General features: G+C 46.2%; 2 protein-coding genes across 6 annotated transcripts; one reads left to right on the forward strand and one right to left on the reverse strand.

Moving 5' to 3' along the window:
• Positions 1 to 7,131: 7,131 nt before the first annotated feature.
• Positions 7,132 to 42,169, reverse strand: LOC119435726 (segment polarity protein dishevelled homolog DVL-3). Of its 5 annotated transcripts, none has more exons than XR_005188879.2 (16): positions 41,470 to 42,151; positions 39,067 to 39,136; positions 37,447 to 37,514; positions 36,237 to 36,292; positions 35,258 to 35,305; positions 34,165 to 34,276; positions 32,298 to 32,388; positions 31,327 to 31,396; positions 30,071 to 30,158; positions 27,368 to 27,496; positions 26,589 to 26,872; positions 24,935 to 25,069; positions 21,412 to 21,579; positions 20,697 to 20,891; positions 14,312 to 14,517; positions 10,849 to 11,414 (listed from the first exon to the last, which is right to left on the reverse strand). XR_005188879.2 is itself a non-coding variant. In XM_037702451.2 (16 exons), exons 1-16 carry the CDS (start codon positions 41,628 to 41,630, stop codon positions 11,365 to 11,367), a joined length of 1,797 nt encoding a protein of 598 aa, XP_037558379.1. In that variant the 5' UTR covers positions 41,631 to 42,150; the 3' UTR covers positions 10,849 to 11,364. The 5 variants fall into 5 exon arrangements, 4 of the variants coding, with proteins under 4 accessions (XP_049515859.1, XP_037558379.1, XP_037558380.1 ...); XM_037702451.2 differs by having other exon boundaries at positions 14,446 to 14,517; positions 41,470 to 42,150; XM_037702452.2 differs by lacking the exon at positions 14,312 to 14,517 and having other exon boundaries at positions 41,470 to 42,150.
• Positions 42,170 to 42,489: 320 nt separating this feature from the next.
• On the forward strand, positions 42,490 to 47,152 carry LOC119435729 (40S ribosomal protein S6-like). The gene is given in 4 exon segments (XM_037702453.2): positions 42,490 to 42,610; positions 43,022 to 43,153; positions 46,519 to 46,615; positions 46,618 to 47,152. Coding segments are annotated over 4 exon segments (741 nt in total). The 5' UTR covers positions 42,490 to 42,604; the 3' UTR covers positions 47,124 to 47,152.
• The last annotated feature ends 12,849 nt before the right edge of the window (positions 47,153 to 60,001 follow it).

Here is a 60,001-nt window from a genome sequence, read left to right on the forward strand (position 1 = left end):
ACTGTATTGGCCAAACACGCGCGAACGCTTGCGCACTTGCTTTCAGCCAGAATGCCCAGGCTGCGAACCAAAAATTAAAAATCACGGCACCTTTGGTCCCCAAACTTTTGATCGTGACTGTATATTACAATGCACACTCGGTCTCAATGATGCAGGCTCTCTGAGAATTTTTGCCTGGGTATGTTTACTACTCTCGTGCATATTTGTTGCTCTTTAGCATAATGTTTTGCAGTTTACTTCTCCTAGAATTAAGTGATAAAGAAGAGGATTGGATTCTTCAAGCAATAGCCAGCAATGACTCCTCAGACCTAGAATTGTCTGACAATGAGGCCGACGACCCCTTCTTCGTCGCTGCTGATCTCGCACACCTTTCGCAGCATTCCGAAGGTAGGTACTGTTCTACTCTTCTTTTTCCCATGGTATGTGAATTGTTTCTTATACCTAATGTGGGGCTCTCTTTGCAGATTCCTCCAGCATGGAAGAAGAGACAAACCTGAGCAGCGCGCGTATTCAACAAGCCATGTGGCGAATATGGGTCCCATTTCAGTCAGCAATCTGTGATGTCCACCGGACACGTTTCCTGACCTGAGGCAGCGTTGGCTGCCAAGTGATTATTTTGAACAATACTAGTGAGAGGCTGCATTTTATACAATGCAAGAAAAGACAGCTGTCGCATTCCACCAGAAGACTAACTAAATTTTTCGTCTTCCAAGATGCAGAATTTTGTGGGAGCGACGCTGATAATGAGCTGCCTTGGGTATCCGCAGCTGCGTCTCTACTAGGCACTGGGTACAAGGGTGCCTGCCATCACTGACGCCTTCAACCGATACCTGTTTTTCACGTTACGTAGCACCTTTAATTAAAGTGGTTGATGATCCCGAATTTTCTGAAGACCAAAAGAGTGATCGTCTGCGGAAGGTCAGACCGATCTTAAACGAGGTCCAAGCAACATGCCGTAAGCTCTCCAGCCCTGCTTTCATCTGTATTGACGAGCAAATAATCTCAATTACAGGTGTCACTATGCTGAAGCAGTATGTGCCTGGAAAGCCGTATCCTACTGGATTGAAGAATTTTGTACACACCAGCCCAAGCGGACTCCTCCTTGACTGATATTTGACATTCCTGAAGGTTGAGAATAGCCAAGACTTTGGATTAAGGCCAAATGTTGAGCAGCTTCTTGCAAAAACTCTACCTCCCGGGACGTCGCTCTTTTTTGACAGGTATTTCATAACAATGCCTTTTCTTGAACTGGGAAAAATGGATGTACGTGGAACTGGCACCAATTATGAAAAAACCATCTGCCAAAAACAGCACAGCTTGAAGTTGTCATGTCACTAGCCAAGCAAGGTAGGGGAACGAGTTCCCAAACCATGAATGTCATCAAGCACGTGCTTAGTTATATGGATTGAAAATAAGCCTATCACATTTGCTTCAAACCATGTCCGAGCGGAACCATTTGGATAGTGTTGGAGATGGTCGAAAAAAAGAGAAAGTGTACCCGGACATTCATTGGCCTGCGATCATGGAGGAGTACAACTGGAACATGGGCGGGCTGGACATGTCTGACCGCATGTTAAGGGGGGATGCGGCCTTTGAAAATCGAAAAATTGCGAGAAAGTCGATTTTTGGAAAACCACATATTCGGGCAGTATGTCTTATAAACTACCATTTCTGTAAATATCAGCGTCTACTTCATCGCGAAACTATTTCAAATAAAGTTTATAACGAACCGCGGCAGCCCTCGAGCGGCGAGCAAGCGCTCAAAATACCCCTACTTGGCGTGAGCGCCATTTCTCCACCGCTCCCCCGAGCGCCGCCATTTTGGTGTTGTTTTGTTTGTGCATTCCTGCGCTTTTTTTTTTTCCGCCACCCGCGGCGGCAGCGCGGGAGAGGGTAAATCGCTCATGATTGGAGGGCTCGCGAGAGCTTTCAAGTTACCCACAGCTGAGACGCGAAGCCGAGTTGGGCGAAGCGCGCCCAATCAAGGACGTGGGGGAGCCCGCGACTCCCACTGGCTGCTGCCCGCGATGACAGTGTTCTCTTGCATAATGCGTCCGGCTGTCATCTGGGCCGGTATTTTGTAGCGATGCCTTTAAAGTAATAATGCCTTTTCGCGCTTTGTCAGTGGTCAGAGCGACGGTCCACTCGCGTTATCAACGTTGATATCGTGAGCGGACCGTCGCTCTGACCACTGACAAAGCGCGAAAAGGAATTATTACTTTAAAGGCATCGCTACAAAATAGCGGCCCTGCTTCGGCTCCTCCATCGCCGGCGCCCTTTGTGTGTTCCGCTTGCCATCGTCTACTTTTGCAGCCGTTCGCATATTCTCCACGTTTCTACCGTCTTTACGAGACCGTTGTTGCGTTTGGCCTGCCGATTGTTGTGCGGTCGGTCACGATGCGCCGCCCCATGAAACTCAAGACGCTACACGCGTTCGGGGCAAAGAAGCGTTCTATGTAGCTCGTCCGCATGGCGAAGCTCGCCGACAATGATCGCACCGATGGTTCCTGTGGGACAGCTTCTTCATCTACGCAAGAGCGTGGTTGTATCGACGCTCCTAGCAACAGGACTCCTGCTCCACTGGCGTAAGAATTTGTCGTGACGAGTGCGCCTGGTGTCTCGTGCTCATCGACAGCGGCTTCCACATCCTCTCTTTCATCGGCCTCGGACAGTACAATTGCGTCGTCCACTGTGCACTTGAAAACATGTTTCCTGACGTGCGAGGAGAAAGAGGCGGCGGATAAAAAGCGCGCTGCTGTGCAACGAGGACTTGGCGCTACGCTGGCGACGGAGTGGAAATTTCAAGCAATGGAGCGCGATCCTGAAGCTGCCACTGCTACAAGTGAAGGCGAAAAATTTCTCCTTGTGCAAATGGATGCCCTAGGCAACCTGCTATCCGGGACCCCGTGAAAGCGGTGCTTCGCAACTCGGATGAAGGTTCAAGGAGGCACCCAATTTGGACTTGCAACAAAGTTTGAGCTGCTATGTTTACATTGTGGAGTAGTTGCAAGCTCGTAGAGTTCTGTTCGTCTGGATGACTCAATGGCCTTTGATGTGACTATAAGAGCCATTGTGGCAACAAAACAGATAGGGTAGGGACAAACAGCCCTCAACGACTTTTGGGCAGCGATGAACATGTCCCATCATGGCCTGAATCATAAGACTTTTCAGAAGCACTTGAAGAAATTCAGGGAACCGCAGGCACAGCGCATAGACAAGTTCTATGCATAATCTGCTTCTGCTGTGAAAACCACCTACAAGGAAATGGATCCATATTTCAACAGGGATATCACAGTAAACTTTGATGAAACATGGCACAAGCGTGGCCACACGTCCCATATTGGAGTTGGTGCAATAATAGAATATCATACGGGCCTCATCTTGGACGCCATTGTTTTATCAAACCAGTGCCTTGGTTGCCAAGTCGGACCAAAGCCTGGAGACCCAGGCTACGCAAGCTGGCAAGAGCATCATGTGTGCCAGAAAAACACCGACTCTTAAGTCTGGGAGGATAGAGGTTGAGGCAGCTCTCATCCTTTTCTCGCGTTCGGTGCCAAAGCACAACCTCCGTTAAACACCGCTCGTGTCTGACGGAGATAGTGCCACCTTCTCTGCCCTTGTGCAAGAAAATGTTTATGGACTGGTCCCCATTTCGAAAGAGGAATGCCTGAACCACGTCCAGAAGAAGATGGGGACAGCACTGCGCAACCTTGTGCAGAAAAGTGACAAGGCTTTAGGAGGGAAGGGCAGGCTCACTAAGGCCCTCATCAACAAGTTGACCGACTATTATGGCTGGGCCCTACGGAACAATTCCAACAATCTGGCTACAATGCAGCGTGTAGTCATGGCATCATACCACCCCGTGACATCAATGGACAAGGATCCTCACCACGACTTGTGCCCTGAGGGTGCAGACTCGTGGTGTTGTCATAACGTCAGCAAGAGTGATGGTGCGCCACCTGCGAAGCATCGGTACAATCTTCCAGGCTATGCTGCAGAAGCTCTGCTACCTGTTTATGAGCGCCTCTCACAGGCTTCTCTTCTGCAATGCTGCCTGGAAGCAAAGACGCAGAAAGCGTCGGAATCATTTCACTCCGTGCTGTGGTTCCGATGCCCAAAGAACAGCATGCGTCGCTGATTGCTGTGGAGACAGCACTGAAGGAGGCAGTTTTAAGATATAATGCTGGCTGCCACAGGGCCACCCAAGAGCTATGTTTATCAGTGGGACTAAGACCTGGCCGCCTGGCCATTCAACGGGCAGCCGAGAAGATTCTCTGTGCTTGAAAAAGGCCAAGAAGCGATCGCAAGAGAAGGTGGAAAGGTGGCAAAAGAAAGTGCGCAAGGACATCTCTAGTTACACCGCAGGGTCATTTTAGACCAATATATGTGCTCAAAACTTTCAAAGCTCATTTTCTCAAAACTAAATTTCTTTTTCTGGTGAGGCTGCTTGTTCCAGCCATATCTCTGTAACCGCTCATCAGACTTCTAGAAGTTTTTTTTTTTATTGTGCATCTGAATAAATTTCTGAGGGCAAGACAAGCCCATTTTTTTTTCTATATTGTGTCTGATTTGCGATATTTATTCACAATTTGATTGATAAAATCTTAATCACCAACCAGTGATGCTACTGCGGACTTCTGATTTGGAGCAATTTTTGGAGCATCAGAAATTTCATTTTGGAGCACTTTGGAGCAGGCAATTTGGCATTTGGGAGCAGCTTGGAGCAGCTGATTTTTCACATCCTGAAGTATTTCAAAAAAAACGAGTGTACATGCGACACACACACACACAAATTGATATCGTGTCATATATTGCTAGTTTTCCCAGATGTCATTCCGTATATCCATAAACAGAAATGATGGACACATTGGCGGCATGCAGTTATTATAATCACATGTCATGCTGCGCTTCAAACAAGCGACAGTAGAACCCCGCTGTTACGTTCCCGGGCGCTGCGTCTTCCCGGCTGTTAAACTCCCATAGTAACCAATGCATTGGTAGCACCGCTGTTGCGTCGCAAATGTGGGACCGTTCCCGCATCATGTGGCCTCTGGGCTGCTGTGCCTTTGTTCTGCGTTTTTCAAGTTTGTATGGCATTCTTTACTGCTGCTCTACTGCTGCTCTACAAAGAGCATATGGTGCCTGGGTTTCAAACCAAGTGAGGTGCAGAACTATGTGGGCATAAATATACAGTAGTTCTAGCGTTGTACCTGCAGACTGCCTCATTGATAGCAGTCTCTAGTGCAGTCAGTGAGGCATTGTTTTTTTTTTTTTTTTTTTGTGGAATCGACCATGTTACTGAATGAAGGCTCTCAGCAGCCTTCTGAATCATCTTCCATTGACATGGAGGTTAGGAGAGTCACTGATAGATAGGCAGCAATGCAGCTGCTAGGTGCTTTCCAGCCTGTACTTTTGTATGATGCCTCACTTCTGCAGCCAGGTGTCTGTGCCAGCCCAAGTGGTCTAGTGAGCAGAGCTCATGATGAGGTTCTCTTTATGAAGGGGTGGTAGATAGGTATTGTTACGAGATATCGTGGCATTACGATAATAGAGTCGGCACACGATGTGCTAAGTCGCGGGTACGAGGTGCCGACGCGCGAAATGCCTGGTCGCGGGTCCAAATAATAGACGCTCTGTAATCGCGCGGTGGGAGGGGCCGACGCGCGAAATGCCTAGCCGCGGGTCCGAGGAATAAACGCTCAAGGTGTCGACACTCGATGAGCGATGTGCCGACGCGCGAAATGCCTAGCCGCGGGCTCGAGGAGTCGACGCTCGAGGTGCCGACGCGCGAAGTGCCTAGCCGCGGGTCCGACGAGTCGACACTCCATGAGGGATGTGCCGACGTGCGAAATGCCTAGCCGCGGGCTTGAGGAGGCGACGCTCGATTAGCTTAGTCGCGCCTTCCGAGGTGCCGACGCGCGAAATGCCTAGCCGCGGGCTCGAGGAGTTGACGCTCGCAGGGCCGACGCGCGAAGTGCCTAGCCGCGAGTCCGAGGAGTCGAGACTCGTTGAGCGATGTGCCGACGCGCGAAATGCGTAGCCGTGGGCTCGAGGAGTCGACGCTCGAGGTGCTTAGTCACGCAGTCGGAGGCGCCGATGCACGAAATGCTTAGGCAAGGATCGGAGAAGCCCGCGCGCGATGTGCTTGATCGGCGAGTCGGAGACGCCTACGCGCGAAAGGCTTAGCCGCGTGACCGAGGATTCCGTGCCCGAAGCGAGGTCGCGAATCCGCGTCACCGATGCTCCGAATGCTTAGCCGCGGGTCTGAGACGTCTACAAAAAGCGGGATCGGCCACGCTACTGCGATGTCCACGTAGCGCCCGCTCTAATACTAGTCGAGATTACGGAAACCGCCCAGAGCTCGCGAAGAGACCGCAACAAGCGGTGCAGACGACGCCATCGCGAAGCGAGCACCGGACCAATGGCGAAACGCGCTGGAGTCACGTGGCGGGCGCGGGCAATCGGTGGCTCCGGCACGACCTTCAATCATTTGCTTTTTGTGTGCTTGTTTCTGTATGGAGGAGATAGCTGAAGCGCCAAATTTGAAGACGGAGAAATGCGCTTTCCAACGAGTCCAAGATGGCGGCGCTCGGCTGCGCCCTTCCGGAGATATCGTGGCTTGAAAAACGCCGTTTTTTCGCGATTTCCGCGAAAAATTTTCGGCACCTTGGCTGATACAACAATTTTTTAGAGCACTTCTACTTGTTTTTTCAGCGATGATATTTCGGAATCAGATAAATTAAGAGTTACAGAAATTGAAAATGTGATTTTCAAGAAAATCGATTTTTTAGCCTTTTTTCGTTATGCGAAAGCCGCGTCCCCCCTTAATCGGGACGCCCGGGCTAGTGCTGTTTAGTCTCCTGTTCGCAACTAAGGCTAGCCCTATCATCGCGTTGCACGTTTTAATTCCCCGTTGGTGCAATTGTCGGCGATCGACGCCGCCAAATCCGAGACTGTTTGGCGCAGTTAGGCGCAATTTTCGTCTCTTGTATCAGGATGGCGCAGTAAATCCCATTTGGCGCACTTTGGCGCAGTTGGCGCAGGAGTGGAATCACTGCTTTTCTCTCTCTCTCTCTCAAGAACAAGGATAAGAGTGCAGACACTGTGAGCCAAAATAAGGAAAAACTTGAATGAAGCTGTAAGTTTTGTTTATTAAAAACAACTCGTCAACATTTGTATAACTACGCTGGGCTTGTGAGTAAACTTCAGGGAAACACTGGCTGAAGATGGCCTCAGTTACAGGCAGAGTTCAGAGGCAAAGCGCTCACTGGATCCTGAATGGGTTCTCCGTTCACGGGCATAGTTGACGTAGGAGGCCAGCTGTTTCTCCGCAGCCGTGCTACCGCACACGTACCCTGCTGCAAGCAGGGGACCAAGGCAACCCCAGGGGGGCACCATGCCACCTGCTCCACCTTCCTCATCTTCTTGCAGCAGCAGTGAGCACATGTCTGCACAGGGCAAGGCAATTTACGCGGTGCGATCATGTGGCCCACAATGAGAATAAAGAAGACAGGCTATGTCAAGAGTAAAAAAGCGCAAGGACATTGATCACAGAGAAAATATAAGGCTAAAAGACTAAAATAAACTAAACAATGATGTGGAGTAAGCTGCCAACTACAACTGCTGGCAGCCTGAGTGAGAACGACAAAGTGTGCATTAGTGCACATGCTCTCCGTGTCTTGGCCATTATTAAAAAGGATCGACCTTTGGTGAGCTCTCAAATATCAGCCGCATAACAATATGATCTGACTATTATGTGGGTGCCTCATCATTAGCCAAGTGCGAAAAACTGCACATGAAAAAGCATCTTTCATCAGCTGGTTTAATGTCATAATGACTGTAGCATAGAATTGCAGACTGTCAGCTAGAGTCTCATTTCGTTGCATATTACATGTCATTACTGCTTAGTAATGACATGTAATATGCAACGAAATGAGACTCTGATGACCAGATGTGCCTGCCCCACCACATTGTCAGGACTCCACAACATGAACTCACCGAGGGAGAGGTCGCTGAACACATAGTAGCACTGCTCGGAGAAGGAAAGTTTGTTGACGGTGTGCCGGATGAGGCCTGCCTTGAGTAGCTGGTTGGCATACTTCGTGGATTCCTTGCGGTCTTGGAAGCCTTGCACAAGCCTTGCACAGTCTACCACATCCACGCCTACAGTCAAGAAAATAACAGGGCAAGCAACTCAGCTACTATGAACACTAAGGAAAACAAGAAATAATATTCTCAGCTGATCCGAGACATGTTGCTTTGTGCTCTGAGCAAAGGGTGCTTGTCTTCATAACAGTGATAGACATGCGGCAATGCCACTTCAAAATTTCGGACAGAATTGCTCCTAAAGATATCACACACTTTGGCAATACTACCTCGCCATGACTAGACATCTAGATAAAAAAACAAAATGCTCAATAAGAAAATGACTGAAAGCTTCACCTGACAACTTTTGAAATGGCAATTTCAATGGCACAGCTTAGTGCCTTAGACGCAGTAGCACAATACGTACAGTAGAAACTCGTTCATACGTTGCTGGAAAAATAAAAAGAGAAAAAACGTATGTACTACTAACCGGGAAAATTTACTATCCGAAGTTGCTAAAAAGTTACCAGACTCAACTGTAGTTGACATCTACATGATACAAAGTGTTGCGGTAATCATTGCAGCAAAAGACGCCCATGCGTGCTGAGCCAGTGGGGCCCCGAGTGGCCCGAGACGCAGGTTGTCATTTTTGAGGCTTCAGGAAGCTTACGTTTGCACTCCTCGAATTCAGCCTGGGTCGGCAGCTTTTTCGGGTGAGGTGTTTCGGCGAGTTTTCCTTGTCCACTGGACGAGAATCAGTGCGGCACGAGATGCTGACGTGTGTGGAGCTTGTTGGGCCTTAGCGGTAGGGTTGCCAGATGGTCCCAACAAAAAATAGCCAAATGATCTCAAAATGTAGCCCAAAGATAGCCAGACTCAAATTTTTTGTTACCCAAAAGTAGCCAAAAACATAGCCAAAATTTTGATGATGTTCTCCAGGTGTCTATAGATGGTGCGGATGGTTTACCGCGTATTTCCGGCTCTAAAATTACTTCCGCCACATGCTACCAGCACAACAGTGGCCTCAAGATCTGCGAAAAGAATTCTAGTAAGAGCTGCCACTCAGACGTGAATTTGAGACAACACTTATTGTTACAACGAGCCGAAGGATTTCGTTTCCGATTGAATGATGACGCTATCAGTATTTATTGAGCCGTACGTTGTGAGCTAACTTTAGTTCACGCCTCGCTTTACTGGAGGCATTTTTTCAACTGCCAGCTCCAGCCTCTAGGATCAGCGTCGACTGGTCACGATCGAGTGCCCAAGAGACGGCCCGAGCTCAATGCATTTTAGAATAGTGATGCCTTTCCTAAGCTTGATTCATAAAATTAATAAGCGTGTTATTTCTGAAAGGGGAGCCCAAATCAAAGGGGAGCCCATGCACTGTGCATGTAAAGGGTGAACCATCCAGTTGGCTGAGGGTGCCCCAAAGAAACTTGCATTGGATGTTGAAGCAGGTGCCGTGGCAAAGGAGGTGCTCGGTGGTCATTTCACAGTTGCAGTGGTCGCATATGGGGCAGCCAGCCATTCCAATGAGGAAAGAGTACGAATTTATGAAAGCTACGCCCAGTCAATAGTGTCGCACCGGGAGAGGGCCGATGAACAAGACTGGACTGTGCAGTGGACTTGGCACCAAATTTCCATTTAAAGTGACCTTACCTTCAGACAAATAATACCAGTCTCTTGATGTGTATGCAGGCAACAAGGGAAGCAATAAAGGTATAATGTGGGACTTATCATTGCAGCCTTTAATGAAATAGTGGGCTTCACAGAGTTCCTTACAAGACATCAATTGTGTTGCCAGCATCCCCCAGGGGTCCGCCCTCAGGCACATGCTTTCTCTTAGCTGAGACTAGATTTCATTCTCCTGCTGGTGGCCACCTTTTTTGTAGGCTATGCACTCCTATCAAATACCTTGCATTCCATTTTAAATGGTGCTGCTCTTTCAGCATTAATTAAGTTAATGAAAGTGCACCAAAATGACAACACCCTCTGCAATCATTCAACTTCATTCCTACGTAAAAATGTCACTTCTGTATTTCATAGGTATGTGAATAAAAAGAATAAAAACTCGACACTTCTTTCGGAGCATGAGGATTGCCTGCAATTTCTTAAAGCTAGCTTTCTGCAGACACTGTTCAGCCTTAGGCATATGCCAGAAATACAACTAACCCCTTCAATTCTCGCCAATAAACATTCATCCCCGCTCTCTTTCTGTGAGCAGTTGTAATTTGGTCTTCATTTGTTGCACAACTTCACTGTCATCAGATGCAGTATATACCAGACCAAGCATGGCTGATGCTATGTTATGCACAATTGACGAGGAGTATCAGTACAGCCAGCAGCAATCACAAGCCTCCCTTTGCAAACACCAGGTCAACGCTGCCATCCAAAGCTATCGTATGTAGTGTGTAACATGATTATCAAGGTAATGAAAAATGAAAGAATGGCCTAGCATAGTTGCATTTTGCCATCGCTGGTCGTACACTACCACCCGAGGCTGGCGCATAATATCTGTCATATAAGTGAATGGTAAACTATGGGGAGATAGAAGAGAACTACCCAATGTAGCTGTTGAGTAGGAGGACCACAAGTGGTGCCGAGTTTCACAGTGAACTAGTGTAGTACACACAGTTTCACAGTGTAGAAGTTCCAACTGCAACACAAAATCAACTTGTCACATGCAGTTTTAGGTGTTTCATTGCGGCCAATTTCAGGCGCACAATGAAACGTCTGTGAAAACCAAACTGCAGTCGCAAAACATGCTATATAGTAACCTTTTATTCATGGTTTGTGACAAGCACAGTGTAGAGGTCACTCAATAAAAACAAGCACGCTAAAAATTGTTGGCCTGCAGTCATCCAAATGAACACACATAAGACATTGGTCAACAAACACATTACGATGGGATAGTAGTGTGCCAGTTGGAATGTCCTCGCATAGCTACCACACACGTCATGCACACTTAGTTGACCTCGGTATAGCACACTGAAAAGAGCACACTGCTGCAGCATTGCCCACAGTGCAACTGTGGCAGGCGTACATACAATCTGCTGCAGCGTCACACCATTGTCCAATGATGATTTGCCACAACCACTTGCAAGTCTGCAGGGCTCAATAAAAAAAATTGCTTGGGTTTTACTGCCAAGTGTGAAAAGCACACCGCGGCACATGATGTTCATTGGGCTCAAAACGTGAGTTGGCCGGAAGCAGTGTCAAGTTTATGAAGTCCTGTGATGATCTAGTGCTGCCTCTGGCTCCATCATGAAGGCTAAGGCATTAGACCAAGCCTTTGTCTGAGTACTGATACTCCAAGCCATCCTCTTCCACTGCAAAGCAGGCAAGGAACTTGGGTTAGGGAGGACCGAAAGAGCATGCATTGTCCCAGCAGACAGGCAGGCAGTCATGCAGGAATAGACTCCTTCCTAAACGCCACACTTAGTGCACATGCGCTGCTTGTGCTTGACACAGACGAGCAAATTGTGTTCAGTGAAGGGCAGGGCTCCAAAGTGATGCGGCAATATATATATATACAAGGTGCTGAGGGACCTGCTTGAGAATAGCAGCCACAGTTAGTAATAAATGTGATATGCCGAAGAAGAGAAAAAGAATTGCATGAGGATAACAAAATTTACTCTATTTCTCCTAGTACTAGTATAAGCTATCCCCCCACATAAAACCCCTTTTCTTAGTCAGATCAATCCAGAGAAAGAAGAAAAATATCTGCATATATATTGGACAAATGAAGTATAACAATGCTCAAATCATTACATAAACACCCTGCATAATAATTGGCACAAATCAGAGTTCCAGAAGCAATATTGCTTTGTAATTTCAGTGGCATTAGTAGTACACATTACCACTCTCACTTCTCTCTGTTGAAGTGCAGTGTGGCTTCACTGCAATGCACTCCACCCTGCTGTGAAATCCCGCTGCAAGGTAAAATTTGCACATAACCTGCACTCCAACTTGGTATTTTAAAATGTCTTGGAACTTCTGCTAGGGATGTAACATAGCTTTTACTCTACAAGACAATGTAACATAGTTCTACATCCAGCCACTGCTAGGTGAGACAATAGGGACATCTAGGCAAAGTGGCACTAAGTGCCACTGACAACAACCACTATGTGCTTGTCAAATAGAAATGGACAAGTCGTCAGCTCTGAATTACTACTCGGGAAACCAACAGGCATGCATGGCTGCAGAAGCCAGCTCTTACAGCACAGAAGAAGAGGCACAATGTCACCTATCCCAAGGTCTGTTCGATTTGCCTGCATCTCTGTGAACTAGTTCATGGCAGGGCACAGGAAGTTTAGAAACTGTGCAGTTGGACTTCAGCGGTGCAGGCACAACGCAACACTCGAAAGAAATACCAAGGTGCAGACATGGCGCAAGCCTTGTGCTTGCCAGCTTAATGTGTATCATCTGCGTAAGTTAGAGGCAGAAAACCACAGGTATATGGTGGCTTTCGAGGTGCCTGGTCTTAAAGAGAACAAGTAGTAGTGCAGATAACTTTTATTATGCTACAGATGATACGAAAGTGTCAACGCGTGCACCGCAGAACATCTAGTACATATTAGCCTGAATTTGTGTCTTAGCTGGCAAACATGCCGATTTCTCACTCTCTTTTTCTTCTGGATTTCACCGGACAATAAAATCACACGAAATTGCACTGACCAGTGCTAACAAATTGACAGACATCTTGTTTAAATTGAAATAATTGGTTTGATCAGCGCGAACAGCTAAAGTGTGTGGCAGACAGCTGAATTGGTGGCTATGGCAAATACACAACATGCTATATAGTGTACACGTGGGCGAAAAACGAATGCGAATCACTCTGCCACACTGCGTAGATGCAGCAGATAGATGCAGCAGACAGGTTTGAGCGGGATTTCAACGACGGTTATGCTAGTGTACTGCATTGTCTGCTGCGCTGTTGCATTGCACCTGCACGTCTGCACCAAGTCAGCGCTGTCAATTAGGAGGATGCAGCAGCAAAATCGTGAACCAGCCCTGCACCTTTCTTGCACCTTTTGAAATGAATGGCATGGCTCAGAGGGCGCCATTGCTGCACCACTGAAATGAATAGCAGGGTGCTGCAGCTTGCGAAGTTGCCCAGTCAGTACAGGTGGATCGAATGGACCTTGAGTGTTAACAGCAGCTTGTCCCTTTTCCATTAAAGAAAACAATAGGCTGAGACAAGCATACATGATACACTGACCATGCAACACCCTTCACACATATGAAAGCATGCTGGAAGGCCTAGAAACAAATATGGGTGCTTTTAGCATCTGCATTTACAGTGACATTGCAGTGATGGCTTCTACTTCAAACAGGTGATTTCAAAGGTGGTTCTCTGCCCTAGTGCTAGTAAGGCACACTTAGAAGGAAAGAAAGAAGGAAAATAAGTTGCTTGAAGGCTCTCGAGGATCAGTAACCTTGCTTTATGTGTTGTGTGAAAAAGCTGCTGTGAGCCAACAGACAAATACCGTAGAATGACCAGTCAGTTGCTTGGCTAACCCAGCAACCTTCTAGATATATTCCTAGCAACTTTTTAGCTACGTTAAGAGCATCTGTAGCTCTGTGGTTGGATGAAACATGTTGGTGTACATTCAGTGAAAAGCTCTGGTCCCACACCGGTTTCGGAACAAAGCTAGATGGAAATTACATGCTATCTAAGCACACGTGTGGGCGTAGACACAAGAAAAATAAGTTCAGGGAACAGGTGGCACAAGGCTGGATGAGTTCCGCAATGGTTCACAAATATATTGTAGTTGGATTGCATAGACTCCTCACACAAAGCAAGTTCTTGGACGACATGACATGCTCATTTTGCAGAATGAGGTGTGAGTGTTTCAAGGCATTTCAAATGCGATGGCACTGGTTGCCAGCACGCCCAAAAGATAGCAAATGGCTGAACTTCGAAGGCTGTGCCAACTGCACTCATTTATATGTAACTGAGCTCTGACAGATGTGAATGTTCTCCGGCCTACCGGTCACTCTTATAACTGTTCCTATAGGGGCCCTTGGCCGCCAGCTTTCGTAATTATAACAGAAAATACAAAATAGTATTCAAGTGTTGTGCATTACAGTGTGGCAAGTACTACAGCGTAAAGTGTTTCACTGGGTGTAGAATACAGGGCATCAAGGTGTTTAGTGAAGAACTTGAAGAGACAATGCGCATTGTGTGCAAAGTGTTGTAGCTGACGCAAGTGTAGTGTTGTACCCTCATGGAGCTTGTCCACTCTGCTTCAATGGTGTAGGGCCCCTGCATAGTGGCATGCTCATGCATGTATCACATGACGTCCACAAAGAGCTCGCAGGGGTTGCCCATGGCCATGCGGAAGGACTGCCTACTACCGGTCAGTTCTTGAGAGCCCTCGGCACCGTCCACGCTGCGGCTAGACTCTGCGGGTGGTCCGCCACTGCCCCCTGCATTGCCACACCGGGCATCACACCAGCTCTAAAGAACGCCACCTGACAGGGACACTGTGTGTAGTTTTGTGCAACTTGTCAAAAGAATCTTTCCCAGAGCAAAAAACAGCACCATTGCATGGCACTGAATATAACACGAAATGCCTTCTTGTGATTATAATTTTAAAGAAAAAAGAAAAGCAGAGAACTCGCCTTATAGTTAGCACAAATACTGATTATTATGTGAAGCTTGCTTGAGTTCTGATATAATGAAGTACTTGGTTGAATCAAGCAATAACTTGTGTTGTTTCAGAAAATTTCCTGCTTGTATGGGACGCCACAAGGTGAGGACTGTAAATACACAACAATACGCCATTACTTGTGGCAAAAGGTACATCCCTACAGTTTGTGTGGCTGTCTGTCAGGAAGTGGCATTCGCTGCTATAACTTAGGATATGTAGCAAGTAAGATTGTTCAGTCTAGTGTTTTGGTCGGTAGTTCTGAGGAAATTGCACATTAATAATTTCATTGTACAACAGGCAAAAGGATTTGAATGAAAGATGAATTAACAAGCTGGCCATGTGATAAGAGCATACAGGGAGCAAGTAAAGAAGCCTTCAACAGCAACTTAAGAGAAACAGAAGCGAAGTTCATGCTGCAAAATTAACTCAGGTGTACTTGTACCCACGCCACATGGGCACAGAAAATGACATCAACTTGCAAATGCCATAAAATTTATTGTCATTTGCGTAATGCCATATGGACGAACATCATGTAATTTGCCTTAATGTCATTTCTTACCTAATGCATTGGCCAGAACTCATTTGAATGAGAAATGCACACTCTCATTTCCATAACTTGCACATTGCAGTACAATTGAAATATTCAAAACAGCGTCTATCATTAAAAAAATAACTTATACATAACTTTAACCACATTGCTTTTGTGAGTAGTTGTACTCGGCAGACTTCCTCAGGTTGGCGTTGCAACATTATAAAAGACAGCAACAAACTCAAGCTAATGGCACCATCATGTGCCTGTTTCTTACATATCACTATTTCTAAAGAAGGGCTAAGCTTCTAGGCAAAGTAAAAGTAGCTTGTAAAACAAATTTATCCTTTATTTAGAACTCAAAACAGCCCACTTTAAAAGATGCTATGTCTTTTCTAGTATAGTAACAGTTCGTCATTAGTTTGGATTTCACAGGACCGGAAATAAATGACCGAATTAGCCGAATGTCAACTTATCGAAGGTATCAAGAAAACAATAAAGAAATGCTTAGTACATCACCGTGCTTTTATTTACTGAATGAAACAAATCCTGTTTCTATTTTGCGCAAAAGCAGTGCGGTAGCTGCCATTATCGTCATCTTGCAACTGATTAGCGCTCACAGCAGGCGAAGGCCTTGCGACTTTTTGGCAGTGCAGCCGTGGCGTGTCTTCATCTGAGAGACGCATTCCACTTTCGCGCAGACAACCCCGATTATTTTTTCACCATTGGGCTGGTCGTCAACAGGTCGTCAGCCTATCAGGATGTAGCTGGCGCTCTTCATCCTCGACAGCTTCCACACTGTTTGCGACATTGCGCGGACAGCCATTGCACCAAGTTCAAACGAACTGCTTGCTGTAACCGGTGCGGACGAAACAGCAGTAGCTACCAATGCTTTCATGAAGTACTATTGCGGTGTACATTTCGCGCATCTGCGCATTTTCCTCTCGTGTCACTCTTTCTTTCTGCACCTTGCAGTGTACATTTCAAGCAGTACACTATAGAATTCAGACAAAATCATGGACGGCGACCGCGCAGTTCTAAAGGCATGCAGCCGACGCGCTCACCAGGTCAGAACGAAACTGCCGTGTGCCGCAACTGCAGTGGACGTAACTCCGGTCGATATCGATGCAATCATGTGTGGTGTGACCTGCAGTTCTGAAGGCATGCAGCCAACGCGCGCACCAAGTCACAACAAAACTACTGTTTGCCGAAACCGCTATGGACAAAACCGTGGTCACCACTATCGACGTGATCATGGATGGCGACTACATAGTCATGAAGGCGTGTGGCTAACACGGTGTTATGCCCAGCGGTAAATGCAAGAATAAAGGCTATAAAGGCACAAATAGGAATGAAGCGCTCCTCGTACGATTTTAGTTGATGACTACGGTGTTGAGGACTATGCTGCTTCGAACCAGGTTGTATGCAAGCATATGTGCGTGCAGCAAAGCATTGACAAGGTTTTCTGGCAACCTGTGGAATAAAATGACTTTTTTTCTGGTGAATTCATTATTTCTGACACCTGACTATTTGTACTTTCAGGTAGTCCTTGCTAGTCAGCGACCGTATTCATACTTCCTATTGTGCCACCAATTTGTGTAGATAAATGTTTCAAGGAGTATGCGCCAACAAAAATAAGATCCTGCAAATTTAAAGCAGGTGCAGCTTGCCTATAATGTATCCAGTTGAACCTTCATACACTGAATGTACAGCTGAGACCATTTATAACATGACCACTTATAGTGCAGAACCAGCTAAAACGCAGTCTTTTCTTGACTCCCGTTTATCTTCCCACAGAAATCCGTATACGCATATCGCTTATAGCATAGCTGCGTGAGACGAAATACCGGTTATAATGCGGCTGATGGAACATGCCACAGGCCAGCGAGACAGTGAGTGCGCTTCCCAAAGAGGTGCGTTGGTCGTGGGGATAGCGACCCAAGGGGAATGCGGAGGGGGACGAGACACAGAGCAAACGAAAAAGGAAAGGAAAAAAAAAAAAGGAAAATAAATAAAGCTGTGGCCTCAGAGGCGGCAGTGCGTTGTATGTAAGCGATCTGCGGGCTGGTGTATGTCTGCCCTACTCAGGCAACGAAGAAGCGTTTGCTCCTGCTGCTTCTTAGCACTCCGCATTGAACGCATTGTCGCTTTTTGGCTCTTAAATTTGTGTGTGGAAAGTAAACAGTTTTTTTTATGACTCCAGGATCATGTAAAAATTGTTTCCAAACTTAGCTGCGTTCTGTGCCTATTCAATACCTATTCAAAATTTCGTGAAGGTGGTTTCACGTTCACCAGTAGTGAAGTGCTGAGAGTGTGTGCGACCTTGACTCAGTGAAATTGTCACTTTAAGCTGTGTTCCGCAAATTCAGTTAAGAGCCTTTAGGCTTTATGTCTACATGCATGCCTTCGCCGTTCCTACCAGTACACGCACATATAAATGTGGTAGACGTTTGCAGTACTTGCCGTGACTGATCGACTGCAATCACAAATTCCTCTTCAAGTGCGCTGCCCTCAGTTCAGCAAGTGAACATGATCTCCATTTAATTGTCTACGGGTACGAACATGACAAGGGCGAGCTTCCAGCGACGACATGCTACTTGACACCCCTACCGGCTATGCCTAAGAGTGCCGCCTTGTCGGTAGCCAGCGACTAAAGTTGCGGTTTGGTGCCAAGTCAGAGAAATGCTTCGCAGTAGCTGTACGGCTCTTGGAAAGCGGAGGAACCACCTCGACACCAAAAATGAAGGCACGGGTGGCAGGTGCAACATTAGAATGGAGACAACTTGGATTGCGATCGCCATGTTTTCGACATCGTGCACACGGGTGAAATTCAACGAGGCACGTACAGTGTGTGAAATTTCAGTCGCCATTCTACACTGGTTCTGTGGAGTTGGCGGCAGTGCCATTGGCAATTAGGAATAATTGAGAAGGTCTGCAAAATTAGTCAGCGACCGACTTACTTTCCTTTATATAGTTTGTTTGTGTGTGTGTGTTATTTTGTCTGCTTCATGCGAACACCGCGGGTCCTCGGATGTTAACCTTTCAATGTTTGTAAATTTAAACGGATGCAAGCATACGGGTCGCAAGCTTCAATTCTTGGATATGTGCGGCTGCATGGTCGACATGTTTCGCATGCAAACAGCCTTTGAAAACTGTTTTGGTTATACAGTTAAACCTGCTTATAACGAACCTCCATATAACGAATTCCTGGATTTAAGGAAGTTTTTCTATTCCCCTCCAGTTACTCCATAGAAGCACATGTATTTCAGACCTCTATGTAACGAAGTGGCAGTGGGAGACCCCCTCCAAATAACGAATTTTCCCCGCCGACAACCTAGAGATTTTCGTCCCAAATTTTGTGATTTTTGCGTGAGAAACAACCGGAAACCTTCTCCGCCCCGACGGAATGCGAAGCGGCGGCGTCGCGCTTGGCACGCTCGAATTCACGGCGACTGCGAGGCGAGAGCGTGCGTGCGCGAGGTGGACCTGCATCCCTCGACCCAGCGATCTTGCCGCCGCAGGCGTGACCTTTCCCCCTCCCTTCATTCAAACCTGATCCCGCTGCTTGCTGCAGCTGGCCTAGCCCGCCAAGCCGGCACTCTCCTTTTCCTGTTGATGTTGCCGAAGGGAAAAAAAAAAAAATGTTTTTTCTTCAACACGCTGGCAGCGCCACTGTTTGGTTACTGCGCAAGTCTCTGCGCTTCACTTCACTAACCTGACACTAGGTGACACTATACGACGCTACGACGCCATCGTGTCGCTCGCTGTTCTTTTTCGACGCCTCGAGCTATAGAGGAGGCTATGCTCGAGCTTGTGCGAAACGACACGCGTCCACGCATTCAGTACCTGGTGCGACATTCCAAGGACGAGTGCTTCCACGATGAAACGCAAGATAGTGACCTTGTCTGCAGTTCGCTTTGAAGATAAGCCCGCGCGGGCGCACACTTTTTCCACATCGCAGATCGCTTTCAAGATACGGCGGCGGCCGCCGAAATAAACGTCTCCCTTTCTCGTCTCCCGCGCCTTGACCCCCTAGCGTGCGCAAGATTTTGTTTGAGTCGGCTGACCTTCGCAAGCTTTCACTTGCACACAGTGTACAGCAGCGCGGCGACGATGTTGCCATATTTGAACTTCACACGGAACCTCAAGGCGACGTCCACGGGAACGGCACAAATGCGTTTCGCAATAAAGTGTGCTTCTGCGCGGTTACTGCTCTGACGGCGACAGCGAATTCGCACCCCCTACCGGCAGCATCTCCACGTTACTGTGAACTTATCTCGAAGGCCATGCTTTTGTGCGCGGCAATTGGCAGGAAATACGTAAGTTCACTATCGCTGGTGACTGTCGTCCGGGCGTCGCAACTCGAGAATCGAACGTCTGCGCACATGAGATTTTGCCGATTTTGTGCCTGTAGAACAAGAAAAATAGTATGCACTAACCATATGGTGGGCAATGAGCGACTACGGCTTAAGCGGTCAGCCAATACATGGGTTTCAATGGGGGCTGGGCGGGGGAATCTTTGCGACTACGTTTAAACCGCAATTACGCAATTAAAAAATTTAATTATGGGGTTTTACGTGCCAAAACCATGATCTGATTAGGAGGCACGCCGTAGTGGGGGACTCCGGAAATTTGGACCACCTGAGGTTCTTTAACATGCACCTAAAGCAATTACGCATTAAGTGGGTACATATTAACGAGGTTTGATGGTACTATCCTTACTTCGTATAGCTGTCTGCTAATTTGCTGTCGCAATCGCAAAGACCTTCGCCTTTCGGGCGAAACTGGGACTTTCTTGTTCATCTCAACTTTAGTGTACTGGGAGTAAATCTTGAGCGATAGTACATACGGTAAGCGTTTCTTTTTCGAATTTTCGTGCCAAACCTGCATATTACGAAATCGTCTTTATAACGAAGTTTTTCGGGAATTTGTCAATTTCGTTATATCCAGGTTTAACTGTAGTGCAGTATCACTTATAGTACGGGTATTCGTGACTCCGGTGACCTACATTACAGGCGATCTATGCTGTAGATATAACCAAGTAAATCTAAGATATTTCTGACTGTGCGCAATGAATGTATGCTTGTAATAAATATAGGGCATAGTGAAAGTATTTTGTGTCTGCAGTGACTTTGTTATTACAAGATCTTGAACTCCTTCCACTTGCACAGGGTAGCAATCCGGACATGCGCCTGGTTGACCTCCCTGCTTTCCCTTCCCTTTTCTCTCTCTCTCAAGAACAAGAATAAGAGTGCAGATACTGTGAACCAAAATAAAGAAAAACTTGAATGAAGCTGTAAGTTTTGTTTATTAAAAACAACTCGTCAACATTTGTATAACTACGCTGGGCTTGTGAGTAAACTTCAGGGAAACACTGGCTGAAAATGGCCTCGGTTACAGGCAGAGTTCAGAGGCAAAGCGCTCACCGGATCCCGAATGGGTGCTCCCTTCACGGGCATAGTTGACATAGGAGGCCAGCTGTGTCTCCGCAGCACTTGGTGCAGCCGTGCTACCGCACACGTACCCTGCTGGAAGCAGGGGACCCAGGCAACCCCAGGGGGGAACCATGCCCCCTGCTCCACCTTCCTCATCTTCTTCTTGCAGCCGCAGTGAGCACATGTCTGCACAGGACAAGGCAATTTACGCGGTGCGATCATGTGGCCCACAATGAGAATAAAGAAGACAGGCTATGTCACGAGTAAAAAAAGCGCAAGGACATTGATCACAGAGAAAATATAAGGCTAAAAGACTAAAATAAACTAAACAATGATGTGGAGTAAGCTGCCAACTACAGCTGCTGGCAGCCTGAGTGAGAACGACAAAGTGCGCATTAGTGCACATGCTCTCCGTGTCTTGGCCATTATTAAAAAGGATCGTCCTTTGGTGAGCTCTCAAATATCAGCCGCATAACAATATGATCTGACTATTATGTGGGTGCCTCATCATTAGCCAAGTGCGAAAAACTGCACATGAAAAAAGCATCTTTCATCAGGTGGTTTAATGTCATAATGACTGTGGCATAGAATTGCAGACTGTCAGCTAGTAAAGCAGTAATGACATGTAATATGCAACGAAATGAGACTCTGATGACCAGATGTGCCTGCCCCACCACATTGTCAGGACTCCACAACATGAACTCACCAAGGGAGAGGTCGCTGAACACATAGTAGCACTGCTCGGAGAAGGAAAGTTTGTTGACGGTGTGCCGGATGAGGCCTGCCTTGAGTAGCTGGTTGGCATACTTTTTGGCTTCCTTGCGGTCTTGGAAGCCTTGCACATGTGTTGTAAGCCAGTCTACCACATCCACGCCTGCAGTCAAGAAAATAACAGGGCAAGCAACTCAGCTACTATGAACACTAGGAAAACAAGAAATAAAATTCTCAGCTGATCCGAGACCTGTTGCTCTGTGCTCTGAGCAAAGGGTGCTTGTCTTCATAACAGTGACAGACATGCGGCAATGCCACTTCAAAATTTCTGACAGAATTGCTCCTAAAGATGTCAAACACTTTGGCAATACTACAGTCGAACCTCGATACAGTCGAACCTCGATATATCGAATTATTGCCTATATCGAACGGTTCCTATATCACGCGGGAAATCGCATGCATTTTTAATTTTTTATTTCGAACGATGTTTGACGCATAATGGATATATCGAACTCGGCCACCCCAGACCGCCCGCGCTCCGTTGACAGGCGGCGAGCTTTCCCGCAACACTTTCGAAACTAGCGGCAGCGCGGTGGGCGTTTACGACCACTGCACACATCGATGGCGCCGAGAGCGCCACTTGAACGTAGCGGCGTGCGCACGCCGCATCCTTGCAGCGTCGACGGGTCGACGCACTGCACTTGTTGGACTAGCTCCTCCCCGTCGTCGCATCCCTGGTCGCATCGATCGTTGTGCTCGTAGCCTCATTGTGTTCGCGTGTGTGGAGTTAGGCCTGTCGCACGTCGTGGTGTGTGTAATGATGGCTGCAAACGCTAAGAAACAGACGACTCTGACTTTTGCTGCTAAACTAGAAGCAATCCAGCGCGTCGAGAATGGCGAGAAGAAGTCGAGCGTCGCAGAAGCGTTTGGCATACCAAGGAGCACATTGAGTACGACAGCACTGGTACAACAGCAGAGCTGACAGATGTGGAGATCGTCGCCAAAGTTACTGCTGAGCAGCCAAATGAAAACGCTGCCGAGATGGATCCCGCAAGCGCTGATGATGCCCCGCTCCCTACATCAGCTGAGGTCATAGCTGCTCTGGCCCTTGTGCGCCGCAGTGGCAGCGCGATTGAAGGCACCGGCCTATCACTTGTCGATCGCCTGGATTACATTGAGGACGCAGTCGTCAAACACGCCATTGCCAACAAAAAGCAGGCTACCCTTTTTCAGTATTTTAAGCGGACGCAATAAATGCTTTGTTTGAATCCTCAAGTGAGTACTTACTGCACCATGATTGGTTCATTGGTTGTTTTCCACAAGTTTTTGACGCATTTTTTACTTGATTTTTTTTCTATCGAATTCTGGATATATCGAACTATTTCGCGATCGCCGCGCTGTTCGATATATCGAGGTTCGACTGTATATCGAACACGGATATATCGAATTATTGCCTATATCGAACGGTTCCTATATCACGCGAGAAATCGTATGCATTTTTAATTTTTTATTTCGAACGATGTTTGACGCATAATGGATATATCGAACTCGGCCACCCCAGACCACCCGCGCTCCGTTGACAGGCGGCGAGCTTTCCCGCAACACTCTCGAAACTAGCGGCAGCGCAGTGGGCGTTTACGACCACTGCACACATCGATGGCGCCGAGAGCGCCACTTGAATGTAGCGGCTTGCGCACGCCGCATCCTTGCTGCGTCGACGGGTCGACGCACTGCACTTGTTGGACTAGCTCCTCCGCGTTGTCGCATCCCTGGTCGCATCGATCGTTGCGGTCGTAGCCCAGTTGTGTTCGTGTGTGTAACGATGGCTGCAAACGCTAAGAAACGGACGACTCTGACTTTTGCTGCTAAACTAGAAGCAATCCAACGCATCGAGAATGGCGAGAAGAAGTCGAGCGTCGCAGAAGCGTTTGGCATACCAAGGAGCACATTGAGTACGACAGCACTGGTACAACAGCGGAGCTGACGGATGTGGAGATCGTCGCCAAAGTTACTGCTGAGCAGCCAAACGAAAACGCTGCCGAGATGGATCCCGCAAGCGCTGATGATGCCCCGCTCCCTACATCAGCTGAGGTCATAGCTGCTCTGGCCCTTGTGCGCCGCCACTGCGGCGCGATTGAAGGCACCGTCCTATCACTTGTGGATCGCCTGGATTACATTGAGGACGCAGTCGTCAAACACGCCATTGCCAACAAAAAGCAGGCTACCCTTTTTCAGTATTTTAAGCCGACGCAATAAATGCTTTGTTTGAATCCTCAAGTGAGTACTTACTGCACCATGATTGGTTCATTGGTTGTTTTCCACAAGTTTTTGACGCATTTTTTACTTGATTTTTTTATATCGAATTCTGGATATATCGAACTATTTCGCGATCGCCGCGCTGTTCGATATATCGAGGTTCGACTGTACCTCGCCATGACTAGACATCTATATATATATAAAAAAAAAAAAATGCTCAATAAGAAAATGACTGAAAGCATCACCTGACAACTTTTGAAATGGCAATTTCAATGGCACAATTTGGGAGGGGGGTTAGACTATTTTTTATGCTAATAACTTAGTGTTTTAGACGCAGTAGAACTATACGTACAGTAGAAACTCGTTCATACGTTGCTGGAAAAATAAAGAGAAAAAACGTATGTACTACTAACCGGGAAAATTTACTATCCGAAGTTGCTAAAAAATTACCAGACTCAACTGTAGTTACATCTACATGATGCAAAGTGTTGCGGTAATCATTGCAGCACAAGACGCCCATGCGTGCTGAGCCAGTGGGGTCCGAGTGGCCCGAGACGCAGGTTGTCATTTTTGCGGCTTCAGGAAGCTTACGCTTGCACTCCTCGAATTGAGCCTGGGTCGGCAGCTTTTTCGGGTGAGGTGTGTCGGCGAGTTTTCCTAGTCCACTTGACGAGAATCAGTGCGACACAAGATGCTGACGCGTGTGGAGCTTGTTGGGCCTTAGCGGCCCGAGATGAGCTTGGTTGTTTTTGTATTGCGTAGTGTTTTAAGACAGCAATGGGAAACCGAAATGAAATCAAGCTGGTAGGCAACGAATGTCGGTGCTGAAAGATAGTGTTTTCTAGGAATGTATTAACCAATAAAAAAGAAGTGTAACTATGTTGGGTAATTTTTTGGGTTCTCGATCGAAAAATTCGGCGCCGGGAAATCATACGAAATGGGATCATATAAACGAGGTTCTACTCTATATGATGCACTGTATTCTAGAATGAAACGAAAAATAAAGTAGGAGAAGGTATTTTAAGGAATAGCTGCAAAATTTTTGAATGTGTAAATGTTAAATTATTAAACATCATTTGGTCAAAACATGCCCTTTGGACTATGAAATACATAACAGGCAAGAATTTAGGCTGACAGGATGTTTTCCTAATAAAACCACGAGGTTGTAGCAGACACCGTATTTGTAAAAGGCATCTGTAATAGGCCTGTTTGTAACACCAATTTTAGTTTTCTTTGTGCGGCTAGTGCTTTTCATTGCTCACCTATAAAGGCCTTCGGTATAGTGATCTTGAGCCACATGCGGTCTCTGACGTCCAGTCCTGAATCGGGAGCTGCCATAGCCTTTACAATAGTCTCCATGTCAGTCTCCACAGTCAGTAGTGGCTCCTGTAGCTGCCCTGCAAACATTGACACTTGGTCACACTGGAGTCGGCTAAAGTCCGAACAGGATTGCTTGCCTAGACTCTGAGGCTGTAAGGAAACAGCTAGGCAGGCTTGTTCTGAGGTACAGTAAACCTCGTTAACACATAGTTGGCAGAGAATGTGGATCAGGTACGCACTAAGCGATGTACTAATTAACCCATCAGGTACGCACTAAGATATGGACTCATTAACCGACAATGGCAGATGAGCGGCTATGGACTTACTGGTAAAAAAAAAAATGTGTTACTTCTCACTCAAACACAAACACAGACAAGCATTATTGCGAGCAGGCAGCAAAAAATACGTGATTTTCACTTGCCGCCGTGAGGGCCATGCAATGACAACAGCATCCTCAAACTCGGCGAGGCAGCAAGCCAGTTTCTCCATCAGACCACACTTGTCTGTAAATGCCCTCATGACGGTCAACGCAATATCCGCATCGGATACGGAAGGGCCATCATTCACGTTGTCATCCATGACAACAATGTGGAAGTGCTAGAAGCTATGGGAGCAGGGAACTCGTCATGGCTACCATGTTTTGATGTCCCTACTGGTGACAATTGCAGTCTGGGAAAGGTTCGTGCGTATGACATTTCGCTGATTCCACGCTTGTACACGCCAAAAAACTAAGTACGTACTACGCACTAACCGTTTGCCATACATGCCTAAAGTGACTACAGCGCAAGCGGTCAGCCACTACATTAGGTGCAATGGCGACAGGGCGGGGGATCCATCACAACTACATTTAAACCGGATTTATTTATTAAGCGGGTAGGTATTAATGAGGTATTACTGGAGTTGCTCTTTTCTGTTTTCTCCTTGTGTTTTTTCGTTGTGCACCATCAGGATGAACGCATATACCAACTTGCTCAACTTCTTAATGTTGGCTCTGCTTGAGGTCAAGAAGTGAAAACCTACACAGCACTAGCACAATACAGTGTGTATTCCTCTACATCCTTGTACTGGTCGCACTACGCAGAAAAACTTCAAAATAATGTACAAACAAACCCACATTTCAACGTTTACACACAACAGGAGGCCTTACCAACAGCCTTGTATCTCTATGAAAATGCTTAATGAATCACTGGAACAGTGTCTACATTATGAGGACGCTTGACTATAACGCATTACCCGATGTTCACGTTCCCTACATTACAATCATGCAACGGCAGGAACTGGCTCATCATAGTTACAGCAGTTGTAATGAGAAATGGAGCTATTGCTCTGCTACCAGTCAAACTTGAACGCACAGGCACCTCAGGAACTTTCTCTTTGGCTTGGGGGCATAGAGGAAGTGACAAGGCTCAATGGCGATGCAAAGTAATAAGCAGCAAGAAACACTCCAGTAAAGGAAAACACGAAACTTCAAGAAGCATCGTTCAAGAAGTATTCAGAAAGAATAAGTACTCTGGCCACAATAACAGAGAACAGCTGCTGTGCTTTTAGCCATCTAACACAGTTTGGTGGTGGCAACAATGAACACTGCGCACTTACTCTCTGACTCAGGCACGGATGAAGTGACTGATGAGGAAGTGGAGGTGAGGGTGGAGACAGACGGAGGCCTCAAGGGTCCATCATAGAGCAGCGGTTGGCGGAGTGAAGGTCCAGGGGCCAGTGAGAGCCGTGAGTGGCCCACGGCAGAGGAAGAGCCGCGTGCTGCCTCCGTGTGTGCCACCCAAGCTCCTGGGTCGATGGGGCGTACAGGCTCGGTGCGTGGGATGGTGAAGTAGCCCTTGGGGTTGGGGTCCCAGCACTTGGCTACCACCAACTTGATGGGACTGCAAAGTCATTCAACTTATGTATCCATCATGCATGCCTCCTTCTCACTGTACTCTGCCATGAACTACATATGTTTTTACTGAATGCTAGAACACTTATGCGGTGTCTTGGCTTAGATGAAAGTCAAATGAAGTGTGCTGTGTAGTACCCTAGTTCTGTTGTGTCTCCTTCCCTCAAAAGAGTTCCTTCAGCATATTGAAACTTCAATTTTCGCTCCTTACAGAGTACTTTAGCATATGATAGGGAAGGTAGCAACTGGAAGCTTAGCAGAAGCAGCCATGCACTACAGAAAGGTGCCAAGCAGGAATATGCAAGGAAGATTCATCAAATACTTGTGCTGAGCAACCTGAACTTGCATAAAAAAGAATGCAGCGTGGATGACTACGTGCTGTAACTTTGGAGCATCAGCATTACGGTCATACAGCAACAGGAACACTTGAAAAAAGTGTTCTCTTTCGTTCCACCTTCCTATTGTTTTTAGATAAATGACTCACCCAGGCTTTTGTACAGTCTCCCGGAGCACTCGCACAGCGTCATCGTTGCTCATGTTCTCGAAGTTGATATCATTCACTTGAAGGATCATGTCACCTGGCTCAATGCGACCATCCAAAGCAACAGCACCCCTGCAACAAGTAACACCTGCTCACTGAGGCCTTACTTATAGGCAGAACAGAACTGCAATGAGCTGCCCTGAAAAGTGTACTGTCATGTACTGTATACAACATATTCACTATAAGCATAGACCGCTTATATAACGCAAGTTGCCAGAGTCGCGAATATCCGCACTATAATCAAAACAGCATCTTTCAATGGCTGCACACGGGCAAAACATGTAGACCAAGCAGCTGCGCATATCCAAAAATCGAAGCATGCGACCGGAATGTTTGCATCTGTTTATATTTACGAACGCTGAAAGGTTAATGTCCGAGAACCCGCGGTCTTCGCATGAAGCCGACGAAGTAACAAAAATTGAAAAAGAAAGAAAAAGAAGTAGTAGAAGAAGAAGAAGAAACCTATATAGAGGAAGGTAAATCGCTAACTAAGTTTTCAGACCCGCCCTTCATTATAATTTTCACGTGGCACTGCCACCAACTCCACAGAACTAGTGTAGAATGAAATGCAGACTGAAATTGTGGATGCCCATACAGTGTGTTGTTCTATTTCCGAGACTGGAACTGGAAACATGGCGACCGTGAACCAAGCTGCCGCCACTCGAGTGTTGCCTGTGCCATCTGTGCCTCCGCTTTCTAAATGTCGTATAGCCCCTGCAATGTGTTTTGTAGACTCAGCACCAAACCGCAACTTTTGTCAACTACTTCTGACGAGGTGTGTTGTAGCTGGCAGCATTCCCAGGTGGCATGCCGTCGCAGGAAGGTCGCTCTTGATACGTTCGTAACTGTAGAACAGTGGGCATGCAATCCCGTTCCAGGGCTGAACTGACAGCAGTGCGTGTGCAGCGGAGTTTGGTTTCACAGGCGATCAGCCACAGCAACTACTGCAAATGCCTACCAAGTTTGTATGTGCACATGCTGGTAGGAATGGTGGAAGCTCGCATGGGGGCATAAAGCCTAAAAGCTCCGAACTAGATTTGTGGAACACTGCTTAAACTAACAGCAGTTAAGGTTGCATGCGCAATATCTGCACTTCATGACGATGCGCATCGCAACGGGTGGACACAAACTGAAGAGCCAAAGCCGCTAAATAGTGACAATGCGCATGTGTTTAGTGCGGAGTGGGCCAAGCAAATGCTTTTTCATCACCTAGGCAAACCCGTGCGCCTGCATCACACTACTGCCACTTTTTTTTTTTCATCCCTTGTTCGTTCGCTCCATGTCTCCTCTGCATTGCTCTCGTCGCTCTCCCCTCCCATCAGCCGGGGCACCTCATTGATAAGCGCACTCGCTACTGCGCTTGAGTGCAGGATTTCCCCATGGAAGCCACATTATAACTGGTATTTTGTATCGTGCGACTGCACTATAAGCAGTATGCGTATACAGTAAAACGTTAATTCGACACTCATTAATTCGGAAAATCATATAATTCGGACTCGTCCTCTTGCTCTAGCAGGCATATGCATTACTTAATGGAATCAAACTCTCGTTAATTCGGACATATTTGGCCACACACAAGTTAATTTGGGCAACCCTTGGAGCTCAACAAGCACTGCAAATGTGTGATACAAATGAGCAAGAGCGGCACTAGCATCCAACCGAAATGAAGAGGTGGAGTTTGCATCGCCATAGTTATCAGCGGAAATCATACTTGGGCAATGAAAATGCCGGAACACTTTGTGCTGTTACAGCCTTTATTCTGGCATTTGCTGCTATGCATAACACCGCATTGGTCGCATACTTTCACAACTGCGTAGCCGCCATCCATGATTGTGTTGATAGGGAGCATGGTTTCGTCTACAGCGGTTGTAACAAATGGTAGTTTTGTATCAAGTTGGTGCGCGCGTCGACTGCGTCCCTTCAGAACTCCGTGGTTGCCAACCATGATCATGTCGATAACGACTGCGGTCTTACGTGCAGCTGTTGCGGCAAATGGTAGTTTTGTTTCGAGTCATTGAAACGGCAAGTGGTCGAGGATGAAGAGCACTGGCTACATTGCGATGGACGATCTGTTGGTGACCAGTACATTGTCAAAAAAATAATCAGGGTGTGCACACAAGTGAAAAGAGTGTCTCGGGTGAAAACACACGCTGCGGCCGTGCTGCTTATGCAGTCGCGAGGGCTTTGCTGCTGAGAGCCCCAGTCACGTGCCTACGAGAATTACAGCTTCCGCAGTGCTTTTGGGCAAAATAGAAACAGGATTTGGTGATTAAATCGGTAAATAAAAAAGTGTTCACGTAGCAAGCATTCGTTGTTTTCTTGATACCCTCAAAAATTCAACATTTGGTTAATTCGGACGTTTCTTTTGTTCCTGTGAAAGCCAAATTAACGAGGTTTTACTGCGTAGAGTTCTATGGAAGGGTAAACGAGAGTCAGAGAAAGCCGCGTCATAGATGGTTCTGCACTATAAGCGGTTATGTTATAAGTGGTCTAAGGCAGTATATGAAATGACTTTAGCGAGGTTCTATTCTACTGTAGTGCAAATGAATGGGGCAGGGAAGGAAAAAAGTGAAAGATTTGTGCAGCTTGCCTCTTAGTAACTAACAAATAGGCTTTGTGATGGAAATTACGTTCTACTGTACTCACCCTTTCATGATGGAGCCCACGTAGATGCCGCCATCTCCACCTTTGTTCGACTGGCCAACTATGCTAATGCCAAGGAAGTTGACTGTATCTGCAAGCCACAGCAGAGAAACTTCATATACTTCTACACAAGGTACGACACACAGCTGATAGTGACTGGAAACTTGCCAGCACCATCCTAGAACATCAGAGGCACAGCAAGGCCTTGTTGCTACCACTTAACCAAGTAGTTACATCACAAGTAGTTACTTGGTATATTAAATTACAATGCAACTTGTTTTCTGGTTTATATGCATTGGTCCTTCGAAACTATATCTGATACAGAAGTACAGTATACATCAGATGTACAACGACCGATTTTCTTCGCGGCACCGCAACATGACCCATAGAGTCAAGGTGTAAGAACTTTTGAAATTTCGGACACAAAAACCCTTCGCCATCTGATTTCCTAGACTTTTTGCCATGACCGCAGGTTCGAAACGGCATTAATTGAAGCCACCACCACCGCTGTTTTGATTATTTCGCCGCCTTGAACAGGTGCTCTCGCATGCAGGTCAGCTGGCAGCCGTAGGCACCACTGCGACAATGCTAGGCATACCTGCTTCGACGTTTGTTACCAAGCTTCCTGCGGTTCAGTGCCATGTTTTTCATTGAAAGAATTCACTGCTGTCAGCAATGGTGCCGACTCTGCCTTTGTAATCCTTGCCAATGGCTTCGAAGCTCGGAAAGCACGGCGCGTTGCATAATGCCGGTTCCCGAAAGTTAGCTTCTCCTCAATGCGGTGAAGCATACACAAAGTATTGCAGTGAAGCATACCAAGAGTGGGAAGGGGCAATTGTAACGGGACACAGTATGGGTTCCTTAACTATACAGTATACATGCATGCACCTGCCGTCTCCTGTCAAAGTACGAGCCCCGATACGCCTAATAAGTGTACTGGCAGACCTTCAGAGCTATTTCAGACATGCCTGTGGCGATTTGAGCCATTGGGGCAGTAAAAAGCATGTATTTATATTTTCGGACTGTCCAATTTTTCAGACGTTTTCGCGGCCCCTAAGGAGTGCGCAAAATTGGATGCAGACTGTATTAGTTTTGCCGTACAATATGTCCAAAGTAATAAGAAAATCGCCCCTTATAAATCTGATCCATGCGTGACTGTGGCTTTCCATAATAAGACAACGAAAATGTCAACATTTATGCTGTCACAGCAAATTTTCTACAGCCTGCAAATTAAACAATGTCTAGAAGCTTGTACTTACCTAAGTTTAATGTGACGGTGATGATGTTTAGTGACAGAGTGCTATCTGTGATGCTGCTGATCGAAGATGTCTGAAAGCACAGAAGCAAAAATTCCAAGATATTTGTGCTGTTTTTGAAAGCAAAGTTGACAGCTTAAAATGCAATTTGCATGAAGTCCTGCTTAGTCAAGACACTGCTGGAGGGTTCAACTGCACTGAATAAGAGCAGCGCAAGCAGACAGCGTGCACAGAAATGCCAAACAGGACTACTGCTGCTACTTGCTCAACACTGCAGTGTTGTTGGGCTGGGGTGAAGCTTCTCTAGAATTTAAATTCATGCAGTAATACATTCCTTCTCGTATGAAGCACTTAATGTCTAAAATCCCCAGCCACATACACACATGCATGCACACACAATACTTATATTCTTGTAATGGATTCAGTAAAAAGCAACCTCCCTCTGCAAGTGCGCAACACTTGCAATGGTACGTCAGTAGGACATCTTACAATAGATTTAGCACAAAACAGATAGCACACAGGATGAGCGCCATCAGATTTGCACTCGTCTTATGGGCCTTTGTATGTGTGGTTGCTTGCTTCATGCTAAACCTACAGTAATTTGTAAGCGATCATGCACCAACTAGCCCAACTACAATTTCTACTCAGTTGGAGATCCTATTTAATCTTATGATTCAGAAATATAGATCTATGTATAAAAGAATAATTTTTAAATTACATTCATTTGTGCAAAAATTATGCATGTGAAATATTTACCCAGCTTGTAAGTGCCCCCCATAGAATATTTTAAACGAATTCTTTCTGGCCCAAGGATAAGTGATTCAAATCTAGCTACATTCCCATTACAGTTCGTAGTTCCAGAATACCAAACAACAGTGGAGCCATACAGAACCTCACGAAGCAATGCATTGGAAATATATTAGCAGGCAATAAGCCATGGCTTTCTGAGACAGAGTATCAAACAGACTTCTCACCCGACTCATGGGAGGCATCTTCTTCCGCCGCCTACGCCGATGCCTCGCATAAATGCGCGACACGCTGCTCTCCTCAGTGGTGGTCGAAATCCTGACAAAGCAGCAGACAAAAGCAAACATGACACTCATCAGTCAGGCTGTCATACTCCGATTAAACAGTGTTGACAATGTCTTCATAACCAGACATACGCATGCTATGTCCCCCTTTCTTTAAAGTGCTGCTTATAACTAAATCTTTTGTTATCCACTGGCATCCCTCACAGCCAGGTTTTAGTTTATGAATGGCCAAAACTTCACACTTGTCCTTTTTCACAGTAAACTGGTACTAACACGGAGAAATATACATCACTTCGCATGAAGTTAATGAATGTCGGCTCAATCCACAAATTTGTGAAAGAAGCGCCTAATAGTTTCACCTGATGCTGCCGTGGCACACCTGTGCTTAAAGGGGCCCTGAAATGCTTTTTATTGAAGTCGAGAACTGCATTTGAAGTTAAATTAGACTATGTATTTCAGAAATACACTGCCGCAACAAGTTCTTTAATGCATTCAGCAGAAGCGGAGTTATTGGCAATCAAACATACCGCTCACAGTCTTTCCGCTCCTTCTTCAATGATTTGCGGAGCGGGGTGTGCCCACAAATATACCCCTACTGAACGTCACCGTGACCAGTTCAAATTTGATTTTGGATGTTCACGTAGACACCACTAGTATTTCCGATTTTGGTGTCTACAATGCGCCGAATGCAGTTGTCCTCAGCAAGCAACAGTGTGTTCAGCCAGTGGACTCGTCGCGGCGGCCGCGGTATCTACGCTATGTAGCAGACAGCAGCTACATGCAACTGCAGCATTTGCTTTGTGCACGACAGGGCTTGAGTGCACGCTTGCACTCATTTTCTCCTTCCTGTCTGGCTGTGCTACATGGTGCGGACCGGCTTTGTCTTGCACCAGCTTGACCAATGGATAGTAGCCACATCCAACTTGCGCATTTTGAAGCGCTATCAATAGATCATAGCCAGGAGCAAGCATGTGCTGGCAAGCGTTCATGTGGTCCCACCTGAAGTTTCGCGTGGTTCACGGCTAGTTAAGTTTTCAAATCTAGTCGAAAATAGCGAGACCCCATGGCTACAACGCCTATAAGCAGGGTGGCCAAAGTTTAATTCCGACGTGGGCAGCCGTGGCCAAGCGGGAGCAGACAATAGTCAGCTTCTTCCGGAAGTACGTAATTATTATCAAAATTTTAAAGCAGATTTTCGCTTACTTTCGCCTGTTTATTAAACTTGGTCAATAAGTATACACAATCACAGCAGGAAGAAGCGCACTGATCTAAACACCCTTCTTGATTGACGTCAACTATTAGCCAATACCAGCGACGTTTTCGGGATGCTTTATTACGAAATAAAGTGCCCAGAAAAGATTGAGGAGCAGGCTTCTGTTGAAAAGAGAGCGTTTGAGAGAAAGGCGACTTTGCGCTATGCTTGCAAGCACCACACACCGTGCATGACTGCAAAATTTGGCTGAGATGTTCACAGCGGCGTTTGCTATCCGTGGACTGCGTTTTTTCACCAAGCCCAAAGGGTGGTTGATGGCCCCCCCTTTTAAAAAAATTATATTCCCAGATTTTACGGGAAAAAGCCCTAATATTACTATGAGGCATGACCTAGTGGAGGACTACGGATCAATTTTGACCACCTGGGGTTCTTTAACGGGCCCATAAAACTAAGGACATCATCATTTTTGCATTTCGCCCCCACTGAAATGTGGCCAGTGCAGCCAGGATTGAACTCACGATCCCAAGCTTAGCAGTGTAGTGCCATAGCCACTACTGCTGCCGCTGTGAGTGTACATGTGCTTGATACCGGACTTACCGGCTGGTAGTCTCATCCTCGGAGTCTAGGAAGCTTGTGGTCTCTATGTCACTGGTAGTTAGCACCGAGGCAGCCCCTGGCTTAGCTACTGCATGTCCATTGGAACGACCGGCTGCAAAGAACACACCTGGTGTTTTGCTTATCTACTTATTTACATGGTACAGTGGGTCTAATTGGCCAATCAAAAGAGGCGAAGTACAGACTGTGATGTTATATTTTTCACAGTGTAGAACAGGCGAAGCGACCCTCACAACATAACAATAAAGCAGTACATAACTGACAGATCTGGGACAAGAGCAGGCAAACACAGGTACAGACTCCTACTACATGGACACTAAAGAAAAATGTAGCGTCAAGCTAAATGGGCAGGCCCCACTTCTGTAATAGCTTGAAATGTAAATTTTAGTGACAGCAACGTATTTTTTTCGCAATGGAAAAGTGAAAAGCAAGTGGTGATGATGCGTAATGATCCCCAGATCCGTTCCTGCAACGAGTGGTAACAGATTTTAATTAAGTGTTAGTTGAACAAAAAAATAATGAAGTGCATAGAAACCAGCATTTAACCTAGCAATATCTATAGCTTTTCCTAAAGAATAAGGGCTGCAATCGATAAAAAATTTGCGAGGCCTGTGACATTATACAACAACATCAAAGTGTTAAGTTTGGGGGAAAAACAAAAAAATTGAGAAGGTGAAGCTTGGCCTTAAATTGCAATTTTAAATTACTATTGGTTTATCTTTAGGTCCACACAGATGTTCAGAAAGCTCCAAAAGAGTGTGATGATTTAGAATTGCTTGTAGCACCTCCTCATCGTCTCCAAATGAGACACTAGAACACGGTGGGAGGAATTAATGGTTGAAACGGCCATTGCTGGCAAAGGATTGATTCTACATTGTTCCATAAACCTGGCACATTTCTGAGCAGCTAGTGCTGTCATGTAACTGGTTCAATCTAGACCATCAATAAATTTAAAGAAATGTGCGGCTCCAGGATGCAACAGTAATTTAAAGGAGGTCTACAAAAGAAGCCAAGTGAAAGAGGTACCACATCTCGTTACAGTGAGTTTATGAATTTCCTTCTTCTGCCTACCCACCTTTATCTCGATGACGGCCAGGTCCCCGTTGATGGTGGTGGTGGTGCTCTATAGGAGTAGTAGAGAAAACACATTGAAAATTAAATTATGGAGTTTTATGTACTAAAACCACGATCGGGTTATGAGGTAGGGTTAATTTTGACCACCTGGGATTCTGTAAAGCGCACTTAGACCTAAGTACACCGAGTGTTTTTGCATTGACGTCAAGCTTAGCAGCACGACGCCAGAACCACTCGGCTACCGCTGGCTGGTTTACATTACATTTTGCGCTAAATATGTAGAATTATCTAGCAAAAAAAAAAAAAAAAGCGCACTTCTATTATACCCAAGCACAAAGCTGAATTCAGAAATGCAACGTTTTTCTCCCACCAAGCAGTTGAAAGAAGGGGGGGGGGGTAAGATTTGTTATGAGTAAATAGAAAGTCCATTAAAAAACACAACCAAACTTATGATGATTGCAAGTGTCCTGCAGTACCAATACAGATTTTGTATGAAAATATTAACTTGGAAATCAATGAAGCTGCAAAATAATAAAGACCCCAAGAAGCAGGAATGCCTTCCACATTTTGAAACATTGGAACAATTTTTAATGAGCTCATTAATGAACAATGCTACACCATGGCCTGCCTGGATGTAACTGAACATCTAACTTAACAGCAATGTATGCAGAAACAGAAATGCTTTACTTCAATATACTACGCGTGTTTCTCCAAGCACAATACACTAAACAGGAATTGCACAAAAACAGTGAGCAAGACTGCAGAAGGGAAAGGTAAGTAAACAAGCAATACTTACAGCGGCCAAACTAGATAGAAACAGAGGTAGATTAGTTTCTAGAGTGACACAAAGGTAACAAGAACAGTCATAGCAAAACAGACAGAAAGAGTAAACAGGAGTTCTCATTTCTGCACAATCCAACATTACTGACAGGTAAATTTAACAACATTAACAATCTCATCCAGTTTGGCAAGTATCCTACCTTTGTGGGAGCTAATGGCAGACTCAGACTCTGTAAAGCTGGTCTCCGCTGTTTCACTGCATAGAACAAGATAAGAAATGTAGCAAATTGGACACCACTTGAAAAATAAACGTTAAGGAACACTCACACGGAAAGAAAAAGAAAAGAAAATTACTGTTCTTACAACACTCATTCTCAATGACTGTTCTCGCACGCATTGAGTAAGAACTGTTTTTCATTCAATGCTGCCTCCTGATGTTTCAATTTACACTGACAGAACACAAGAAATGTAAATAAAGGCTAATGTGCAGCTTACAATGATCCCCCTTAATGGCTTGCGATGAGCTCAACCTGTCATTAGCCATGGCCCTCAAGCAATTATTGCCAGTTTAGATAGACATACACATTTTGGTGCTATTTTGCCCAGTTGATGTCGATGGTTTTCTTTTTTTTTTGTTTTCTTTGATGGGCACAAGCTGCAATAAACATTTCACTGCTTCTATTTCACTTTGCTAGGAGAAAGACATTAACCTACAGATCCATTCTGGGAATTAAATCTCATATTTAAAATGCAGTACGAATTTAATATGCTTAGAAGTAAAGGCCCAACCACATGGAGCGATTTTCCGGCGAAAAAGTGGTGGCCGGCCGCCAGCAGCCATAATGTAGCTGTTCGCCACTGATGAAAGGCGGGCGGCTGGCTGACAATATCAAGCCCAGCCTCATCGGTGGTGAACAGCTACGTTTTGGCCACGGGCGGCCGCAGCTTTTTCGCTGGAAAGTCGCTCTATGTGGCTGGGCCTTAATGCATCACAAAGCTTTTGAGGTTGACCTAGCTGTTCTAAACATTTCATGGCATACATAGAAATTGTACAGCCGTAGTGACCATGCATTCTGTAATGAATATAAAAGTAATTGATAACAGCTGTACCAATGCATGTGCTTATCTGGAAATACACATTACCCTGCAACAATACACAGACATGCAAATACTCAAGAATACCTGTACAGCAGCACTGCCATGATAACAAACAACAATACTACTACTACTACTACTACTACTAATAATAATAATAATACGGGCAAGATCAGTGTTAATTAAATGCAGCAGTGAAGCTACATTCAAGCTTACTTTGCAATAAAGTATGTGTTCTGCGCTATCCAGTGTTCCTGTGACTGCATTCATTCATTGAGACAATAACAAGCGCCTGTGCAATGTGAAGTTACTCACGGAAATGGGCGTTGCCGGTGTGTCTCGGTTCCTTCAGACACAACGCTGCTTCCATCTGCTGATACAAGCTGCAAAATTATGTGGAATAGAGTGTTGGCCACAGATATATTGTTTAAATGGGCACTGCAGTTTGCAATACACTGTGTTATCCCCAAGTCATTGCCCATACTCCAGAAATCACTCATCTAAGCAATAACCTCAGTCATGTGTACCTAAGCTACTTATTGCACATGTAAGTTTTTTTTTTATGCCAGTTCATTTTATGCTTTACTTTTTCTTGTTTTCAAATCCAAATGTTTCTGAGACACCAATAGAAAGCATTTATGAAGCATACTGGCTATACACCACATGTCATATTTTTTACCTCCTGTTTAAAATAACAGTAGTGCTTGATTTCAAATAATGCTAAATGTTAAACATTGCCCACCCCCTTTTTAACTATAACATTACAGGTACCTGAGGGTGAACAATGACTCTTGATATTGAAGTGAGTGAGGCAAGACCATGGCTAGCATACTGCATAAAGGTGTGAAACGAGTGTTTACTAGATGCCTATGTGGATTTGGTCACAAAGCAGTTTTTTAAAGCTGTGAGACAAGACTCAAACTTAAAATATGAGTTGATACATGCCGTTTGTGTGAAATTGTTCAGACAATTTGGATGAGTAAACTAAAAACTGCATGCTCTGATGACTTTTGACCCTTTAATATTTTGACATATAAAGCGCTAACATGCTTGTAATTAAGCTGGCAAGCATAACAGCAAGCAAAATGTCCTGCAAACACCAGTGATCAACTGTTGTGCGGACTTTCACAAATACTATCAACACTATTTGAATTTGGAGAAACAACTGTGCAGGTGAGTGTTGCAGTACAGTTCATTGCTGAGTATTCAGGAAGGCTGCATTTCACAGTGAATGCATAAATAAAGGCTAACGAATGATGATGGATGCAAACAAGGGCAGCTGTAGGTGACACACACACAGCCAACTTAACCTCTTCCATGCCGTGGATGGGCTGGATTCATCCAAGCATTTTTAGTAAAAATGGCCAAAGAACTCAGCTCGTCAACAGTACTTTGCATTTTCTGGCAATGCCATGGACGAGCCTAGTTTTGTCTCGGTGCTTAGTCGTGCTTTTTATAGATGGCAGCACACATTCCATGGGACAGTGCAAGAAGAAGTGAAATTATTCTTTCTGAGCTAAAACATGTTGACAACTGGGGTCCTTAAAAACTAATTTGGCCATGTTTGGCCAGAATTCACAGTAATAGCATGGCACGGAAATGGTTAATGCCTCTGTAACAGACTTTCAACAACCGCTGAAACTAGTGACTATTGAAGATCATGAGCTACACTGGAGCTTGCCGATTTCAACATTGACACGATTCAATGGTCACGGAAAGTGTGCTTGTGACAGGAGTATAAATGGCCACCAGAAGCATCAGCTGTTTTTTGACGCTGAAGTTGTATAATGTAGCTAAGTAACATGAAAATTTGGGCTAGCTGGTGTTTACCCATTTTGTGATTATCCAGCCTCAGAAAGCAGGTGAATGACTAGCAACAACGTCAAAAGCAGAAGCGCTACTCTAGACTATACAATATTACATTGTGTAACTCACCCATGACACCACACGGCCATTGAAACACGGCAACCGGCAGTCATCTTCTACAATTTCTTCTTTAACCACTCTGTAAAAACAACACAGGTCGAAAAGGTTTGCACAGCTAAGCAAAGTGCAAGTATGACTGTGTGCAATACAGACTACCTTTGCAGCTGAATCATTCAATGTCAATTTTATCTTTAGTTTAAGAGTGCAGGTGCATGACAACAATGGGGTGAAAGTGCATATCTCTTAGTGACAAAGTGAACATTTTTCTAGTTATGGTGAAATTCAGCAGCCCCCCCCCAACTGCAGATACTTTTTTTTTTTTACATTTTGAAAATTTTTGTAAGCTGGAACGAGTGAGTTGCAAAACCTGATAATCAATTGTGTGCTTAATGCTAACAATGGATGTTGCATTTCTTGGTTTAAAGGCACACTGAGGCATACATTTAGAACAACAAATTCTAACAGGACATAGAACTACATTGGGTCGCACAAATTTAGTATTGCTGAGATTAATATTTTTAGATGCCTTCATGTCTTCTTATATGCACTTCTAAAATTCTAAAGCTACATCAAGAATGCAGTTTAATTAGGGCCGGTTAAATTAAGCATAAAAGTTAACATTAGCAGTTACACTATATATGAATCCCATAGACTACAGGCACAACAGGGCATCGGGACACACCACTGCTGCTCTACTGGTGTCACACTGACAATTTCAATGGCGATTGAGCATGATCAGAAATGAATCTCACAATCGTGATAGATTTCTTTGCCCAAGCTGTGGAAATGAATGAACCAAGGTCAAAAGTGCCCCGTGTGACTAGGGTGAGTGTTGCAGTACAGTTCATTGCTGAGTATTCAGGAAGGCTGCATTTCACAGTGAATGCATCAATAAAGGCTAACGAATGATGATTCGTTACCAGACTAATTAGGACAAAAACAACTGTTGCAAAAAAGCATGTGCGTGAAGACGTGGTGGTGTGCTGAGCATTCTAAAATATCAATTTGTCATTATATTCGACGTTGGAGCTGAAACCATCACTGAAATTCGCTGGCCAAGGTGGTCACTGGCCACTCCTTTATTGCAGCATAAACCAAGAATATCACTGCGACTGTGACTGAATGACAGTGTTCCACTTCACTGTATACTTATACCAGTGGCACACCCCACTTTCGATCACGATCTGAATTCTTGACCGCGATTGACTCCCTTTTGCAGATTGAGCAGAGAAGCTAATCGTGGCCAAGAAATTATCAGCATGACACCCGTATTAGATGCCACCACCACATACATTTCTTTCCCCTTCCTATAAGTCAGTCACAACAAAAGCAAATGCTACTGCACCTTCACCTTCTCTATCATGGTTAGCAGAATTGCATATCAGCAACCTCTTAAATTCTACAAACATGCATATATGAAAAAAAAAAGTTACAAAAAGAAAAATCTGACTGGAGAAAAATTTTACATTAGAGGACCCAATGTGGTCAACATTGTTCTGTATACTCACAGTGCAGGTGTACCTCTTATGCAAAATTCTGTCATTTCTTATTATGACCCATAGCATCAGGAAACAGAAGCAAAAGCCATATTACGTCAAGTCCACCTTTCTTGCTTTCGAATTCAAGATCTGTGATTCTAAGGCCTTAAGGTCGATGTGACATATAGAAAGTGTCTCAAAGGGCAGCTCCTGCTCCCCCAGGACCGTGTAATGACTCCCCCACTCCTCATTTTTAAATGTGTTCTGTGCGTGTAGGCACAAACTAGACCAGCTTTTGCGAACGCTTCAACTGTCAAAAGGTCGTGCTCAGGAGTAAGTAGAATCACGCTCGAGCCCAATCGGGATTGAATTTTTTGGTCGTGATTGGCTCCTTTGCGCAAGCTGCAGGAGGGAGCCAATCGCGATCGAGAATTTCGATCGGGATCGGGCTCAATCACGATCGAAAGTGGCCGTGTGACACCGGTAAATGCGATTGCATTAATAGGAACAGGCGAAACGTACAGCTAATCACTTGCCAAGCTTGGCAAGTTTGGCTTGTCCTTTTCGTGTATTTTGTGGCAATAGAAGCTGCAAGAGAACCGTTTGTCACGACGGCAGTTTCGAAGTGCCTACGCGAGCAGGTCATGCAGATGTACAAGAATGCTTTCTCCGCACTGCATCGTCCAGCATCGAGTAAAACTTGTCGCGTGCGCGGTTTACCGGGTATCGATTCTGACCAAGGTGCACGGCCGAAGTCGCGACTTGTGCAGCAACAACACGTCCAGGGGCGAACGGCGGCAGCGCAGACAACAAAGCAAATGCCGAAGGCGGGCCCGTAGTCACGGAATTATGTGCGGCAGGTGCTCACGTGCACTGCACGCGTGCTTTTCTTTAATCTTCTGAACTCGGAAGTCTTTCCATGAAGCTGGCTTACCCGAAATCATCGTCCATCGACTTGAAGAAGAACTTGAAGTTGGGCCTGTTGAGGACATTCTTGAAGTCCGCGAGCGTCACGCGCTCCGGCGGCACGGGCACCTTGACGAGGTACGGGGTCTCCTCGTCGTCGATGTGATAGATGATCTTAGTTTCTTCCATCGGCGCGACGCGCTAAAGTGGCATCTCAGAAGAGCTGCACACCAATATGGCGATAAGCCTCAATGCGAGGACCCTCACAACTCCGCCGTAGACGACCAGCACGACAGCCTCCATCACACTGTTGGCCACACCTTTGGGGCGGCCGCGCGTCACGGAAGGCACGGTCGCCCTTTTGTCCAGCATCAGCTGTCAAACGGAGCACGCATACGGAATCGCGTCCGTTCGCCTAACCGAGAGTAGCCGGAGAGCAAACAAGCTCAGCAAAGCACCACCATGGACTTCGGCAGATCCCCTGCCGAGATCTCCCAGCGTCCGGGTCACCGATGAGCGAAAGGAGAACGCAAATTGAAACTCTGATGAAGCAGCCACAGAACACCTATATAAAGCAGCTCGCGGGTTTTACTCAGCTTCTTACATAATAGCGCTATGATTCAGAATGCGGCCGCAGTGAACATCCAACATAAATAATCAACACGGCGCTCCCGTGCATCCGAGACAGCGGAAGTCTGTCACTTGCAGGCTTGCAGCAGCGTCCACCAGGGAGCCGCCTCGCCGACAAAAGTTGAGTGCGGCATAGCGGCATTGATATACTCATAAAACTGCACCAAAAACTCTCAGTACTTTCAGTACGCTCGCTCATTAATGAATAGCATAACCTACAATCATAATTATTATCAACGTGTCTTGTATGCAACCGTGCACAACCATTTCCTTGTCAATTCTAGCAATTCTAGTTTCAAATGATGCTTAAAACTAATTATAATAATATGCTTGTCTTTAATAAGAATAGTAATTTTCTTGTGTAAAACATTTAAGTAAAGACGCAAAGTTCCTAAACATAGGCGTATTTTGTTTTATATAACTATAAGATTGCTAGCGCCCTCTTTATATTTCTTTGCGCTGATATCTGAAAAGTAAACGCAGCGTCTTTCCTTTCCGAGTCTGGGTTCGCGTTCTGCGTGAATGCTAGCGAGATGAAGGTGAGACTTTAGAATATTTTAATGTTGTAATAAATTGTTTCTATGAGAAAATACTAATCTGTATGCTTTCATGGATGTGCCGAGTCTGAACTGCAGAAATATGTGTGTGAATTTGGTTGTTTAAAACGGTGATTCCTCGGATTGCCGGACAGGTTAGTGCCGGACGGTGTGGTTGACGTTGGTTTAAGCAAGCTCACCAATGCTTGAATTTTTATGTCAAGGTAGTCGCTTTACTGCCGAAAAAAACAAAACAAATACTGAGATTTGTGGCCGATAGCGAATACAGATTGTCTTTCTCAGATGAGCTAAGTGTCACGCTTGCCGACGTAAGGGACCTGTTGGGCATTACTGTACCGTACCAATGTTTGATGACTGTATGCTTATTTATTTCTTTCCCCCTCTACCGTTTAGCTCAACATCTCCTATCCAGCCACTGGCTGCCAGAAGCTCATTGAAGTTGACGATGAGAAAAAAGTACGCATTTTCTACGAGAAGCGTATGGGCCAGGAAGTTGAGGCCGACGCTCTCGGCGATGAATGGAAGGTAAGTCGATTTCACACACTCAGAAATTGCGCTGTTTGCTTAATGGAAGTGTGTTCTGGGCGGAGAAAACCTTTAACTTATTCGCAGTGAGCCGTCGAAGCCAATTCGGAGCAAAATGTTAAGCCATGTGATCTATGCAGCTGACATTCTTCGTCTGATTTTGGGTGTTGCTCGAAATTAAATCCGTGCCGTATCTGTATTATGTCGCTGATACTGTATGTGCTCGGCCATGCCTATAATAGTGTATTGTGACCAAGGTGAACGCTAACGTCGCCTTCAAGGCTAATTGATTACGTTATTTAGTGTTAGAAATATTTTGACTTAGAGCTTCACCAAAGGCGTTTTAGGTGGCTGAATATCGGTACAGTACTGTGCCAAGTGGAAGTGCAGTTCTTAGATGAGTCATGCAGTGTTGGCAGTCAACTCATACTTTCCTGTTTAAGTTATTATTCATCACCTCGGTTTGGATTTCTTGGGAGACATCTATGCAATTGATTAACTGCAACATGAAAGGGGAAGGTGCCCCATTTCGAAAGATTAAGTTGCGAAGTCCAACTTTGGTGGCCGCACCCAGCCAAAATGCATATAAACACTCAGTAGGTCCTGGTGAAATTAAAATTAAAAAAAAAAAGCCAGAGGCATTCTGGAAAGCATTGCAATATGTCATTTAAGAGTTGTGGATTGGTCATCAGCAATTGGCCAACACAATTCAAGATAAATGGCAGAAATGCTCTGTGCATGTGTATGTAAGAGATGCAGATGACTTGCAGGAATGTGATGTTGGTGTCAAAGCTGTTGTGTGTGTGCTGCTAGCATGGCAAAGCCTTTTGCCTTAGTTAGTTCCACTTATATCCAGTTTACTTCAAACTGCAGTGAAAGCTGTGAGTGGTGCTTCAATGTGGCATTTTTGATGCCACTGCAAGATTTGTTACTAGTAAACAGTGACTATTGCATTCAATCATTAGTGTTAGCAGTGTAACTAGTGCACTAAATTTTGTCAAAGCCACAGCTTCCTGTACATGTCACAGCTACTTCGTGTAGTTTGGTTAGACTCGTTCTGCCTGATTCGGGACCAAGCTCTATGCATGAGTGTCCATGCTGTGACTGACCATTTTTGTGTGAACACCATTTTCTTAGTACTTCAATTTTTGAGACTCAAGAAATACATATTACAATTCGCATGCCTTTTAACCGAGCGCTTGGTACCTCGAAAATTTAATAAACAGGTTACGTTGTAAAGATCATGCATTGTAGCACTCACATTAGGGCAGACTAAGCATGTTCAGGAAAAGAAAACATTTAATATGAATTCTAGAGAGGGTTAGTGAAAGAAATGGGAATTTTTTGTCCAGCAGAATGTGCGACTCCAGCTGACTTTATGGCATCTAGGTTCACGACACACTATGCAGCGTAACTAAGGAGCTATGCAACATACAGCTGCAGAGCATTGAATGCCACTATTGCCTGTGTAGGTTTCCACAGCTAGTTCCTATAGCTTGCTGCTGCCAAGTGGGAATGTGAAGGTCGTTGTGCCTAAAGTTGCTGTTTTTGCCAGCTGGCCACGCTGTGCCACTCGTCAGTGTTTGTTCGTCCACTGAGTGGCATCTTAATTTTCTTTCTTTGCATTAAGTGAAGGAGGGCGGCTTATCTACTGCTGAGTACGAAACCTTGGGTGGGGTCTGTGTTGTGTGGGCACCCGAGTGGAGTCTGGAGCAGTGGTAGCGACGTCAGGGATGCTGAAATTTTTTCGTTGTGCAAGCAGATTTGTACTGGTCTTCACTATAAACGTGTTCACAATACACGTGAAAGATAATTAGGCCAGGACATACAGAATCCTTCATTAGACAGGTCACATTTCATTTTAGAGGCATTCAACTGTAATTGGGTTTAGATTTGAGTTTATGACCCGCCGGGGTAGCTCAGTCAGCTAAGGCGTTGCGCTGCTGAGCTCGAGATCGCGGGATCGAATCCCGGCCGCGGCGGCCGCATTTCGATGGAGGCGAAATGCAAAAACGCCCGTGTGCTTGCGTTGTAGTGCACGTTAAAGAACCCCAGGTGGTCGAAATTATTCCGGAGCCCTCCACTACGGCGTGCCTCATAATCAGAACTGGTTTTGGCACGTAAAACCCCAGAAAGAAGATTTGAGTTTATGGCATCTTCACATTTTTATGCCTGAGAACACTTAAGGCATACTTGCTCAGTGGCTATGGGGTTCTGTTCAGCATAAGGTCGCAGATTGGATTACCTGGTCATTGTGGTCATGTTTCAATGGGGTGCGAAAATGCATGTCATCAAACATTTGGTTGTGTTGAAGAACTGCCATTTATCAAAGATAATTCGAACCCCTCCACTACTCACATAGCCCTGTGCTGCTTTGTGACTTTAAAACCTTATTGATCAGGCAGCTAGGAGACAAACATTTCACTGCCAGATTGTATGAAAAGCGGTGCAGACCTGAACTGTTGGTCTCACTGTAAATTGCAACCATGGTTGGAAGCAGTGTTTATCTCCTTTATGAAAATTTCTTGGATGTGCGATGGATGCAAAGACTATTTCTGAGAACTGCACAAGGATCGTGCTATCATGGATATCTGAGGTTGGAGGGTTGAATATGGGGATGGTGCTGTCGAACCATGGACTTTCTTTTTTCAGAAATCACTTTAGGGATATTGTACAGTATCTGGCCACCAAATGCCATGCAAAGAAACCTGTACCGGGATAATGTAAAACTGTTCCAATCTGTTTTTATTCCAAATCCGCCATCAGCCCTCTGTGATGGGTCAAAATTGCTCGTTCCCAGCCCATATGAGTGGGGCCCAAACCGTTTTGTCCTATAATGGAGGGCTATTGGTGGATTTGGAATAACAGAATAATAGTTTTACCTTATCACAGCCCAGTTATCACTTGCAAAACCTACGCAGTGGTCATCTCTGCACTGGACACAACCTTGCAATAAACTTAAGCATAGCTGAATTTGTGTGGTGGAATTAACCTGATTTATGAAAAATAGAAGCCAGTTAAGTTCTTCACATTTAGCTAAAAGTTATTTGACATGCTGCTCATGACATGGTCATAACAGAATTTGCAAAAAGTGCTTGGAATGGCTTCACAACACACAAAGCCTGTGTACATTATTTTGCACATTCCTTTGCTTTACGGGCCAGATAACTAAGCCTTTTCTTTGATGCAGTATGGTCTTTCTTGAGAATGTTTCAAACTTTCGTTTTTTGACACTCAAGAAATACATTACAATTTGCATGCCTTTATAACTATCCAATTGCTTGTGAATCGTGTGATATTCTGTGGGTTCATGGTTGGGCTTTGAAATTGAATAGCACTAAGTTTCATGCACCTTTGGCTTGCAGGGTTACGTAGTACGCATCTCTGGAGGCAACGACAAGCAGGGATTTCCCATGAAGCAGGGTGTGCTGACTGCTGGACGTGTGCGACTGCTCCTGTCCAAGGCCACTCATGCTACCGACCACGGCGTACTGGCGAGCGCAAGCGCAAGTCGGTGCGCGGCTGCATTGTTGACTCCAACCTCAGTGTCATCAGCTTGGTGGTCAAGAAGAAGGGCGAGCAGGAAATACCAGGCCTGACTGACACGACACTTCCACGCCGTCTCGGGCCCAAGCGGGCTAGCAAGATCCGCAAGTTGTACAACTTGTCCAAGGAGGATGATGTGAGGCAGTACGTCGTGCGCCGCCCACTGCCCCAGAAGGAGGGCAAGAAGCAACGCTCCAAAGCGCCCAAGATCCAGCGCCTCATCACGCCGGCCATGCTGCAGCACAAGCGTCGCCGTGTAGCTCTCAAGAAGAGGCGCACCCAAAAGCGTAAGGAGGAGGCCGCCGACTACGCCCGCCTCCTGGCACAGAGGGCCAAGGAAGCCAAGGAGAAGAGGCAGGATAAGATCCGTCGACGCCGCTCCGCTTCTCATAGCCAGAGCCAGTCATCCACCCATGTCAAGTAGGCCAATAAAAATTATACCAGGCTTTGAAACTGTGGCTCGGAGTCTTGGTTTCGGAGCACGAACCAACATTTTTTTTTTTTTCAGTTGCACAAAATATTTCTTTGCTGCTGACACACTGGTGAACCCAACAGCGACAGTACATTTACAAGCCTATTTTGTTTTCCTGCCTGAACTTAAAATTTGGTGATGCTGGGCACAATGTGCAACCTCCCTACAGTGTCTGGTTCAGCCATAATGCTGGTGTGGCTTTTGATGTTGCAGGCTTCACGCACAAGGTGATCTTGCTGTGCATGTGTGACAGCTGATCAATATTCAGGCAGTAATTAGAGTAATTACAGTATAAATATGAGTTCATTCCTCTATATGCTAAGCAGTGAAGAATCTTCCTGGTGTTTAACTGCAGGAACAAAAACAGCAGATGATTTTTTTCATTCATACTGGACAGTCTTGCTGCCTTGATATTGTTTGCTGCCTCAGTGCCAAGTGAGTCGAAGAAATTTCTGCTAGTTAGGACCATGGCAGTGGGGACAAAATAGTCATACAAGGCGAATTTTCGACATGGTAGTGCTAATTGTGCACAATTAATAGGTGTGGTATGAAAACTTCCAGTGGCCCTTGCATTCATGCTTCCCATTGCATTGGATAAAATTGGGGATATCCAAATACTGAAATACTATAATCGAATACAAAATTAAATATAACATATTGCATGGAATCTGCTTGTTAAGAAAGCATGAATTATATTGCTTGATACATGCATGTTATACTGTTTACCAGGCATATGGTCAACAGAGAAAAATGTGATACTACAGCACTGCACATTGTTTTGTTGGGATGGAAACATGGTGACTGGCCAAATAGTAAATAGATTTGCCTAGTAAATTGAGACTAAAATTGTAGGCTGCCAAAAAGCAAGGAATTGTTAAATAACTGGGAATTCAACAGAAGTTATCTGCCCCTTGGGTTGGCTAAAGAACCTGTGGGTCTGTGCTACAAGTGCAGCTCTCCTGCTGCAGGATCATTCCGAACAGTACCAACATGTGTCGGTCTTCCTCCCTCCCTTGCATTGGAATTGAAATGAATGTTCATCAGATTTGAATAGTGAATTCTCGAATCTAATAGCAAGGACATTGATTCATATCAAAATGCATTGACTCCTAATTTTCACAAATTAGGAGTCCACATTTCAAAATTGAAAGTAGTGCAACCTAAACAAATGACAGTTTTTCATGCAATTGTTGTATCTGCTTAGTTTTAATCCAACAAGGGCTGCTATCGTCCTTGCCACACAGCACTATATGCTGAATAGCTTTATATAGTTGCAATGTGACTATCCTTTCATGTCTTGAGGAAATCCACACTATTCAGGAAGTACAGTACACTAGTCCTCAGTTTGCAAAGGCCATAAGGCCTGCAGGTGCCACACCACGATTTTAAAATAAGTTCGTTCAGATAGTTCACTCAAACCTCTTTATATTGAAGTTGAAGGGGGAGCCAATATTACTTCGTTATATTGAATATTGCCCTTTACTGCGCGATAGCCTTTACGATAGCCTCCTCCTGTTCCAATGTGATCTTTCGCTTCTGCTTTTTGGTTCCCTCATATTGTCAGGAAACCGGCAAAATGGTGACGCGGTTGAAGGGAACAGCTAGCATGCTGCGATGTGAACAAGGCGTCATGTCAGCGGTACGTGGTATGCAACATGGTGCGCCGACTACGCCACTGGGGCGGTATAGGCACCGGGCGCGGGATGAATTTGGACCGGTGGCGCCTTCATGCGGAGGCGCCGCGAATGTAATGGCATGTGGCGGCTGGGCCGCACGCAGCAGGCGCTGCCGTGAACCCAAATCTGATCAAACATGTTGCGTTTTTGGGTGCACAAACAGTTACTAAAACATGACTTAAGCTGGTTAGGCCATTCAATTTAACCGTTGTCCATCGCGGCATCGCCTTTTTCAGGCGGAAAGTCTGTATATGTGCAGTCTGTAGGCAACAGCGCGTTCAATGCTCGGCAATTGAAACGCGATACTCGAATCGCATGGTCGCCAGCGCTTTTTGCACTGACTGTAAGCGCTGGGGACACCAAACTGATGCATTGTGGTGTAGAGTGAAAGCGAGAACCTTTGCAACATATTATGAGTGCATTTGTTCCCACGGCGCTCACCTGTGGCATGAAAAAAAGAAACGGCGGCAGCCGCGCTGTCAGCGCTTCAATCGCTAGGCACTGTACATTTCCGACGCTGATGTGCTATGATGTAGTTGTTCTAACGTTAATAAAAGAGCTGTTCATATGCAAGAGCTTCGTGTACCACAATTGCCTGTCTTCGCCTCCGCAGTGTAACGGCTCCGGAGCTTGGGTACCGAAGGCGAACACTCAGATTTGTAGTCATTTTGCCGTCTTATCAGTGTGTCAGATTTTCGTTCCTAGCAATTCCCAACTCTGGTTGCGTCCGTCACACGACTGTGCTGTGCATCGACGGCGAACGCCAGCGCAGTGGCGTGTTCACACTCACCGCCACCGACGGCTCCCGTCGTGCTAAGCTATTTAAAATGGGCCGTGACTGAAGATTGGGCTAGTTTATAAGCAATTAAGAATGGGGAAGCATTGCAAAGATAAAAGAACTACAACGGACAGAGAGCGGGAAGTTACTGACACATGTGCGATCGGCGAAGCAGCTCAAGAAACAGAATAAGGAAGACGTATGTCTCCTTTTTTTTTCTGTCCATTATTTTTGTGTCATTCGCATATTTCCATGATCAGATACGCGGTAATGTTAAAGCGCAAAGCAAAATAACATTTGGAATATAACTGCTGGAGTTCCACGTCTTAGCTTGCCACGGTGAGCTCCGTTCGCGTGGTGCATTTGCATCGCAATTTGCGCTCGTTTTCTGCTTTATGTACTGCCTGATGCCACGAATGTGATCTGAATCGTACAAGTGACGACCTTTCTCAAAAGCAGACACACGAAAATGCGTTTTCCGGTGCGTCAGCCCTTAAAACCCGCTGTGCCAAATCACTGGAAGCACCGAGCGCCTTCGTCCCGTTGTCTGCTTCACATGCCAGTGCTTTGGCAGCTGCCGTTCGCGACACTGTTCGCCAGCATATCGCCGCCATGCTGCTGGCTCCTTACGACGGCCGCCCGGTGCCTATTCTCGGTCCGGAGTGACTTCCATGACTTTTGGATAGTTTCATTAGCAACTTGTGCTGGCAACACTGTCGAAAAAATCAAAGATGGGTACGATATCCAGTGTCATGCCGGTTCTTTTGCTCGGTGCTGTGATCAAGTTTCTCTATTGTGTCGAATTGAGGTGAGCCGAAAGGATCCTTGCTGTTAGTTACCTTATAATAATTGGTCTGAAGGATTTCAATGATGAAACCGCAGAAATAATTGCACTGTGCGTGCAGACGTGCGGCTTGCTCGGCGAGCCATATGAGATTTTTATAAAGACAAGAGCCTTTCAAGCAAGCCTGCTATTGAAGAAGGCAAGTGTTTGTGCCTATCAGGCCTCTCCAAAAGCTGCAAGCACTTGTGCACGGCATTGCTGCACTGTTACAGGTAAGATACTTGACTATTTTCGACCTTCATAGGCAATTCTGTGCTGCGACTCGTGTTGCAGTGTATCGCATAGCATCCCACAATATATGAACGATAACGTCTGTTGTCCTTTCAGAAGCTAAATATGCATATTGTGCACTGATAGAACGAGAATAACTGTGAAGTTACCTGGTCAGTGTCCCTTGGGATAAAAGCAAATGAGAGTGCTGCGTGCGAGTCGGGGTGTACCTTTTCTTTTCGTACGCTGATCCGTGTGGTTAGGTCGTCTGGGTCCGATGACTGGCTCTTGTTTGTTGGTCGCAGTATTGGAAGTAGGGCCTGGGCTTAAGAATGCAACCGACACCCGCTGCCTGTAGGTAGTCTCAAACCCCGGCCGGTGAAAATTGAGACAGTGTGAAGGGAATAACAACCAATCGGACGAAGTTGTGCTTCTTTCAACAGGTTTACGAAATTTATCGATGGTTTAATGTTGAACAAAGTCATTTGCATAAGTGTAAATGCATGACTTGGAATTGAATTGACCAGTTGTAACGGAATTAAGCTCCGTGCACAGTGTCTAAAAGCAAACTACGGGGGGTGATCAAAAAGTTTTGCAACTCGCATATCGGGAAGACTGTCAGACCTTGGAAAAAAAATTTTTTCAACATAATCTCCCCTCACACTAATGCACTTCTCCCATTTTCCTGGAAGGCTTTTGATACCTTGCAAAAAAAAAAAAAAACTTCCTGGTTGCGAGGCCACTCCTCTGCGGCAGTTTGAAGAGAGTTGAAGTCATCAAACCTTGTTCCCTTGTCGTGGTGTTTCTTCAAATTCGAAATAAATAAAAGTCACTCGGGGCCAGGTCGGGACTGTAGGGTGGGTGATCCAGCTGTTCGAAACCACACTTTCGAATGGCAGCCTGGGCAACACGAGACCTGTGAATCGGGGCGTTGTCGTGCAGGAGGAGGACACCTCTTGTCAGTAATATTTGGCGTTTTTCCACGATGGCTTTAGGCAGTTTTCGAAGAACGTTGGCGTAGTATTTGCCTGTAACTGTCTTAATGTTTTCAAGATACTCCTTTGCGTTCTAAAAAAGTGTCATCACTTTCCTCCCTGAGCGTTGGGTCTTGAGCTTTTTCGGGGGAGGGGACCCCGAATTCCTCCACTGCACAGACTGCTGTTTTGTTTCTAGGTCCCAATGATACAGCCATGTCTCATCCCCAGTCACAAGGCTGGACAGAAAATTTTCTGGGTCGCTTGAATAGCGGTGCAAAAGTTGCCTTGATGAAGGCACGCGGGGTGTCGATCTTGCGCTGAGAGGTTCCGTGGCACCAATCGTGCCGAAACCTTCGACCTACCCAGATCATTGTGGATGATAATGAAAGCACTGCCATAAGAAATGTTCAATTCTCCGGCAACTTCGGGCACCTTGATTCGGCGATTATTTATGATAAGGCTCTCTGCTGAGGCTGAATGGTCCAAATCGTTTGAAGTGATCGGCCACCCTGACCTTGGGTCGTCTTCCACGTGCACATGGCCACATTTAAACTCATTGAACCACCCAGTCACTGTAGCATATGAATGACATTCACTGCCATACACAGTCACCATCCTACTGTGGATTTAGTTGGCGGAACTTCCTTCTTTGCAAAAAAATTTGGTAACGCTCCGGTACTCGAGCTTGAAATCGTGGTAGGGCGCCATGTTTGACGGACTGCTGCAGACCAAGTAACGAACTGGAAGGCTTGATATTCAGACCTTGCTAGGCTGTCGAGATGACCTAAACAAAAGGTAGAGAGAGATCACTGTCAGATATTTGGTTATAGCCAAGTTGCAGAACTCTTTAATCTCCCCTCGTAGCTTCGCTGTGAGCAGGTTGAATGCTTCAAAGCTGGAACAAGCGCGGTTTGCATTTGCTCCTAAATTTCTCGCGAGCAAGTGAACAGATAACTCGCCGCTTTGAATGAGTAAACAGCATCATCTGCTTACACCGCAAAACTAAAAGCATGTTATCAAAACGATATCGCCTCGCCGCATAACGTGTCATGACCCTACTTCAGGTCTTCTGAGTTAGCTATCGTTCACTGTTACCAGTTATCATGCCTGCGGACGAAAGTACTTCACCGAGAATATTCCTGCCAAGCGCCTGCTTAAACTAAAGTACGCACCGCGATTTGAAACGCCCGTATGATATATGAAGCAATGGTCTACTCACCAGGAAGAACTCATCTCGAGTGAAGGGTTTAAAATGAACCAGCAGCACCCCAGACCCGCCGTGGTGGCGTAGTGGCTGCTAAGCCCGAGGGCGCGGGATCAAATCCCGGCCTGACTTAGGTCGGGGTGAAATGCAAGAACGCCCGTGTACCTTGGGCACGTTAAAGAATCCTAGGTGGTTAACATTAATTCGAAGTCCCCCACTACGGCATGCCTCATAATCATATCGTGGTTTGGACCCTTTAAAAGGAAAGGCCAGTGGGGTAGAGGGGTCTGCTCGAGGTAGTCCTCCGCCACCCTCTCAGCCCACACCGGGGGGGAGGGGGGGTATTCTGTAAGAGTCCACCTAGTGGAATGTCCACTTCGGCTGTCGCCATTGGCTGCCGCTTCACGAGCGCGAAGGTGGGCTGGCACCTTCGCGCTCGTGAAGCGGCAGCCTATGGCGACAGCCTAAGTGGACAGTCCACTAGGTGGACTCTTACAGAATAGCCCCGCAGGATAGCCTTTTGAACGTCGGGCCTGGATCTGCGCAAGGCAGCCCCGTACTGCTCCTCACTTATAGTAATGCACTTATTAAGGGGAGGGGGTAATGAATTGGTGTTAAGGGCATCCCCACATAATGTGGTTGAGGTTGGCCTTGGCCGCTGAGCAGAAGTGGGAGGCCGGAGAAGGGTAGAGAGAGAGGGTGAATTACGTGAAGAAAGTGAGGAGAGGGAAAGGTACGAGTCTCTAGCTGCCACCACAGGATCTTGCGTTTGCGTGGAGAATTACGCGCCAAGGGAGGAAATGCCAGACGATCGAGTGTATAATGTGCACAATGTGAGAATGCGATCTGGTGCGGAAAACGACCTCGAAAGCAACGATTTGCGACTCGCCTAATGCCTGTGCCCGGTCCGTTAATCCTCAGGCGCTGGCGTGAGCCGCCTCGTTGCCGCCGAGACTCGCTTGTGGGGGTCCAAATCGGGCCTATGTCTTGCGTGGGAGGATGAAAGAGGGTTAGGGAAAGGGCTTGCCTTGAAAACCTGCCCGCTCCGAAATTGCTGATGGCTGTTTTTGAGTCGCTGACAATGACGGAGGAATTTGGTATAGCGAAAGCCAGGCCTATGGCCGCCGCCTCCGGAGAAGCATGGACAGAGGCAGCCGTAGCTAACTAGCCCTACAAATTTGTTACTGAGAGGGCATATTTGGAACCAGTGCTATATTTAGCGGCGTCGACATAGAGCACGTCTGTTGAATATGAGAATTTTCTGTGTAGGGCCTTGGCCCTTTGCCTCCTGTGTGGGATGTGATATATAGGGTGCATGTTTTTAGGGAGTGGTGGTATATGTAGATCGCGTATATATGGTATGGAATGGTGTGTTTAGGGTGAGTGAGAGAGGTGGAAAATGTCTAAGGAATTAAGAATCTGTGGTCCGGTTTTCGATTTGGAAAGGCGGGTGTATTGGGAGGTGAGACGGGCTTCCACGAGCTAGTCGAGGATGTTCAAGGTACCGGTCTTCATGAGCCGTTCTGTGGATGTGCGTTGTGGGAGGCCTAGGGAGAATTTAGATTTTACAAAGGAGGGTGTTGACCTGATCAGTCTCCTTTCTGAGGTGTAAGTATCGGCGTGCGTAAGAGACCTTGTGATGACCGAGGCGTGTATTAGTCTCAGATCATTTTCCCGCATACCGCCGTGTCGGTTGGACACGCGGCCGAGGAGCCTGAGAGTGTTGTAGACTGGATTGGAGTCTCTGGAGGGTGTGCGCGTTGTGTCGATTGCTCTGAATATGCAGACCGAGAACACTGAGCTTGTCTACCCTGGGGACATGTGTGTTGCCGAGGAGGATATGGATGTGGGGTGTGTACAAGTTTGCCGGTGTGGGCGGAAAAGAAAAGGTTTTCCGATTTTTCGGGGGAACAGACGAGATTCATGCGTCCCGCAATGGCCCCCACCTTATCGGCGGCGGCCTGCAGGACGACTTGAATCTCACCGTCTGAACCACCTTTGACCGAGAGGGTGATGTAGTCTGCGTATAGGGAGAAATGCAGCTCTGGGATGGCCTTAAGGGAGCGTGCAAGGTGGATCATGGTGAGATTGAAGAGCAGGGGAGATAGCACGGACCGCTGGAGCGTGCCATAGCTCCTGTCACAAAAAAGCGCGTAATCAAAGCACGCGCCATGTGTCACGAAAGCCAGCGAAAGAAGCACGCCGGCCCCACGGCAGCTTCAACAGAGGGGGAGCGCGCATACGCCTCAAACAGCCGTCGCGACCGACGCAATCTGGAAGAATCCACCAGTTACCCGAAGGCGATGGTAACCAGAGAGAGAGCGCGTGCGCGCTGGAACACCCTCTCAGACCCCGAACAAACAGCGAGTTGAGAGAGAGAGCGAGAAGCCCAAGCGCGCGCCAACAAGATGAGTCACCCTCCCCCCCCCCCCCCCTTTCGACGACGCTATGACGGCGGTGGTCGGAGATGCGAGAATTGACTAGAAGATTCCCATTCTTTGGCCATGCTACGGGATCCCAACTTTAACCGAAGGTTCCAGCACTTCCGGTGAAATCTATAAAAGCGCCGTGCGGTAATCAGAAGGGGGATCAGACCGCGCCGGTGAAGAGATGTAACGTGAAGACTGACCGTCTGCGGAAGAAGGGGATTCCCGGCAAGCTAGTCGACGAGTTCATCGAGCGTCTGCATTTCCGGAAGAAGTTCCTTCGAGATTTGCCTCGAGCTACGCCGAGATCGTCCGGCTCAAGACCAGCACGGGTGAATACGATTGGACACTTAGTGTTCCTATTCATTTTGTACTTTACGTGTTGGACTCTTAGTGCTTGTCGTTAATTATTTTCTTGTGTTTGTTAATACCCATCTTAATTGTATTGTGATATGTCTAGCCGAAGTGTGCACGTGTGTATGTAACTGCCTTGTTTGAAGAATATATTTTGTTGTGTTTTGACTACACTGGGCTATGACTCGGACCGCAACCGGCCTTCGCAGGCGCACCAGAGGGCCCATTATTAATTGTCCTTGTTTTCATGGTTTTTTTTTTCGGAAGCTGATAAGTCGGCTTTGGAATTTGGCCCGGCGTTGGCGCCTCGTTAACGGGGTGTTTTACAGCTCCCAAGGTAATAGGTAGGGGATTGCTCCGCGCCAATAAATATTGTCGCGGTGCGGTTGGAGAGGAATGCGGCAATGTAATTGTGGATCCTTTCGCCGACCCCTAGTAGGTTTAGCTCCCGAAGTATGACGCAATGATCCACGTTATTAAAAGCCTCGTGAAGGTCGAGACCCAGAATTGCTTGTGTGTCGTGACTAGGGCTGGGTGTCAAGATAAGCCGTGCTTCAAGCGAAGCATAACGTCCTGGCACGATAGGGACCGGTGGAATCCGACCATCTCTGGTGGAAAGAGGTTGTCCTCAATATATTTATTGAGGCGGTTGAGGATGATGTGTTCGAAAATGTTGCCAATGCATGAGGTGACTGAGTTGGGTCTGAGGTTGGATGTGTTGAGGGGTTTGTGGGGTTTCGGAATAAAGATGACTTTGGCATCCTTCCACGAGGATGGAAGGGTGTCAGTATTGAAGCAGTGGTTGAAGTATGTTATGAGTGACTTGACAGAATTGTCGTCCAGGTTAGGGAGGATTATGTTATTAATGTGGTCGGGGCCAGGAGCGAAGGTCGTGCGGTGATAAACCAACGCGTGGCGCACCTCGGCTTCTGTGATCGGTGCAGTAAGGTCCGGTTTATTAGGTATGCCTGTGTATTGGGGAGTGGAGAAACGGCGTGCGGGGGGAAGGTGTTTTTCTCGAAGTTCGGCAAAGAGCATCTTTAAGTTGTCTTTGTGAGCGTGTAAGAGTTTACTTATGTGGTGGTTGGGATGTGTGCCTGAGGTGGTGGGATCTATGAGGTGTCGTAATAATTGCTGCATTCGCTTACTGCCAAGCGGATCGTGCATGCTGTCGCATATTTGGCCCCACTGTTGGTTAGTCAGCTTGGTGGCATATGTTTGAATTTGGAGACCAAGCTCAAGTTTCTTATCCATGTCGCTCTCCGATGCGCGCCGCCTGCTTATTTCGAGAAACGATGCGTTCCTATCTTTCTACAGCGACATCAACATGCATAATTTTACACATCAAAAGTACTTCATGCGGTTTTTTTTTCGTCGGGCTTGTGCGCTGTGGCATCTCGCAGATTTGAGAACTACGAGGAAACTTTTCACTGCATGTCGTAACAGAACATGTTTCGCTTCAAGCCTGAACCTAGATCGGCTTGTTCTCGGCGCGGCCGCTAGGTGGCGAGTGATAACGTGGAAACAAAAAATAGTGAGGAAAGTTCGGCAGCATGTTACACTCCTGTAAACACGTGAAGGCGAAAGCCTGCTGCACACTTGGTAATGCGCCGTCTCGCATCGTCGCGTTGCTGCTTTCGCAGTTCGGCTTCTTCGGCTTGTTTTCGACGCTTAGCTGCCAACGACTTTTCTCAGCAGGGGTTCGAAACGTACGTATGCTGTTGTGTGTGTTGTATGGGTGATTTCAATCAAAGTATGCACTGTTCGCTTCACTTTGCCGAGCGCTTGTAGCCTCAGCCTTACGGGGGTATCAGTCATTGCATTTTTTGCTTGCTTACGGGGGTATGGGCCATTGAGGTCACATGTTTTTTTTTTTTTAACCAGTCGACTAGACGCATACTTTGTATGCGTGATTCCTATGAATGTACGCACTGTTCGCTTCGCTTTGCTGAGTAATTGTAGCCTCTGCATTATGAGAGGAATGAGCCATTGCTGATGATGACAATTTTTGTACGACTGGACCGTGGGTATGAGCCCATTAAGGCTTTCGCCTTAAAAAGGCCTTGTAGAATTACAAGCATGGGAAGAAATTAGAAGGGAAAACCTGTACGATAACACAGAGGGCAGTGCCTTGGTATTTGAGGCTCGAACTGGTTGCCTAAGGAGAGAAACATACCGGAGCAAATATTCGCAACAAGATGAGGCATGTATATATGCTGCAGCGAAAATCCGGAGGCCACTCAACACATCCTAATGGAATGCAAAAGGATTCACCCAGTGAGACCAGTAGGTAATGTATGCCTTCCAGAAGCGCTCGGATTTAAAGTGGACGCAAGTATCAACCGGTAAGCATTCTAGAAAACCAAGAGTAGAGTATTGGTGGAAAAATGCAGGGGAGAGATTGATCCGACCGGATCCGTTACAGGAACAGGTAGCGGTACAAGGTAGAGAAGTTTTGAGGACGAAAAAAAAAAAAAAAAAGGTTGAGGAAATGTATACAAAAATGCTATAATGAAAAACATGTATAGCATACCTGATTGCGTCAAGCAGGCTAGGTGACTGTTTGTTCCAGAAACACTTATCCCCGAAATTAATCGCCCTAGAATACTGCCCCTGCTTGGCACCGTTTTCGCGCAGCGTCATCGATACGTGACGCGGCATAGGGTGGCCTCCAAGATTGCGATCTCGGAGGGCACGCCAAGCATTGCCAGCCACGCGCCGCAGCTTGTGCGCGGCGGTATAAGAAAGACCAGTGTTGCTCAACGGCTTTTTCGACGTGGTAATTTTGAATTGCCGCGCCGAACGAGTGCTGAACCCGGCGAAAAGCGATATGCTCGGTACGCAACGGTTGGTATTTTGTAGTTTCAGAGACGAATCTAGTTTGTTTTTCCATTGGCAGGCCAATTTGACTTAGTTATAACATGGTTTCAAATACATGTATATCTCTGGAAATTTCAAGGGGAATTGCATTTACTTCGTTATATCCATCATTTAGTTATAGGACATTTCGTTATAGCGAGGTTCGAGTGTATAGGTAAATCAAAAAGACCTAATGTGTTGCTTAATTATGCCGGCCAATGTATTGCTGAACGAACGGGAAAGGTATAGGACTGTTGGTGATAGTTTCAGTCATGAGCCGTGAAACGTGCTTCTGCGGTTGAGTTAAAAGCCTGCTTGCTGTGTAATGAGAAAATTGCACAAATACAAAAGAAAACAGTAGGAACACGATTCATTTTTTTTTCTCCGGTGTTGTTTTACACAAAAGTGAGCACTAAAAGTGGTAGAGCATATGCTGTCCAAAGGTAGGACACCTACAGATGCACAGGTCCAAAGATCAGAATGTACAAGTCTGGAACTCTCGCAGTTCTCTTTCAACAATCACTGTCACAACACGCATATCCAGCAACCCATTCTCTTGCGATCTGGGTTCTGGTAACGCTGCCTTGCTGTTTTCCATATACATGATCTTATGCGGGATGTTACTGCAATTCTTTTACAATGCATGACATATTTTCTTATTTAACACAACATTGGGTACTGATCTAAGTCATCACATCACTCCTTCATGAACAATGTTTAATATGAATTCTGCGAATCGGGCAACTATATATATAGTACACTGCTCTTATTTTTGGGGGCAAATTCGCAAATTTTGATTCTCACGTAGAACTACATTTGAGCAGGTACAGTCAGGCGTCGTCACGGCCTCCTTCACTTTTGGACGATCGATAAATTTGTCAAGTTGGTGAGCGTGGGAACTAAATCGTCAGTCCCGCCACTCTTGAAACTTTAGTCGGTCACACCGTGATGCTATTATCAATGGGCTTTCAAGCAACACGTATGGTCTTCTAAAGTGCGTCGTGTTGTCCCAGTGCGTGCGGTCTTCAGACATCTGTCCAGGGATAATCCTTCTTCATCCGGCGAGCCACTTGTGAGAACTTGACGTCGATGGGGTCGGTCTGGTCGTAGAGCGACGGAGCCTGGAGGAAAATTCCTGCCGTGCCGACAACGCAGGCGATTGTGAAGAGCCAAAGAAAGAGCCGATCCAGGACCATGGCGACGTACTTCCAGTCCTCGCGGATCTGCACAGAGGGACAAAAGAAAGTCAAAGGGGTGTAGCAGACGGTTCGTACAGAAGTCAAAAGAGACGCCGACCCTTTAGTTACGCTACAGCATGGAGCGCTGCTGGCTTGACGGTATTGATATGCCGCCAACGGGCAACGCACAGAAGCACACCTTACGAGGCCTGTCTCAAAAGTTCGTGCAGTGAGTCAGCAAAAAAGTGGGAGTGTAGCGGCGCCGCTTTCCCACTCTTTCAACTCGAAAGGACCTGGTCGACTTCTCGTACGAGCCGGACTTCG

This window comes from Dermacentor silvarum, unplaced genomic scaffold (assembly GCF_013339745.2).
Source record: "Dermacentor silvarum isolate Dsil-2018 unplaced genomic scaffold, BIME_Dsil_1.4 Seq861, whole genome shotgun sequence".
Lineage (NCBI taxonomy): Eukaryota > Metazoa > Arthropoda > Arachnida > Ixodida > Ixodidae > Dermacentor > Dermacentor silvarum.

Bases quoted from the DNA above. Each gene is read 5' to 3' on its own strand.
- LOC119435726 (XM_037702450.2), bottom strand. From the start codon at position 41,630: ATGGAAGAAACTAAGATCATCTATCACATCGACGACGAGGAGACCCCG. The intron at 39,137-41,469 runs GTAAGCCAGCTT...TTGTTTTTACAG, and splicing joins TCGATGGACGATGATTTCGG to AGTGGTTAAAGAAGAAATTG. The intron at 27,497-30,070 runs GTGAGTACAGTA...TACTTGTTGCAG, and splicing joins GTGGGCTCCATCATGAAAGG to GGGTGCTGTTGCTTTGGATG.